The following is a 72,089-nucleotide window of genomic DNA, read 5'->3' as shown; positions in this document are numbered from 1 at the left end:
ACTCCTTGGTGAACCATTGCCTCCTTCACCGGCGTTAATGAGTCATTAATTCTATACCCGGCACCCTGTAAGTATTTGAAATTTCTATAAAAACGAGGCGAATAAAACAATTTGTTTGTAGACATTTTCAGTAAAATAAATTGATTTCAATGAATTTCACACAAATATTTGATTCGCACTTTATATTATAAACAATGGTCACACTTGTTTGCTCAAATGAAGGTGTGAGTATGTATATGTATGTTCGGCGCGCACAGAACTTTCGCGCTATTTTCTAAATTAGTAAAGAGCTAATCGTCTTTGAGAGTTAATGTGCGCGCGCGTTGCAAACAAGAAAAAGTGCCGAATATGAGTCGTTTGCGGTTGAGATTTAGACAATTTCTAGCCTTCATAATTGCTTTCCAGGTACTCTGCCTGCCATTCGCTGTCGCTGTTATCACCTTTCCGCAATGCGATCTGATGAGCATGAATACGAATTGTAGCTGTAAACGGGATGACAATAAAAATATGGAAATTGTTTGTCCACTCAACATAACAATACTTATTTATAGAAGCGTACAAGTGGATGTGAACTGCCGCGGCATTGCGAACGCGCCTGATAGTGACGCGCACATCGACGCGCTACCTGCCCTACCCATCGGACCCGATCTATTGCTGGTGGTGTTGCGCGGTTGCAACAACTTGGATACAATTTTACGTCGCTTGAGCATACACAAAGTAAGTTTGTTGGAATTAAGCGCTGGCACGCATACAACAAACACAACAAAACTAACACGTCAACAACTACCGAAAGAACTGCCGTTGACGAGTTTGAAACTTACCGATTACACACAGTTAGCGGCTGAACTGTTTGCTGATTATGCGCAATTGAAATTTCTTGAAATAGAAGCTGCAGTACTTGAGTTGGCGCCTAATGTATTCCAGCCGCTGTCCAACTTAGTAGGACTCACATTGAAAGGCTCCATTGCACAGCTGCCGCTAGAGATATTTCACGCACAGCGTCGTCTCACAAATGTGGTGTTTAGGGATGGCGCGTTGCAAAGTCTGCCGTCAACCAATTTTAAGCACATGCCACAGTTGCAATCTTTACACTTGCCACGTAACAAACTCGCGTATATGCCAGCGAATATATTAGCGCCCCTCGTCGAGCTGCAACGCATCCATTTGAATGAGAATCGCTTGCGCGCGCTGCCCGCCTCGTTGCTAGAGCAGCAACGTAAGCTACTTTACATCGATTTAAGTGAAAATCAGCTAGAATCGCTGCCGCCCAAACTATTTGCGCGCACATTCCGCTTACGAGAGCTACGCCTCTCACACAACCAATTGCATAGCATACCCAGCGAGCTGCTCGCGCCGCTCAACTACCTCAATCTGCTACATTTAAACAATAATCAACTGAGCGGCATACATCCGCATATATTCGCAAACAATAGTCAGCTGCAATACTTGCATTTGCAGTACAATCAAATTAAGATACCTGCAGCGCAAATGTGTGCGACCTTCATGCCTCTCACACAACTAGGCGAACTCTTTTTGCACAACAACGCGCTGACACATTTATGCGAACAACCATCCCCTCAAAAAATGGCAACTATTGATTTGTCCCATAATCGCATCGAAACGTTGCAAGCATCTGGTCTAGTTGCGCTCGCCTGCAGCTGGGTACGTGTGGATCTATCGCACAATGCGCTTCGAAGTATTTTGGTGCCTGCGCGCATCTACAGTAGCAAGGAAATCCCTGCGCTCACGTGCGAGAGCACCGTAGCGCTCAGCTACAATGCGCTTCACTGCGACTGTGAATTAGTGAACTTTGTGCTAGGCAATCATCGGCGCTTTCTGAACGAGTATACGCGGTTGAACACTACCCAACTGAGCTGTGGCTCGCCACCATTACTGCGCGGTCGACTTGTTGATACACTGCAACCCGGTGAGCTTCTGTGTCCCGTTGTCAGCGATTTATGTCCCCACCGCTGCCGCTGTTGGGCGCGTACTTATGACGCTACGCTCGTGGTAAACTGCACGCAGGCGCAACTCAAAACTTTGCCCACACTACCAACTCTTTCGACTACACCGCTTATGGCTATAGAATTGCACATAGATGACAATGAAATTATTGCGCTACCTTTAAACTCAACCAACGGCTATGCAAATGTAACGCGCCTTTACGCGGCTGGCAACCTCTTGAGCAGTATTGAAGCGTTCCAACTTCCCGCGCAGCTCACACACCTCGACTTGCGCCACAACCGCTTAACGTGGCTCAACAGCGGTTTCTTCACGGTACTCAACACCACCCAAACACTGCGCGCTTTGTATTTGTCGCAGAATCCGTGGGCGTGCGATTGCGCCACCGAGCAATTGCTCATCGCCGCTAAGGTGCATCACAATCTCATACGCGATATAGATGAGCTCAGCTGCGCTGATACGCGCTATGCAAAAATACTTGAACTTGCTTTCAGCGATATCTGTCCCATGGATTTGACTCCACTATTCGCCAGCATAAGCCTGCTGACTGCAGGATTTGTAATCGCCGTCGCCAGCACACTTTATTTCAAATATCAGCTGGAGATCAATGTGTGGCTGTACGCACACAATGCCTGTCTTTGGTGTGTCACGGAGAACGAGTTGGACAAAGATAAATTGTTTGACGCATTCATCTCATATTCGCACAAGGATGAACGTTTCGTTACGCAAGAGCTGCTGCCGGGTCTAGAGCATGGCGATATACCATTTCGTGTGTGTACACATGAGCGCAATTGGCTAGCCGGCGCCTATATTCCTGAACAAATAGTCGAGTCTGTGGAGCAATCGCGTCGCACAATAATTGTGCTCTCGCAACACTTTATCGAATCGCCGTGGGCGCGCATGGAATTTCGCACGGCACATCAGAGCGCTTTGAATGAGGGACGCACGCGCGTCATTATTATTATGTATGGCGAAGTTGTGAATATGGATGCGCTCGATACGGAGCTGCTGGCGTATTTGAAGATGAATACCTACCTGAAATGGAATGATCCTTGGTTCTGGAGCAAATTACGTTACGCTATGCCTCATAAGCGGCGAAATGTAATGAATGAGACGAATGAGCCGCGCTTCGTGTATAGCGCTATGGAATTAATAGAGCTTAGTCGACGTGCGCGAACAACAACACTAATGTGAGCGAGGGCCATAGAGAGGTTTCAATGTCAAGTGATCAAAGTACTTTGGACTACGACGTCAACTCTTCTAAAGATTGATTTATTTGTAGGTTTGAGTATAATCAGGAGTAAACCGAAGAAATTCTGAAAAAATTAATAACTTTGAAAACTTAAGAAATTCTGAAAAAAAAATTAATAACTGAGATTTTTTCAATATTGAAATTTTTTTAAAATTAAATATCTGTCTATTAACATAATTTTAACATTTCAATATTTTTTTGTCCTTTTTTTAATTTTTATGATAAAATATATGTACTTAAAAAAACTATTTTGCGAAAAATATATATCTTTTTGTTCATTTTTGGGAAAAAATATTTTTTTGTCATTTTTGAAAAACATCCCTGCCCTAGCTGAGGCTATGAAGAAAACTGAAGAAATGTTGAAAAAACATTAATAGCTGAGATTTTTTTTCAAAGGTTGAAAATTTTTTTTAAATGAAATATCTGCCTACTAACATTTTAATATTTTTTGCTTTTAAACTTTTAGGATAAAATATATGTAAATACTTTAAAAAAGCTGTTTTACGAGAAACATTAAATCTTCCTGCGCAAAATTTTAGAGGAAAAAATTGTTGTTGGCGATTTATATAAAACACACCCGCCCTTGAATTTTGTCATTATTTTTTAATAATATCTAAGGCTATGCTCAATAATAGCTGCAAGCTTCATAATGAAATTCCCATAACTTCTTATAACTATTCAAATACGTACAGCAAAGCAGCAAAAATAAGTAGTTTTGTTGAAATGGATAATACATATATATATCACAAATCGAACATGACCTATATTACACAGACTAAATGTCAATTCATTGAATCACACACTTTTTCACTTTCTGTTTGATCGAATAAACGAGACCACGTTCCAACAAGACTCGGCGATTCAATACATATTTTCAATAGGTTCTGGGCTAAGCACGATTCCACTGCGTCTGGATAGTTCCCATTTAATCAGAACTGCGAACATAAGCCTCAAAGAAAAAATTTTAACAACAGAAGAAAATAGAAATCCATAGAAACGGAAAAAAACGTGATTTTCGGAAGTACAAATTTAAAAATGAGTTTTTTGACAATTAATATTGAACGTCTGAATGAAGAAAATTTTCATACCTGGAAAATATAGGTTGAGGCCGCAGAAAGCAGAAGCGCCACCCGAAGCAGTAAAGGAATGGATAGATAGCGATGCCAAAGCAAAAACAGATTTGGTGTTATCAATCTCTCCAAGCGAATTACTGCAAATTAAGCATTGTCGTACATCGAAGGATATTTGGGATAAGCTTCATTCGGTATATCAATCCGGCGGACCAGCACGTCAAGCAATGTTGCTCAAATCGCTCATATTGCACAAAATTGACACCCGGTGATGATATGCACGAACATTTGAGAAAAGATAGGCCACATAGCAAGAGATTGTAAATCCAAAAAGGTCGGGTACATACAATGTTTCGTTAAGTGTAACATTACAACCAGTATTCGATTTGATTTCCACTATTCCGCGCCCTTCTATTTTCGTAAAGCTATCATTCGCTAGTGCTAACGTTTTGCCGTTTAAGGTTTCAAAATATCGAAATTTTTCACGCAACGCGCACATGTGCGACGATGCCCCTGATTCTAGACACCATCTGCCACTCATATTTACGCTGCTTGCACCTAAAACGATCTCTTCAACTTTGCACGACGAATGGTTTTGTTCTTGCCTCTGTTGCGGCTTTCAGTGCTTGAAATTTTTGGATTTACAATCTCTTGCTTTGTGGCCTATCTTTCCGCATGTGTGCCAAGCGTATTTGAAAAATTGTTTCTGTTGATCTGCGCCTGCTGTGTTTGGTGGTCGACCTCCGCTGTTATTAAAGTTACGTCTGTTCGCATACAATACGTCTTCGGGATCTGCTACTTCATTTCGTTTCCGTGCTTCGAACTCCACTAACAACTTCACTTTCAGCATTTCGAGTTTCGGTAGTTTTTCTGGCGTCTCAATTGGGACTTCCTCACTACCGCAAACTATTTACGCAATCGTTGTCAGTGCCAAAAATGACTCAGCATGGTCTTGAAGTGACATTTACCGAAAACAAAGCTATTGTAAAAAATGCTACAACAGGCGCAAGAATCTTCGTTGCGTAGCGAAAAGAGAATCTGTATTACGTTGAAGAATCCCTTGAATTTACAGCGATCGATGAAGCCAACATCACTTCAAGATTGGCACGAAGCTATTGGCCATTTAAACGAAAAAGATCTAAAGGCAGTTATTGACAAGAAAAAAGTTATTGAAATAAACGCAAATACGAAAACAAATTTAACTTCATGCAGTACTTGTATTCAAGGAAAACAGGCACAGAAACCTTTTCAGAAGTCGACTCACGAAGCCATTGATGTTTTAGAGCTAGTACACAGTGACGTATGCGGGCCGATGAAAACACAATCTTTTGCTGGCTCACGTTACTTTCTCACAGTCATTGATGGCAGGAGTCGATGCTACGAAATTTACTTTCTAAAGCATAAAAGCTTTCAAAGAATTTAAACGTTTAATGGAAAATGAATCTGGTAAGAAAATAAAATGTCTGCGGAGTGATAATGGCATTGCATACACAAGCAGTGCTATGTGAAGTTTCCTCAAAGCCGAAGGTAGCATCGAATATACTCCACAGCAAAATGGAGTAGCTGAATGGAAAAACCGAACCATCGAAGAAATGGCCAGATGCCTGCGCATACAATCAGGACTTCCTCCAGCATATTGGGCAGAAGCTATCAATACCGCAAACTATTTACGCAATCGTTGTCCATCACAAAGTTTAAATGGTGAAGTCCCCTACCTAATTTGGATGGGTAGAACTCCACATGTCAGCTATTTACAAAAGTTCGGCTGCACAGCGTACATGTTAGACAAAACTGCAAGTAAGTGTAAATTCAAGTCGAAGTCCATCAAATGCACATTTGTAGGTTATTGCGACACGTCGAAGGGTTACCGTCTTTGGAGCCCCGTAGACAGAAAAATACATCGAAGTAGAGATGTTGTGTTTGTCCCGCAACAGACGAAGAGTTTTTAACGACAGACATCGAAATATATACGCAGTTGGAACAAACGAAAGGAAAGACACCAGTAAATTTTCCCGAAAACCAACAACAACAACCTCAATCAACTGAAGATTTGGGCGTCCATGCGCCACGAGCTCTTAAACGAAGTAGAGGTCGCCGAAAGAAAATTAAGGTCAAGTCCCGCGGCAGACTACGGTTAGAATACAATATGGTACCAATTTTCGAAATGTCAACAACTGACGAAAATTCCACCAGTGATCCGGAAGCGGTGCTCGAAGATGAACATCACAGTACAGGATTAGCTCATAGCATCGACCCAGAAGCCAGTACAGAAGCCCTCTCAAGTCCTGAAGCAACCGAATGGAAGAAAGCCATGATAAAAGAATACTTGGGAAATCGTAGATCGACCGGTTGGGAAAAAGATCATCGAATCTAAGTAGACTTTTCGAACCAAATACAAATCAGATGACAGCGTTGACACCAGAAAAGCTAGACTGGTAGCAAAAGGATTCACTAAAAGAGCTGGAATTGATTATAATGAAACCTTTGCACCTGTCGCTAGACTAAACACCATACTTTGGCTAATGGCTTTTTCAGCAATGGGTTTAGTGGTCCACCAGCTCGATTTTGTAAGTGCATATTTAAGAGGAACTGTAAAAAACGAAATATACATGACTTTGCCCAACGATTTGCATGAGATATTGATCGATACTGAAGCATCTCAATACACGAAAGACAACGCCTGTTTATTAAAAAAGGCAATCTATGGCCTAAAGCAAAATATGAACATGACAGCATCGAAATGTGGTCCGTGGCTATATACAGTGCACTCGCGAAAACTCGAACACACGATAACTCGAACATTCGGAAACTTGAACTTTTTTTTCTCCATTGACTACTTTAAAATTCGAACAAAATGTAGCTACTCTAAAACTCGAACAATTATTTTCTTTTTTCATGGAAAAACATGTGAGAAACTGTCGTTTTGCATGTGCTGTAACGGCCAGTATTCAAATTTTTGTCGTTATGTGCGTCTTTTGTTTCATTCTAAGGCGCCGCACTGGCAAGGTTTCTTGCTAATTACGGAACTTTTCTTTTGAATTGATTAATATTTGTCAGTGATACACGGGATTTTGCGCGGTTAAGATCAAATTTATTTGAGTTTATCAAAAAAGGCTGAAATAATTAACGAGGGCAAGAATGGCGTTAGTATCACAGCTCTATCCAAAAAATATAACACTGCCAAGTCCACGATTTGTGGAATTGTGAAAAATGAAAACAAAATTTTGGAATGAGTTAATAACACGCTATCGGTCCCTGGAAAACGTAAAACGCTTCGCGCTTTAAAAAAAAACGGCATGGCATACGATTGATTTCAATCTCAGGGGAAAAACTATCCTCGCGACCAGAGCTAGTGGAGCCTTTCAAAACTCAGTTACAAGCTAAAATTCAGGAGCTTGAACTATGCCCAGAACAAATTTACAACGCAGATGAATCCATGTTATATTGGAAGCTCCTTCCGAGAAAATCATACGTTTCTAGAATGTAAAAGCAAGCACCGGGAAACAAATCTGAAAAACAGCGCATCACATTTTTGTCGTGTGCGAATGCTACTAGAAAACACAAGGTTAAAATGCTTGTCATTGGAAAAGCCGAAAATCCGCGTGCATTTAGGCATTTTAGCTGCACAGTGGAGTACCGGAGCTCAAAATCAGCCTGGATGACATCAACTCTGTTCCAAAATTGGTCTCATTTTTCGTTTCTACCACAGGCAAGTTCATATTTGACTACAAATTAAACACCCTTTAAAAACCCTATTTTTTTATTACATATGTAGATGAAAACTTATTTAAAAAATATAAGACTACCTGAAAAGGCATTACTTTTGCTTGCCAATGCACCTTCGCATCCAAACGAGGACACGTTAAGATCCGAAGATGGTTTAATTAGGGTGATGTTTATGCCGCCGAATGTAACTCCTTTGATTCAACCAATGGATCAAAACACAATAAGAATAACAAAGCTACATTACCGAAATTCTCTCTTGGCAGCTATTTTCTCCGATGATTGCGACGATGACAGTCCACTTAGTGCCTTGAAAAACCAAATAGAAGCTGAAGCTAAAAGTATGGAAAAAGAATCTGCCGAAATTCTCGAACAGTTAATATACATCCGAGGTAGTTATGGTTTTGATGTAAATAAAAAAACACACGACAACAATAATAAATATTTATTAGGCTACTTTCACAGAAGAAGAAATAAGAGACTGGAATAACGACGACTTGATTGAAGAGGTTGAAGCTATTGAAGAAAGCGAATCCGAAGATGAAGTTGAAATGAACAAAAGCGCATAAGTTCATCCGAAGCCGTAACAATTTTCAACAAAGCTATAGCATGGGCAACTGCTGAGAAAATTAGCCCGAGGAAAGTTAATGTGCTACAATCACTGCGCGAAAAGGCTGTATTGAATGCAGTAGAAAATAAGAAACAGCAAACCAAGATCACTGCTTTTTTCTAATAATTTGTAAACAACATTCATATTTCCTAACATTTTTTATTAAATAAACTGGCAATGAACTACAACCATGAAACCAGATAATCTCTTTGATTAACTATGCCATAAAAATGGACAGGGTATAAAAACTGTTAAAACGAATACATACATGTGTATTAAAAATACATAACGTTCGAAAACTCGAACATTTCGATAATTCGGACAGGGCTGGTTTTCATTAGTTCGAGTTTTCGCGAGTGCACTGTATGTATATACAAAAACAAAGGCACTATTGCACTTATTGCCATATATGTTGGCGACGTAATCGTAACGTCGAACAGCAAGCAAAAATTAGAACAAATAAAAAATGAATGAATGATGAATAATTCATTTACTGAAAGGATTTAACATAGAAGAATGTAAGCCGGTCGCCACACCTGCAAACGCAAGCATAAAGCTGTCTAAGGCAATGTCTCCGAAAACTGAAAAAGAACGTAATTCTGCAAGCAAAATGCACACTGGGCGGCAGCAAAGCAAATATTGCGCTATTTAAAAGGCACACCGAATCTTGGAATAACTTTTACTAGAACCAAAAACAGCTCCTTAGAAGGGTTCGCCGATGCCGATTGGGGGTCAAATATTGACGACAGAAGATCATATACTAGGTTTGCATTTAAATTAGCAAACGGAGCAATAAGTTGGGAGGCCAGAAAACAGCGTAAAGTGGCTATGTCAAGCACCGAAGCTGAGTACATGGCTTTTTCTGATTCAACCAAAGAAGCAATACACTAGAAGAGGTATGTCAGAGAAATAACCGGTGAAGACAGAACAGTAATTATCTACAATGACAACCAAGACGCTGGGAGCAAGAGTCCAATTTTCCATAAGCGCACCAAATACGTCGATATACGTCATCACTTTGTCCGTGAAGCTGTTGAAAGAAAAGACATTATTATAAAATATATTAGCACTGAAGAGATGCCAGCGGACGTTTTGACAAAAAGTTTGTCTGCAACCAAGCACATTCATTGTATACAAAATCTTGGAATGAAACTACTTTAAGTTTTATATTTCGAGAATATGTACTTAATTTAATTATTACTTTAACACAATTGAGTATATACGAGTATAACATAAATTTGTAAGCGATTTGTGGGAAAGTGTTGAAATGGATAATATATCACAAATCTGGCATCACCTATATTACACAAACTAAATGTGAATTATGTCAATTCATTGAATCACACATTTTTTTCACTTCCTGTTTGATCGAATAAACGAGAACATGTTCCAACAAGACTCTGCGATTCAATACATATTTTCAATAATTGTTTTGCTTAAAAAAATGTTTAAAACATGAAAAATATTCGAAAATCTTCAATAATCGAATAATCAGTCGAAGCGGTGATATCAGTTGGCACCAAAGTGAATCTATTAAAAGTGGTATCGGTAAATCTGCTGATTTATTTTTTTTTTCTTTCGCCGTGTCCATGTGGCTGTCAGCCCAGAATGAAACGAAAGGCGAATTCATTATTTGCTTTCTACTTCGCTTTGACAATCAAACATACAAAACATTCTTGTTGGTCTAGTGCTACCTCCTTTAATGAATACACCTTAATTGGCACATAAAAGCTGATATGCGCGAGAAATCTCTGTGTTTCTGAAACCAAACGCACTGAAACACAATTGTTTCATCACCAACTTATCATGTAAAATATTAATTGTCATTCCAGTCGACACACCTATAGCCTTCTTACTTCGCGCACTTCGTTCATCAATCGGCGAGAATCATTTCGTGGTCAGTTTGACTGATTTCCTCGGTAACCACGTCTGCCGGGCTCCTCATCAAAAACGAATATTCGCCCACGTTTAAATTCGTTAAATCAATATCTTACTGTGGTCATACATGGCACAGCGTGCCCATTAGACAGCATCCAACTTTGCTTTTATCTCCTCGCATTTTTTCCCATCCAAAACAAAAAGCGAACTACCGAACGTTACTGCTTTTGTTCCATCTTAACGAAAATCACGAAACACGTACATACATATTACTCGAATAGCTGCCAAATCTAAAATAAGCTATCAATCAGTCTGAACTTTGTTTTGCCGTCATTTGATAGATGGCAGCGCATGCTACTAGCGCCAACTACCCTCAGGAACGCTTGCTGTCATCAACCAAGGGTACTTATTGAACCGCCCTCGTAAGTTTATTCAATTTTTGCGGAGCAAAAAAAAATATACCGAAATAAACTAAATTTACTACTACTATGGAAAAACTAAAGAACTCGCTGCACTTTCAGGGCACAAATAAGTGATTGAAATGAATGACAACACAAAACACAAAACAGCTGATACAATACCGATTAACTTTCCAATTTTATCACCGGTTACACCGGATTTACACACGGAGACATCTGGAAGGGAGACACTGGAAATTCTCTTTTCATGTCTCATTCGCGGCCACACGGGCAAAATTGTTTTCGGCAACATTTTGACGTTTACTACTTCTTCTGGTTCGAATATATTCTACAACCCGCTAACATGTAAAGCGGAAAACGTTCGTCAACAATTTCTTAAATATATGCATGAAAAAGGCAAACTGGTTAAATAATAAATAATTTTTTGTTTTTTTTTTATTGAAATATATTTATAAATTCTTGTACTTGAATAAAAAAAATAAATTAAAAATACTTCATATGTAAATAATTAACTTAAAATTAACTTGAGTATCTAGAAATCAGGGAAAAATTAGAATTCAACATAAACATGTCCCATAACTATTTTAAATTATACCTACTTTACTAGCAAAAATAATCGTGCATTTCCCAAGCAGCGATCAGATGTTTGTCATCGTTGTTATCTTCCGTTTGATTGAAAACCAACACATAACTCAGAACTTTCTCCCACAAAAGAAGAAAACAAATGAAGCAACTGTCAAAAATTGCTTTAAGATTGGAAATACGAAAAAGAAGAGCAAAGCGTGTAGTACAGGAGATAAATTCCCTCCTCTCTTCCGCGGCCGTCCTTCACCCTCGCACAAAATGTTTCCCTTCCAAATGTTTCCCTGTGTAAATGGGCACTTACTGAATGTTAGTTATCATTATTCCAGAAATTTTACAAAAACAAAATACTTGGAAAGTATTTCCACATAAAAAATTATTTTTTAACCGAGCTCGGTCTGAATACCACATTCGTAATACAAAAATATCGCACACAACTGCACCTACAACGGCAATTCGACGCCAGCAGAGTTTACCACTTCTACAGCTACACAGCAAATAGCCATCAATGAAAACTCAGCTTGTCTCACTCAAACATGTTGCAACATTCCATGTGGAATAGCAGCAAAAAAAGCGCAACAACAAAGCAAAAGAAAAATAAACTGGTTTGAGAAAAAACGAAGCAAACGAACTTTGCCACAAATTACCTGTTTGCTACCGATTGCCCAAAGTTGTATTAATTCCTGCTGTTGTTGTTTTTGCTGTAGTGTTGCACATTTGCTTATCGCATTGTGATTTTCTTTTTTGCGTTTCTTTCATTGCCTGCAAAATGCGCAGTGCAGCCGTTGGCAGCGAATTTGGGTCAATAGCTTGCTGTGCGTCTTTGAACGCCTGCTAAGGCGTCTAGGGCAAGTTCCTAGAATGGTTCGGTTTGTTCGTCGTTCGTGTTGCTCGTTGCTTGGCTTGCGCCGCACACTGTTCGGCACACAACATGCGATGTATTTTTGTCATATTTTTTTCCTAATTTTTTTTCACGCATCTAAAATGTTTGTAAATAAGATATTTCATAAAAAATTAATAAATAGTTTTAAATTGTGTTTTTTAGTCTGTGAGAAAAGCATAATTTTCTAGATTGTTAAAAGAAATAAATAAATATTTCACAGTAGCTGGAAAAAACAGTTTCTTCCATAGCTGTAACTAGTCCTCATGAAGACGGCACAGTTCCTCACAAGACAATTTGTGTCTCCTCCACGATTCTTGACGTATTCCGCATATTTTTTTCACATTGCAAAAACAGATTACTTCCATTATTCAAATCTAGCTTGTTCTGGTAAAATTTACGTTTTTTTGTTTTGTTTTTCTCTTCATTTACCCTTCCTTTTGGCTTGGCAGCTAATTTCGATAAATTTCCGGTACAAATTACGGAGACACCGATTTGTTCGTAAATCGCAAGGTAATTGAGACTGAATTACTTCCAAATGAGTTAATTTGCTCTACAAATTTTGTTTTGACAAATCAGGTAACTGGAAGAGTCATTGGAAATTGGATTACAAAAGAGAGTGCGAATTACGAATGGGAGATCGATTTATTTACCGTGGGAACATAGCAGTAAGCAGTAGGAATTTAGATGATGATTTTCATAACACAATTCACGCAACCAATTTTAATCAAGTTTCACTACCCTAACCACATTTAATTCGTAACCCTACGATTTCTTCTATTTCTTGTCATATACGCCCCGGTGTAAAAAATTTTACAAAATTTCATCAAAACTTTCAGCATTTAACTAGAATTAAAAAAATTTTTCTGGATATGCAGTTTTGTAGCAGATCGCATTTTAGCATAACAAAGTGCAAGCTGATTTTTAGTAATTTTTTTCCTCGAGGTATCTCGCGCTTTCTTCCACCATCAGCAACAAAAAATTCCCAAAACTTTTGTATTTTGCAACTGGGTGTATATAAGACGAAATCGATAGACGAATCAATAGTTGTTAGAGAAAGTACAAAAAATAAATAAATAAAAATATCCAAATCCAAATTTATTTTACATTGAATGCGCTGCAATCAAATTAAAATAGGCGTCGCCGAATCGACGATGATAGGCTTTAGCGTATAAAATATGAGAACTGCCATCTGGGGTTAAAGTTATTATGCATGCCAAACTCCAGCAGCCAAACTCCTTGAAAGATTGATCAAGCCTCGACTGGCCGCAGCCATAGATAACATCGAAGGACTATCAGCAAGACAGCACGGTTTTAGACGCGAAAAGTCTATAATGTAGGCGACTGAAACTCTCATAAATTGCATAGGAGGGCAGTACACAATCCAGAAGTATAGTCGTCCTTGCCACCTTAGATGTAAGGAACGCTTTCAATGGCGTAAGATGGGCGGACAAATTGGCCACCTTAGAGATAAGGTTCAGAATTCCGGCATACCCCTACAGCTCATAATGAGAAATTGCTTACGAGACCGCAAACTCGTCTATCAAAGCTCAAACGGTTCTCGTTGTATAGACATCTCATGCGGAACGGCACACGCATCAATTATTGATCCGCACTTATACTCGTAGAACATTAGTTAGGACGAGATATTCTATATAGAAAGGCGCGCGAAATAAAGGATAAAACGCTCAGGCTATTGCAAAACCGGACGGCTAGACTCATAAAAGACGTCGCCACATGGAATAACAAAAACTTCGGTGAAGTCAATTTTTATACAACCCAAATGCTTTCAGGGCACGGGTATTTCCAGAAATACCTGCCGTCAAAGATGACGCTTAACACACATTCCAATGCATACGTTGGGAATATTAACGTCAAACCCTGGAGAATAGGTACAATCGGCCACATAACCACTGAAAATGTAATCGATAAGATGCTAAGTAGCGAGGAAACGTGGGAGATCATTAGTGATTTCGCGGAAAGAATGATGTACATATATGAAACAGCGTGACCTGGGCGCAGGCATTTTGGCATAGACCTTTCTAATGAGGAAGATGGAACACCACTCTGAGGTAATGCGAAAGCGATTCCAAACGAGGGGGAGTTTTTTAGTCTCCGTACATACCATTGCTGCGACGGCAGCTATTTTAAACCTCCTCATCCACAAAACAAACAAAAAAATAAAAACAAAAACTACTTTCGGAGATTTGTTATCGACTGCCGAGAGGTGGCCGGTATTGGTAAAAACTTCAATGATTTTGGTGTTTCGTGCTCGCAATGGGAATGAACGCAGGACACAAAGTTAACCAAATCCTCTATATATTCGAATTTTTACTTAACCAGCGTTGACATCCTAAATGCAGGTTGCAGTGCAACTTTCTTACTTTCCCTGCTTTTGTCGTGCTTAAACTCTTCTATTGGCCTTGGTCTTTATCTCATTGACTGCTTGATGTCAGTCGTTCCTTTGTTCACCGGCAGTTTCATCAACATCAGATATTGGCTGTCATCAGTACTTTCGTATAGGCGGTCTGTTGATTTATCGATATATTTCCCTACATATCCTCCATGCAGATAATTCTAATGAAAAATTACAAAGTTTAGAAAAACTATTACTGATTTTATAAAATATTACTCGTTTTTTTCTTACTTTAAAAAAAAAAATCGGTATGTGTATATACAAATTGGGGTCACCTCAAATTTTTCCAAAAATATGTTAGAAATCGCCAGTGAAGTGAGCAGCGACAGTGATTTCGAAGGATTTGCGTGCACAGAATCAGAGCCTTTTGCCAAAGAGGAGTTAAATGATTTGATTTTGGGTGGTGTTGAGTTATCGAAAGAATCTACAATGGGAAAACTTGTTGGCATTAAGGGGGTTTCTAGTGTAGAATTTTGAAAAAATTGAAATTTTTAGTTTTACATATTTTCAAAGCTTAGACATTTAAAAATATCTCATGAAGAGAACTTTTTAAAATTCATATTATTTCGTGAGTTATAGGCTTTGGATGGCATGACATCGGTTCCGATCCGCCCGCTTCAACTCAACAAAAGACAGTTTTTCTCAAAACTACTTTTTTCAAGCTGGCGGTAAGGATTTTTCGAGTTCTAATGAACCGATTTACTTCAAATTTGGGGAGGATGCTCTTTATAAATCCCTTCATCGGATGACTCTAGCTCGAAACTATAACTTTTCAATTGGTATTTAAAAAAAAATCGGAATTGTTGAAAAAATATGCAAAATTCAAACAGCCGTCATATTGTGAAAACAATTTTTTTAACTTGTCCAAGGTTCATTCGATAGTGGCATCTATTTAATTAAGAATCCGTTTGGTTTTTATTTTTCAGATCACCAGGAGGGTTGGAATCATGCACGGCAGGACATCCTCTTTTTGGACATCCTACTTTAACTGTGCATAATTTAGCCAATTTTAATGTTAATTGATTTTTTTTTGTTAGTTTTTATTCTAATAATTAATAATCAATAAATAAAAGATAGAAAAATGGATGGCAAAATTTGCTTTTGCTTTGTACCGCGCTTTAAAAACCGGACGAAACTCATGCCTCTACAATAGACTTGCAACTTCCTCTCAAAATAAAATGTCATTTTGCCCTCTCACCTTCCCCTACTTTGCAAGTTTTTTGGGTACATGAACACCAAAACGTGATAATTTATTACAATTGTTACAAACTATTTGCTTCATGAATTTGATTTAGTATGTTTTTATGTTTTTATTTTTTTTTTCTGACTAAGATTATTCTTTTATTTGTTAAAACATCTGTATTAGTCTCTAGGACAATTTGTTTTTGTTGACTAATTTTTACTTCAATTAATAAATATTTTACTTCAATAAATAATATTAAGATTTAGAAATAAAGTGCTTTGAATTGTTTGGAGATTCGCAACCTACGTGAATGATCACAAAGTCAATGTCAATAAAGATACAAAAATATAAATACACTAAATTTACTTTCGTTTATTAAAGAAGCTAATTGAATTTCAGTATTTGCTTACACACCAGTGATCTCACAGAGAGTAGATTTATGGATTTCCATTTAAATTGAAGAAAAAAAGAGATAAAGTTATACTGTACTTCTCTGCACATGAAACTAGGCCTTATGAAACAAATTGTTTAGGCGCTAAGTGAAAATAAGTATTCACTTTCTTATAGGAATGCGTATAATGAAAAAAATGTTTCCAGATAATCTGGGATGAGCTTCCCCAGGGCATCAAATAAATGAAAATGAGCTACCGAGACCAATGGTGTTACATACATACATACATGATGGCGGATTAGTGCGGCCTGAATGCCCTATTTCATGCACTAAAGCCGGGAAAAAGTAACGTACCGTTTTTTAAGTAAAAAATTGTATTTTTCCATGAAAGTCAAAATTTAGAAAACTATGCTAAAATAATTGTATTATATAATATTAATAATATTATTATTATATTAAATTAATTATTACTAATTATTTAATTATCTCTAACCGACATGGAAACAATTTCAAAAACAGCCCTGTTGTTTATTAAAATCAGTTTTTTTTTTAAATAAAAAAAATTTGCTGTATTTTCCCTTTGGCTGCGCCGCTCTTTGAAGTGGCAGTGTTGCATAGGGCAAGCAGTTACGGTACCGGCATGCAGTGTGCCCACGCGGTAGCTACGGCAGTGTACACCGGCCGCTACTTTTTCACAGTTTCGCGCGTAAAATCCACCCGAAGCTGACAGGCGACCAGCCGTCACTGCAAGCGAAATGGTAGTAGTGGAAAGCGCGCCAAACCATATGATTGGCCGCAACAGCACTGGCAATCGACACAATTCGCAGTTACTGCTGGTTGACAACAACAATACCACAGCAATAGTGGTGGTTCTGTTGTATTTGCCAGAGCTCAGTGTATTGAACACACCCCCTTGTGGTTGGTGTGTGCGCGGCGACATCTGGTGAGTAGTGCACGTTCGCATTTGGCACGCGTTTACCCACGCTGCACACCGTGTGCTGCTTCCTTGCTTGTTTGTTTCTTTGTATAAACAACAGCAGCAAACAAACAGACCACCTGGTTGGCCTGGCAGTCGGTGTGCCCAAACGCCTGCCCGCTAGCTAAATCACATGAGCGGTGTCGTGACTGGCGAACGCAAAAACATCGCGTCATGTGAGTCACTAAACGAATAGGCGCTCAAAATAGTACAGTTAGCAGACGAGGCGGTTACAAATATGAGCGTAAACGGAAAATACGTAAGTGCGATAGAGATGCATATATTGTCAATAAATAAAGCGTTGCAAAATGGTCGCATTGGCAACGTGAGCGGGCGCCACCATAGTTACAGCCACCATCGTCGTCACTCTGCGGTGTTCTTTGCTGCTTCACCTACCGAGTTCATTGCACATACACTGGTGGTGGTTTGATAGAGTTTCGCAAAAGTCACATCAACTTTGGCGACCAAGCGACCACCGACCTGTTTTTTTGCCTGTCAGCCAAGCAACCACGCGTTGCTGCCGTTGACGGTGGTCGTACACGTTGGCGTTGCGTTTGTTTTCGGTTAGTGCTCGCGTAGGAAATCGCGTCATGTGAGTCACTAGCGCAACAGGTGCGCAGAAAGAGGCTGTTGGTGTTCACTCATTGATTGACTTACAAGTTTGCTGGTTTTAATGAGACGACACACATCTGTATGCTGCAGTCTGTATGAGTTGAGAATAAATGATAAGGTGAGCAGTGAATGTTTGTTATTGTGTTTTGCAGTTGTAGTTGTATGTAGGTGTTGTGTAGTTTTGGAGGTGGATTTTTTTAATGTGGCTACTGAGTCAAGTCGGAATATTATCTGCATTGGGAATATAAATAATATTTTCTCTAAATTGGATATTTTTTTTTTCGACTGTGACTCCTTTATTCCAAACTCCTCAGTAATCCATACAATATTATATTATGTTTTTAATTAATTTACTCGCGTAGTTCCACCAACTTTTGTTCCTCAATAGGCACCTTTCTTATTCCAATTCTTCTTAAAATTATTTGCATAATTTAAGTGAAATTTGAAAGTTTAAAAAATTAATTGTATTATTTATGTATAAAATTTATATTATGTATTTAATGCTGAAAATTATGATTATTTTTAATATTTTTTTATAAAAAGTCTATGTTTGCAGAATAATAAAAAATATATATTTTAGAAATAAATACAAATTTTTACAAATTTTTCGGAATTATTCTTAGAATAATTTTTATTTTTATCAAAAACACGTCTCTTAAACTTTTTCAAATAGTTTTTAATAATAGTTGCAAGTTCAAACGTTTCATATATAGTATGTGAAAATTACTATATATTTCACGAATCAGTCAATTAATGGAATTAAGTAACCTAGATTTAAAATAAACTTGAAACCTGGGCTTCCAAAGCCCAATTAGTTAGGAATATTCATTTTTAGTTAATATTATAAATATTAGGTGCGCAACTAAGTTTCCGCTGTTTGTCAATAGATGCAGCCAGCAGTGTGTGCTAGTCGATTCTAACATAACCTAAACATCGTAAACCAAGCTTAGACATATGGTAAACAAACTACTTCGACACATTAGTGACTTTGTTTTGGTACCATATACTTTTAGTTTTGTGAAAATGTCTGATTTTGTGCCGAATAATCGTCATTTGCCGGAAGTGTTGAAAAAAAACGGCGACTGAAGCGCATCGAGAGCTACAAAAAGTTTATGGAGATGCTGTTTTAAGTGAAACAACGTGCCGAGATTGGTTCCGTTGCTTCAAACACGGTGAAGGAAGGCCAAAAACCTTCGAATGCGCTGAATTGGAGGCATTGCTCAATTAGGATCCGTGGCAAACGCAAGAAGAGCTTGCTTCAGTATTAAGAGTTACCCGCCAATCCATTTCCAAACGATTGCATGCCTTGAGAATGATTCAGAAAAAGAGGACTTGGGTTCCTTATGAGTTAAAACCAAGGGATGTTGAACGTCGTTTTTACGCTTGTGAACAACTGCTCCAGTGGCAAAAAAGGAAGGGTTTTCTTCATCGCATCGTGACGGGTGATGAAAAATGGATTCATTACAGCAATCCATAAAAAAGAAAGTCATGGGGACTGCCCGGTCATGTTTCTACGTCGTCGCCTCGGCCGAATATTGACGCTGCAAAGGTTATGCTATGTATTCGGTGGGTCCAAGTTGGTGTTATTTATTATGAACTGTTAAAATCAAGCGAAACCATCACTGGGGATCGGTATCGACTTCAATTGATGCGATTGAGCCGAGCACTGCGCGAGAAGCGGCCGCAATACGCGGAAAGGCATGAAAAAGTGATTCTACAGCATGACGACGCTCGGCCTCAAACCCTGCCAAACCCGTTAAAACCTACCTGGAAACACTGAAATGGGAAATCCTACTCCACCCGCCATTTTCTCCAGATATTGCGCCGACCGATTATCACCTGTTCCGATCGATGGCACAAGGTCTAGCTGACCAGCAGTTCCATTCATATGAAGACATCAAAAAAATGGCTTGATCCGTGGATAGCCTCAAAAGATGAACAGTTTTACCGCGACGGTATACGAGATCATCCAGAAAGATGGGAAAAAGTAGTAGCAAGCGATGGACAATACTTTCAATGATTCACTTGTAACCATTTTTTCAAAATAAAGTTGTATTTTCATCAAACTTAGTTGCGCACCTAATATCATCTTCAGCAACCATTGAATTCACAAAGTAAAAATACGAAAATTAAATATTTGGATGTCATTCAATGAGTTGAAATCATATTAAGTAAGTAAGTACAAGCTATGCTAATTTTTTTATTTTATTTTATAATTTTCACATTCTGTGGAATAGAAACTAATGTATGAATGCCTTAGTAGGCATAATCAAATTAGCACAACATACAAAATTGTTCTTTGCTAGGGTCCAGGACACTCTGGATTACATACTAATGGGATTGCTGATGAACTCGCTAGTGCGGGACCGGCAGCAGATTTTCACGGTACAGAACCATACTGTGCCATCAACTGGAACAAAAGCTAAATGCAGCGTTAATATGTTAGTTGGGAATATACCCATTTTAACTGTTCAACTGTATTGCCTTGGCAAAGCAAAGACTGCACAGCTTTTATCGAGATCAAATGGATCCGAATAAAGACAAGAATGCTTCTGTTGCAGATATTTTTAAATTTGTCCGCAAGGCGGAAAATTTAATGAAAGAATTTGACATTCCAATGTGAGGGAACATCGACGTTAAATAGAACCTGATGTAATAAATTTAATGGTAGTAGTGCTAGTCGATAGGACTAGTATTGGCCACGTCTAAAACGTGTAGTAGAACACAAAAGATGTTTTAGGTCCACAACGGAAATTAAATTATTAATGTAGATTCTGTCAAAAAAATATCGGCGCGATGTCGACATACATACATATGTCCAAATTTTTTTGTTGGTACAACTGTCCTCTATAGTGTCGCAGAGTTTGAGCGCGATCTGTCAATTAGCTTGTTTTTGACATTTAATTATATCAGTCAACCGCAGTTGTGCTCTGCGATTTGCACTATGGATAAAAATATCTAACAAAGAATTTGTCCTAAACGTTGGGTTTTGAACGGGATTTCGTACGCTGAATCGTTGAAAAAGTTGCAGAACTCTTATGACGAGTGTGCTTTATCGACAAAGTCAAGGAAATGGTGCTGGAAAGCCATCATTTAAGTTTGAGGGAGGTAGCTCGTGACCTTAGCGTGTCTCACGAATCAATTCGCAACATTTTACACCATCACTTGGGCATGAGACGCGAGGCTGCTCGACTCGTTCAAAGAGAGTTGAATTTCTTTCAAAAAATTTATCGGAAGAATGTGGCTGAAGACATGCTTGAGCAAGTGAATTCGGAACCAACATTTATCCAACGCATCATAACAGATGATGTGGCGTGGGTATATGAGTTTGACATGCAAACAGTCAACAGTCAAAAAGCGGCTGAATGGCGTTATCCATATGAGCCGAAACCAAAAAAACCATGTCAAAGGCGGTCAAAAGTGAAAGTCATGCTACTCGTTTTCTTTAATTTACATGGTAATGTGCACTCGGAATTCGTTCCAAATGGTTCTACGGTAAATAGAGAATATTATTTGGAAGTTATGCGACGTTTGAGAGGGAATGTGCGTAGGAAATGGCCCGATTTGTGGAAAGAAAACTCATGGATCTTGCACCATGATAAAACACACCGTTTCACAAGGCGAACACTTTTCTGACCAAAAACTCGACAAATATCATCGAACAACCTCCGTATTCACCGAATTTAGCCCCGGTGACTGTTTCCTTTTCCTATACTTAAATTGCTGAAGGAGCTGAAGAAGATCTCTTCAAACGCGTTTAAAAGGTGCTTTGATAACGGGACTAATCGTCGGCATATGCATATTGCTTCGAATGGAGCCTATTTTGAAAGCGACAAAATAAATTTTGATGATGAAATAATTATTTTGTGTTTTATTGAACAATTACCATTACTTTTTTGACATAATATTAAAAGAAGATATTTCAATATGCAAAATACTTGAATGACTTAACATAGGGTTTTCCAATAACAGGCATTATTTTGAATAGGATAGCGCTATCGAGAGATGATTAACGATTTTGTATGGCCGGAATTGGATAGTATTGATCTGGACAACGTTTATTTTTAACCAGACGGCGGTACGGGCCACGCAAGCAACGAAGCCATTGATATTTTACGGGAAGAGTTTACGAACCGTGTTATCTCTCGAAGAGGTGATCACAATTGGCCACCGATATCTTGTGATTAAATACCTTGTGACTTTTTTCTCTGGGGCAACGTGAAAGAGAAGGTCCCCGCCAACAGTCCGGGGTCGATTCAAGACCTCAAAGATAAAATTCGTGAGGCTATCGAGGACATAGGGCAGCCACTTTGCAATTCGGTTATGGAAAATTTCATGAAAAGGATATTGTTCTGTAAGCGTTGTCGTGGTGGTCATTTGCCTGATGTTATTTTCTACTATTAACGCCATACCTTCCTCTTTATAATAAAATAAACATCCGATCATTTATATTAAAAACTGCATTTTTCTTTGAATATCAAAATAACACCTTTTATTGGAAAACCCTTTAGTTCAGAACGTCAACAACTATCAGGTCTCTTTGATAGCGCTCACATTTTTTTTTTTTGGTTTTGATCGCAATAATAATCTGACTTCTTCCTGATTGGCGCGGTAAAATCGCTTAATCGCTTTTGGCCGAGCTGGCAATAAACTTACTCGGTTTGAAAAAATATCCCAAAAAAGGATTTGAACTTTAAAAAGGGATCCAGGAGAAATTTTTGTTTAATTATTATATATGTATAGTAATTATATATATATAATTGGCGCGTATACCCTTTTTGGGTGTTTGGCCGAGCTCCTCCTCCTATTTGTGGTGTGCGTCTTGATGTTGTTCCACAAATGGAGGGACCTACAGTTTCAAGCCGACTCCGAACGGCAGAAATTTTTAAGATGAACTTTTTCATGGCAGAAATACACTCGGAGGTTTGCCATTGCCTGCCGAGGGGCGACCGCTATTAGAAAAAGTTTTTTCTTAATTTTGGTGTTTAATTATTAATTAATCATTTAATTTACTTTTATTTGTTTAATTTTTATTCATTTATTCATTCATGTAAACATATATATAGTTATATCAATCATTTTACTATTTTGTTCAATTTTTCCATGCTACTTACTTTCCGCTCTCTTATCCCAGCTCTTATAGGTTCTTAAGGTATCATCTCTTAACCGTCCGTTGTGTGATGTGGCCTACGCAGGCCATTCCGAATTTTAGAGGGGTATATCTTTTTGTTTCGTTAAGTTTTCAAAAAACGGCGAAAATATACCATACAGGTCTGTTAGATGAATCTTCTGAAAATTGTATAACCATTTCCAGCGAAGTGATTATGAAAAAAAATACATTTTACACAAAAACTTCATATGTTAGGGTAAATGGCCTGCACAGGCCACCACTGCAATTTTAGTATAGTCATGCACCGTACTTGGTCTAATTAGAGTACAAGAAAGAGTGAATACGGTTCTCTCTCACTCAGAAGTTGAAACTTTTGTCGCTCTGTCGCTCTCACTGCATTTTCGACAGTTTTACTAGTTTAAGTAAAAAAAAAACACGAGAACAGGCGCCAGATATATGCCGTTAGAATTGAATTTGGTTCCATTTATTACAGGTGCACATTTTATTGTGTATGATTGATTTTGCTTTTTGCAATCATTTTTGTTTGAGTGGAAAAGTAAGTATTTATTAACAATTGAAATAGTGATCTGTATTATTCATAAAGTGTTTTGTTCCGGAAGAGAAATGTCACTTTCAAACGAAGTAGATAGGGCTCTATTAGCTATCGGTAGAAGAAGTAATCGTCTATCAAGTGAGCAAATGCACCATCACGAGGAAGTGTTGAGCAAATTTATTGCAGCGGAGGATGAGGAAGATGATCCGTTTGTCACCGACGACGATAATGATATTGAGAATGAGCTTGAGGTTGAAGAAGAATTGCCTGAAAACGAAGAAATTTATGAAGTTGAATGGGATGAAGTAATCGAACCAGAGCCTAGTGTCTTAAATCTTGCCAGTGGAGTGAATCGATTACTAGGTGAAAAAGAGCAATGTTACGAGTGCAAGATTCACAATATGTTTTGGAAAAAGGAACCGCCAGCACCTAGAGCACGCCATTGGAACCGATTTACCAGTACCAGCACCAGACCAGTGGGACCTGCTCATCGATTTCTGCCAAATCCAGTGTATATTTTTCGTGACATAATGTCACCTGAAATAGTCGATATAATTGTTCGTCAGACGAATCGGAAAGCAGGAGAAATGATCAAGGCCTGGAACGAGGCTAATCCAACATGTAAACCAAAAGAGTGGAAGCCCACAGACGAAATGGAAATGTATGCTTGGTTTGGATTGCTGTTATTTCCCGGTGTGTTCCACTGTAATAATATGCAAGCAAAGGATCTATGGTATTCTCGGCATTTTGATATTTATAATGCAACAATGTAAGTATTTATACAAACATCCGAATTCGTACTGAAATATATAATTAATTTAAATAATGTATCTCTCACAGGATCCACCATCAACTTCGACGGCCCCAGCACAAAAAACTGCATCAAAGCCCGTAAGCTCACAGTACCGGCCATTGTGCAAGCTATGTACCAAACTGGATAAGTTTAAACAAAAAACCCGATTTACTTGCCAAATTTGCAAAGATGCAATGTGCTTAACTCACGGTTTAGAAACCAAAACCTACACTTGCAGCATATGTCTAGCTGCAGAACCTACGTCAACTTCATAAGCAACTTTTAAAATTTTATATTTTTATTTATTTATTTATAAATTGAATTTTTCAAATAATTTAAAAAAAAGTAAGAAGGATGAACCTTGATAAATAAATTTCTTTTAACACTAATCAATCTGTTTTTTTATTAATCGGTATTACACTTAAATTGGTTACAGACATAATTTTCGTACCAGCCTATAAATAAAGCACGTGTTCTCATAGGTGGCCTGGCCAGGCCATTTTAAACAACGAAAGAATATAAAACTTTCACACAACGGACGGTTAAGTGTAACTTATTTTTTATTTTATTAAATTTTTCTGCCGTTGACGTTCGCTGGACGCACACGTTCGTTGCGTTTGTTTGTTTTTGTTTCGTTAGTGGTGACTAGAAATCGCGTCATGTGAGTCACTAGCGCAACGGGCGCTCAGCAAGAGGCTGCTAGTATTCGTTCATTGATTGTGCGATTCAATGGTTTGTCGGGATTACTACTTTCTGCACAAATGTAAGGCGATACATACATTTGCATATGTATATAATCTCGAGTATATGTATGTAGTAGGGTAGAAGAACAGAAGAAGATTGAATTTTTGTTGTGTGTGTGTGTATGAGATTTGTGGGGAAACAAAATTTAGTAGTGATGCGAAAAATTATATTGTGTTTAAGGTGGTTGTTGACAATTTCAGTTGTGGTATTTCTTTGGATGAAATGTATGGAAGGTATATATGCATACATACATACATATATTTAAATAAGGGGATAAGTAAAATAAGGTACGTTTCATAATCATGAAACCTTTGTTTGAACTACCATAAGCTCGCTTTTACTTTCCGGAGTAGCTTTTATTTGGCGTCATTTTATCAGTTATAGACTTAAGACTTCCATCAATTGTTTTCGGTGCCAAAGCTCACTCTATTTTGTAGAACCGTTATCCTTTTCCAAGAAGCTGCACTTTTGCTAGTCTTTTCGACGTTTCATAATAATAAGTCACTGGTCGAAAATAAGCTTCTGAAGAGATAGAAGGTGCTGTTTGTTGTTTGGGATGACGTTAATTATAATTTTTTTCAATTTAACCTAAAATGCCGAGGAGTTCAATATTATCACAGGAGGAGCGTGGAAAAATTTTGTCCTATAAGGATTCAGGCTGCTCAATCAAATTAATTGCAAAAAAAACAGGCAGAAGTCGTTGTGTTATCCGGAATTTTTTACGCAATCCTGAGAATTACAACATTTTGAAGCCCGTTGGAAGAAAATTATCACTATCAAGTCGAGAACAGTGAGCAATCATAAGAAAAGCTTCTAACTCGACTAAGTCTTGCGCTAACCTCGCCGCTGTTGTTCAAAATAAGGTTTCAAAAACGCACATTTGGTTTGGCGCACATTACAAAGGTGCAATAATTTAAAATTATCAAAAATAAGAAAAGGACCCCATCTTTTGGCAACTGGGACACCGTAAGATATTTCGAATATTTTTAAGGTTACCCAATTTCATATTATTTTTTAAAAAGATTAAATTTTCGGATGAAAAAAAAACGGAACCTTGATGGACCCGATGGTTTTTTAAATTATTTGAGAGATTTGCGCAAGAGCATCCTCTTATTTTCCAAGCGCAATTTCGGTAGAGGTGCATTTATATCGAAAGCAACTCCTGATATACAGTTTACATCAACGCGAATGAATAATGGTGACTAAAAAAAAGTTTTGAAAAATAGTCTCCTTCCTTTTATTCTGGATAATCGGGAAGTATCCCTCGTTTTTCAGCAAGACAACGCTCGAATCCACGAAAGCAGGGAAACAAGGCAGTATTTGACCGATTGTTCCTTAGAAACTATAGACTGGCCGGCATGTTCTCCGGATCTAAACCCCATAGATCACATTTGGGGTATATTAGTCAGAAGAGTTTACGCCAACAATCGCCAATTTGACAACACCAACGAGCTTAAAGCGGCAATTAAGGCAAAATGGGCTTCTCTTGATGTAAATTTACTTAAAAAATTAGTAGAATCGATGAAAAAAAGGTTATTTTGTGTCGCTAAACAAAATGGTGCTTCCATAGAATACTTAAATATTCTAGATGACAGAAAAAAATTCGAAAAAAGTATACTTTTGTTAAACGATCACTTTAATTCAACACTGTCTAATCATTTTGAAACGCCTGGAAATACGTTTTTGCTAAAAATTTTCTTTATGTACAAAAAAAATCTAAATTCTGTAATGAAACAGATAACTTTTGTTACTTTAATCGATGTGTAAAATTTTTTATTTTGTTCTGAAATCTATAAATTAAAATACTCTGAAAATTGTTGATGTCTTATGATTATGAAACGCACCTTATATGCATGTGTGTACCACTGTAAATTGATTTTGATTTTGATGTGAATAAATACATATGTATGTATGTTTGTTCTTTTTCAGTAAGAATTGGAATTAGTAACTAATTTTCATAAGAATTTGTTAGCATTTTCTCAGAAAAAGAAAACAATCCGCAAAGCCAAAAAAAGTTAAACTTGTAAGTTTTCATAGCGCGCAATCTTGAAAGTTGAAAAAAATGGAAAATTGCAAACTATGCCTGACCATTTTTCTTAGTTAAATCGTTTTCATTTAAACTTAAAATTTCCTGCCATGCATATCGCTATTTGCCTGAATACTGTCTTAAGCCTAAAAAAAAGACATATTTTTTAGATAAGTACACAGAAGTGATCACAAGCTCTTTTTCGTTTTCTTAGTATTTCGGTTAGTTTCGATTATGACACTTGCAGTAAATTTCTACACAATTGCATGCCGTAAATCCTCCAACCTAACACGGCCGGCCATCAAAAAACGATTTTAAAGGCTTTTATTTTAAAGCTCAAGTCAAGTTTGCATTTTTTTTTCTTAGGGCTGCCACAACGGCGTAGATTTGTACGTGGTTGGTTGCCTGGTTTAAGTGGTGATTCTTCCAGAATCCAACTAGCGCTTCCGCACCATTTTGTTGCCACATCCTCGTTACCAACTTGTTTACCAGTTATTTACGTGTTTATTTGTACGTGACTGCTCTTACATTTGGTGCGCAGTGTAGATCGGAAATATCCAATAGAAAAAGCAGACAGTAAACTTACGAGTGCATTTCAGTTACGAAAAAAAGTTTCTCTTCCATATGTCACTTCTATTTGTAGGACCAACAGAAGGCGCACATCGTAAATAACGTGAGAAACTCGGCCAAACATCTAATAAAAGAGTTATGAACCAACTATAAATAATACAAGCCGCTGTACATGTTAACCTCCTTTCTACAAGGTGGCGCAAAATGAATTAACCTTTTTGTATTATATATATAATTTATTATAATTTTTGCTATAAAGACGGCGTACGTTAATCATATTTCAATCACTTGTGCACTAAACAGCTGCAGTAGACGAACAGGCAAGCAATGAAGCTCTGAAATATTGGGTTGTTCGGAAAGTAATTTCGTTTTTTGTGGTGAAAATGAAAGACGATCTTCGTATAATGAATAAATATTTAACTGAATTATATAGTGGCCAGTTGAATTCGATAAATTTAACCTCTCACCGATCTCACGTGCTGTTATTCGCCTTCGGTTTGCATCAACGAATGCCTTTGTCGTGCCTTTATCAGCTTCGACCGGCCTTCCAAAACGTGGTGCATCTTCAACATCAAAATTGCCGGATCGAAATTTTACAAACCAGTTCTGTCACTGGCGTATTGTCAACACATCTTCTCCATACCCATCGGCTAATTTCTTTCTGGCTTGAACAGCATTTTTACCTTTTCTATAGTAAAAAAGTAAAATATGCCGAAAATGCTGCTTATTGCTCTCCATATTCAAAAGGGCACCGACCTAAAACTACTGCGTAAAATCAATTGAACTTTTTCACAGACAAGCCTTGCTATATCAGATGTCAAAACATATAATGACAATGCGACTTAAGTGTGAAGTTAGCTGTGAAAAAATACAATTAAAACCTCTGTCGGGAAAAAACGAAATTACTTTCCGAACAACCCAATATCTTTTTACCTAACTGATTTCAGACAATGGTAAGCCTCAGAGTGTATTTCTGGCATGAAAAAGCTCCGTATGAAAATCATTTGCCGTTAGGAGTCTGCTTATAACTGTAGGTCCCTCCATTTGTCGAACAACATCGAGACGCGCGCTACAAATAAGATGAGGAGCTGGGCCAAACACTGAACAGAAACAGAAGTGTACGTGCCAATTATTTTTTAAATTTTTTTTTTTTATTGGTTTTTTTTTATGATTTAACTGAACTCTCAAATTACTCAGCAAGGTTACAAAAGGTTGATTACCCAAAATTCATAAGCTTTGAAAACTTTCGAGTTTTGATGGAATGAATGTCCTGCTTGCAAAATAAGTTAATTAAAGATATTAATAAAAATATATTCTTTCATAAATACTTTCATCAGCTACATAAATGTGCTTCCGCGTTTGAAAATTTTACGCGCCTTGCAATCGTTACTGGTGGTCCCACGCTGGCCGTTATAGTTTTAGTCAGTGCTGACTAAAAGTTGCGCATATCCAAGTGAATTTGGCAAAATCAGTTGTTTAGCTGACTTTCTTTTTATTTAAAATTTTGTATTAACAAACAACATTTTTCTTTCTATTTTCCTTGTTAGCTTTAACCTACCAAAATTTAAAACTTCAAACTTCAAATTTCGCTTTTTGACACTCCCTTCTTATTCTTAGTTCATCTCCACTTACGTCACGTCACGGCATTCTGCGCAATCTATCTTTTCATTGGAATATCGTCATGTGAGTCAGTAGTGAGCTAGGCGTACAGGAAGGCGCTGGTGGTACTCGTTCATTGATAGTCAATTGCTAAGCTTTTGCATTTCACCGGCAAACGCGAACATATTTTTAGCCACACCTAATGAAGAATGTATACACACATATGTATGTACATACATTGTGCATGGATAGGTGTATGTATATATACCTACTGAGCAAAGAACGAATGTTATTTTTCTGGAAGGAAAGTTTCGAAGTGATAATTAAGTTTACATCTGTGTTCAAAATAATAGGAGCGCTACAAATTAGCAAGTTTTCTATATTTTTTTAAATTTTTTTATTTTTATTTTTATAAAATTATAGTGCATTCTACAAAAACAAAAAAAAATTATTCAATTGCTCAAAGCTTTGTAAAAAATAAACAAAAATGTAACAAATGTTTATTTTATTTTATTTTATAAAGGTTTACATAAAAATAAAATTATTATATAAACTAATGGTAGTGCAGCGATATCATCGGATCGGCAGGTTGATTATAGCTCGATTAGATCCGACCAAGTTGATCAGTGTCTTTGAGATAGTGATACAGTATACTTATGTTGGCTTCGGTTGGGTTTTTTTAATATTTCAAGAGGGCCGATATTGCGTAAGTGATGATGTTTAGCCGATTCAAGATTAGGGCATGAAGACAGAAGGTAATTTATACTCAGAGTGGAGTTGCAAAAAGGGCATAGGTTGGATGGAACGCCTTGAAGTATATGGGAGTGTGTAAGCATTGTGTGCCCTAGCCGAAGACGTGTGTATGGTGCAACAATATTCGTTGGGATTTACTCACTAAAACCTAGTTTTACACGAGTAGGGATGGTTATTAGGCCGGGTCGATTTGTGGGGAGGCAAAAAAATTGCCCATTGCTCAGTGAAAATCATATTCTAGGGATCAAAATAAGAAACTTTGCCGAAGGAACCATACCTCTACAACGAATTCTGATGTCCCCCAATTTGGGTCGAACTTTTTAGTTTCTTTTCTCATGTAAAAGCCAAAAATGGTGATATTTTGAAATGATTGTATGGGGAACGCTCCCCTGGGGCGTGTCCAGGGGGTGTGCCACTGGCATGGGTGGATTAGTGGGGGTCGGTCATACATTTGGACTCGATTGGAGCACTCTAAACGGGTCAAAGTGGGATTTTTCGTTCGACCCATTGGTTATAATTACTCCACTCGCGTAGGAGATCACTTTGCCTTTGGTGTTTTATGAGACTGTAGATGTCATGTTTAAAGACATAATTTTGATTTTTTGTGGTTTGATAACTAGTGTGTCCCTTATAAAATCAATTATGTAGTTAGAGTTGTTATAGTTCTGGATGGCCGAAAAGCAGTGCACACTATGATTTTGCCCTTATTTTGGGCTGCGTACAAAAAAGCGTTAAAACTTGCAACTGCTTTTGCTGTAAAAATATAGCAAAATAGGAATAAGTGCCCATATGTGGTTATTTCGTTTTGCTCTTTTACGCCAGCTTACGAAGTCTGTTCTGCCTTAGACCCGTCGTCGGTATAGTAGATCAGTTTCCAGCCCATGGATCTGTAATTCGTTGCGATTTCAAAAAAAATTAATTTATATTCTTCACGAGATGTATTTGCTTTACGTTTTAGTGCTAAATTGTTAATAAAAGACGCCTCTTTAAGTAGCCAGGGTGGGTTTCGATGTTAACTGATTTGAGATCTTTGCAGCGGTAAGTCATTATCTTTGGCAAATTTGAGACAGAGGTGGATGGTTGACGGTATCTTTAGAATACGCTTTCGAAGTATAGCAAGCTGTACATCTTTTCGAAGTGCTTTGTTCGATGTTGTTATAAGCTTAGTGTAAAGTTAACCAATACAGTATTCTGCGTTATTTGCGATAGAAGTTAGTCCAGTTTCCGCAAAAATATTCTCCAGAGGAGTTGTTGGAAATGCTCGTAGAGATCTGCTCATGTATGGTAGAGAGCCGAGAGTAGCTTTAATTTATTTTTAGCATTATGTCCGTAAACCTCCAAGCCATACTGATAGGTTGACGTGATAAGAGCCTTTGTGACGATTATCAACAATGCCGAGCCGATAAATGAGCGCTTTGTGGACAGGTACTTAATAACTTCTAATTTAGAACTTAGTTTATTTCTAATATTATGAAAGTGTTCGGTAAAAATGTACTTTTTATCTAATATTAACCCGAAGAACTTAAGGCTATTTGTACAGTTTATATTAATGTTGTAAAAAGTAAGTGAAGGTGCATCGCAATTTAATTTTGCACATATATGTAGTAATTTGCACTTATCGGGAGAAATTGAAGCGCCTGAGTTTTTGGACCAGGTATCAATTTGATGTAGAATTTCTGTGTACGTTCTTATGACATCTATTTTATTAGAATATTTTGAAAATATGAGTACGTCGTCAGCGTAAATTTGATGTTCAACAGTGCTAAATTTCGATAAAATCATACTCAGCTCATCAAACGCTTTAGTGAAGAGGATCACAGATAAAGGTGATCCTTGAGGAGGCCCATTTTGGAGGGGAAGGTGGATGAATAGGAATTGCCTATTGAAAAGTTAATTTTTCGTGGGATAGGAATGATTTTATAAAATTGTACATTTTCGGTTCAACTTTCCATTTATCAAGTTGTCTCAAGACAAAATGGGTGCCGATGCGGTCAAAGGCTTCAAAATATAGGGACAGGAGAGATATGTGATTTTTATTTTATAACGCGTTTGAAATGTAGAAATTTAAATGGAGAAGATAGTCAATGGTTCCATGACCTCTTTTAAATCCGACTTGGCTGTGATGAATAAGACCTTTTGTATTGGCGTATCAGGAAAGTCTAGCAGCGATAATTTTTTCTAATAACTTCTCTAAACAGGGTATCTAGAGGAGGTTTTGCAGCTTTAGGAATGGGAGTAACTGAGCTAGTTTTCCAAACTTGGGGATAAATACCAACGGTAAAGGTACGGTTGTATAATTGGAGGAGACGAGAAATCATGGACGGTGGAAGTTGCTTGATCATGGGATAGGAAATTCTATCTCTACCCGGGGTTTCCCCTTTTACTAACGACAGGGCGGAAGATAATTCAAGGTACGTAATGTCTGCAAATTAAAAAAAAAATGTTCAACCTTTTAATCAAAATCATTAGAAAACTTCAGCGCCGTTTTATAGCCTATTTTAGTACAACGAAGTGTACTAAAATTTACTGCAATGAACTTAAATCTGTGATATTAAATTAGAAGTGATGAAATTTGTTAAATATTTTTCTTATTTTTATGTTATTTTTGTTTAAAGTATGCAAATAGATGTTATATAAAACAGGATATTATCCTAAATAAAGAAGAAGAAAAAGTTTAAGTTTGCGGTTGCGTTGATTTTTAATATTATACATTTATTTTGGTATACTTTCCTTCCATATAAAGCACATTTTCTGAAGACATTTACATAGAAAAAATCAACAAGAGTTTTGAGCCACTTGAAACATGCACAAATTAAAATAAAATTCTACTATTTTCTAATTAAAATAAAATTACTAATTAAAATAAAATGTGTACTAATTAAAATAAAATTTGCAGAAAAACTAAATTTAACATTTTTTTAAAATAAACATTTCTTTAAGTTCTTGTAATTTTCATAAAAACTTTGAAACTTTGATTTATAAAATTTTTGTTATGCAATGAATTATATTTTTTTTAATTAACGAAAAAATTTGCAATGAAATATATTGCGAATTAAAAAAAAATAATACTCAGTAGTCTTTTGTATGGAAGAGGTCGAAAAGAATTTTGAACCACTTACACGTTTTTTGTGCTAATATTGAATGGGCTATAAAAATTGTAGAAAAATTCTGAACAAAAAGTTGAAAATCTTCATGATTTGTTAGATATATTTTTTCATTTTTGTGAATTTTGTATAAACATTGAAACTTTGGCTTATGAGTTTTTTGTTATACAATGACTTACCATATATTTCTATTAAAAATTAACGCAAAAAAAGGTTACATGAAATTTTTCTGAAATTTGTTATTTTTTTTTTTGTGAATTTTGTATAAACTTTGAGACTTTGATTTATGAGATTTTTGTTATACTATAACTTACCATACATTTTTATTAAAAATTAACAAAAAAATTTTGCTTGAAAAATATTACGAATTAAAAAGATAAAAATAATGCTCGGAAGTCTTCTATATGCAAGAAGTCGACAAGACTTTTGAACCACTTGCACTTTTTTGTATAATATATTACTAAAATTGAATGGGCTATAAAAATTTTAGAAAAATTCTGAACAAAAATTTGAAAACTTTCATGAAATTTTTTTGGAAATTTGTTAATTTTTTTCTTGCTTTTTTTTGATTTTTGTGAATTTTGTCTAAACTTTAAGACTATGATTTATGAGGTGTTTTTATACAATGACTTACCATATATTTTTATTAAAAATTAACGAAAAAATTTTGCATGAAAAATATTACGAATTAAAAAGATAAAAATAATGCTCGGAAGTCTTTTATATGGAAGAAGCCCACAAGTTTTGAACGACTTGCACTTTTTTGTATAATACTAATATTGAATGGGCTATAAAAGTTTTAGAAAAATTCTGAACAAAAAGTTGAAAATCTTCATGGAATTTTTTTGAAATTTGTTATTTTTTTTGTTGTGAATTTTGTATAAACTTTGAGGAAATTTGTTAATTTTTTTTCTTGCTTTTTTTGATTTTTGTGAATTCTGTATAAACTTTGAGGCTATGATTTGTGAGGTTTTTTTACACAATGACTTACCATATATTTTCATTACAAATTAACGATACAAATTTTAGCATGAAAAATATTAGGAATTAAAAAAAATTGTATTGAATGGGCTATAAAAATTCTAAACAAAAAGTTGAAAATTTTGATGAAATTTTTTTGAAATTTGTTATTGTTATTTTTTTGTTATTGTAAACCATAATAGCAAGATTAATTAAAATAATTTCAGAAAAAATAACGCAGTGGCAAACATTACGATTTTCTATTGCTTAAAACTCACGTTTTCTAAGCGATAAAGCGCATTCAAGTGAACTCACTGCCATATACCGCAGCTGTATCGGTGGCAAATTTGGACCACTCATTTTCAATATTCATATTGTCTCATTGAAATAAATGCAAAAAGCGGAGTTGAAGCAGTAGAGAAAAGTGCCTTCCTTCACGGCACAAACAAGGCGTATCTATAGACTCCCTTCGCCTGCGACTTCGCCTTGGGCACAAATTTGTGCGCAAACAAACACACCCCAGCTGATTTGAAACTTGATTCAGCTGTGTGTTCCGTGGCGTCGTATAAACCAAGTGCACTCACTCGTGAATGCAGTGTGGCGAATGAGTCGCAAAGCTCGAAAAGTCTCAGTCACTGCTGACTAGAAATCGCGTCATGTGAGTTACTAGCGCACTAGGCGCCCATAAAGTAGCCACTCGCAAAATTGTATGTCTCATTTTGTGGTTTGTCACTTTACGGTCAAATGCAAGATGGCACACATTCAAGCGAATTTATGCGATTGCTTGAGAACAAAAATAAATAAATGTCTATAAAAAATGTTTTATGTGGTAACCAATTTAGATTAGGTAGACAGTAGTTGTTGGCAAGACAAAACAGAAATTCTTTAACATCTAGCACCTTCCTTTCAATTGTTGAATCATGAATTAAATACTGATTCTATTAAATCAATATACATAGTAAAACTAAATTTAGATAGAAATAAATAAAATTTAAAAATAAACGCAAACTCGTGTAGCATCTCTAAGTCATATGGTATGGTTCCTAAATAAAGGGTTATTCAGTAAGAGCGCTTCAACTTTTGAACTTTTTTGAATAAAACGCAAACGGTTTGACTTTTTTAATTAATTTTTTTTTTATTATCGAGTTTGAACATTGAAATTCGATTTCTTTTGCATGACCACCGCGTGCACGTTTTACGAAGTCCAATCGTTGAACCCAATTTTCGACCACTCTTTTGCATAAATCGGCCGAAATTCCAGCAATTTCGCGTTCAATATTGGCTCTGAGCTCACAAATCGTCGCCGGCTTGTTACTGTAGACCAATGACTTCACATAACCCCAAAACGGGACGGCTTGTTAAATGGACCGTAAAATGGCCGTAATGCTCTTAAAGTAGCAGCAATAGGACGATTATTTTCATAAAAAATTTGCACGATTTGCAATCGTTGCTCAAGTGTGTAGCGTTCCATGATGAAATGTATACTAATGAAGTTTACAAATGACAAGCGAAAAATAAAAAATATTGCGTCGTTCGCCCTCCCTATCGGAAAAAAGTTGAAGCGCACCTATTGAACAACCCTATACAGACATATTTACAATATATGTACATTAGGGCGGTTCAAACGTTTTCTTTGCCTTGTTTCGGGAACTGAAGTATTCTACTGATAATTCTAAACAAAAAAAATCCATGGATGCATAACTCTAAAATTAATATTGAGATTCCTTTCTTAGTAGTTTTAATCCGCAATTAATTGTTTTTTTTTTAAGTTTTTTTTTAAGCAAATGTAGGCATGAAATGTATGATTTCTCAGTAAATCATAGCATATGGACTCTTTAGCAATGTTCAAGTTGTTCCATTAAACCATAGAAATTCTTCACTTCATAGAGAAGTAGATTATCTACTTTTTCGTGCTTAAGTCCCAATCCGTAATTCAAAATTATAAAATAATCCTAGATTATAACCATACTTTTTTATATACAACCCTGCGTTATCCAGAATTACTTTTACGAATGTAAGGAGAACGTCAAAATAAATGTTAAATAAAACGGACGCCGGTAAAGAAAACAGGCAGCGAGGCTTTTACAGATAAGCAGTCGAATTTCTTTTGGAATTGTGTCAAGAGAAGCTGTTCTTGTTTTACAGAGATGAGAAGAAGGTTGTTGGGACATCAGAAGGTACCCCATCTACGTGGAAGTAGTTCAGCAAAGTACCCCATATCCTTGGCGGGTATAAACCTTTCAATTTAGAAAAATTAAGAAAAATGTACGTGTGACAAATGAATTATTTTTATTATAAGTGTGCAGATAAATTGAAATAAAAGTTTTAATTTAAAACTTGTCGAACAAAAGTTCCCATGTACTATTTATTTGTTGTTAGTACTTTAAGTAGGTTTAATTAATTTAATAATAGAACAATTGAAATAAATTAAATTTTGAAATAAATTACACAGACCAACAACCAAAAAACTTTTTCGATAAATTTAACTAATTACTTTGTAATTTGGTGTCCTGATTACGAAAAAAATTATTAAAAAGTTATATCACCCATCAATTTTTCACATTTTACAATTAAGTAAAAATAAATTTTATGTACCAAAATGTATCGGATATATTTCATTGTCCTGCGAGGTACAGTTTCTAAAACCGCTATGGGTGTTTCCTGAAGGTTTTTTTATGCTGAAAACGAATATGACCTTGAAAATGCTCCAGCACGTCAGGATTTTTGGCAATTTGAGGTTAAATAGTCAAAAAATGCAGATTTTGGCCATTTTTTAAATTTTTTTTTGAGTAAGGTAAAGTTGTTTTTTAATTTTCCCCAACGGCATCGCAAAGTACTAGTCTTCAGCTTTAAAATCCATTTTTAAAAATATTTTTGCGATTAGTATAATATAAAAAAAGTTATACCATTTTGAATTCGCCCTTTACAGGGGCGTTAGAGAGTTAGAAAGGTTGAATTTGCATATCTAAAAGTATCCAATTCAAAATAGAATAACTTTTTTTATATTAATCGTAAAAATATTTTTAAAAAAGGTCCTTAAAGCTAAAGAGTAGTACTTTGCGATGCCGTTGTGGAAAATTAAAAAAAAAACTTTACCTTACTCAAAAAAAAATTTTAAAAATGGCCAAAATCTGCATTGTTTTGCAGAAATTGCCAAAAATCCTGACGTGCTGGAACATTTTCAAGGTCATATTCGTTTTCAGCATAAAAAAAACCTTCAGGAAACAACCATAGCGGTTTTAGAAACTATAAAAAAGCGAGATTTTGCAGGCCTGTGTTATATTTAAAAGGAATATAAAAACGAAGCGGTGTTTTGCACTGAAGTTGTGGCCTTTAGAGTAGTGCGTCGGCTTTGGTTGCTCTCGTGGATTTGCGAATAAGAAATTTGTTTGGCTTATTAAAATTTCTGAACCTTACTTTCAACTGACCGAAAGCGTTCTCCTAGCTACTCTCCTAGACTTGCAAAGTTGGTAATTAAAAACTGTCTCGCTGCATCTCGCTGTTGAGTTGTAAGGGCGAGGCTTCATAAGAAACTGTGTAAGGCGAATTGCTGAGTCTCTCAGCACAACGCCTGGAACATTTGTACCAAAAATTGGATTCGTGTTTTTGCTGCGGAGAGGATTTTGAGGAATTTCGCTTTAAGAATGACTGCTCGAAAATTTGGGAACCAGAAACCGAAATCTCCAAAATATTCCTACAAACCAATATCCAAGAAGAACAACCCTTTAAAACAGTATTCCCAGCTGATTGCCAATTTTGCAGGTAATCTACCTTATGTGAACGGGTAGATTAATTTTGTGGATTTATTCCTAATTACTGCATATGTGAACATACTTTTATGCATATTTTTCATTTTACCTGTAAGACCAACAACCCGGAGTGCTAAGTAAATTATAAATTTGGTTTTGGTGTATAAAAAATATTTAAGATGAGGATAAGATATTTTTTATATTTTTTATTTTGCCTTATTCTTTAACGAATATTTAAACCGCTTGGTAAATCTGTTTTATTTAATTTAAATTAGATAAATAAAAAATATTTAGAAAAACAATATAAAGCATTTGAACAAAACATCTAAACCAAATGAATTACGAAAATTATTACAAAATAAAAAAATGCTCAAAACTGCTTTTAAATATGGATATGTTTTTGCTTTATGAAGGGTAATCAAATTGGAGGTACTTTTTTCAATAGGGTTTCTTTGACAGATCACGCGTGACTACTGTCAAACCGTGGGCAAAAAGTAAGGTGAATTTGGTTGTAAAATGAAAAATCTTTATTTATTCTTGTAAATCCATTTCATCCAGTTCAAAATAATCCCCTCTCGATGAAATATACTTATGCCAACGATTTTTCCAATCCCCGAAACATGCCAAATAGTCCATTTCCGGTATAGCCATCAGCACCTTCTTCGATTCAGTTTTTATCTCCTCAATCGACTCGAAACGCGTTCCCCGGAGTGGTCTCTTGAGTTTTGGGAATAGCCAGAAGTCACACGGAGCCAAATCAGGCGAATACGGTGGTTGCGGAACGATATGCGTGGAATTTTTGGCGAAATGGTCACGAAGAACGAGTGCACTGTGAGACGGTGCATTATCGTGATGCAAAAACCAAAAGTTGTTGGCCCATAATTCTGGTCTTTTTAGACGAATTGCCTCACGTAAACGACGCATAACGCTCAAATAATATTCCTTATTAACAGTTTGGCCAGGTGGAAGGAATTCATAGTGCACCACACCACGAAAATCGAAAAAACTGTCATCATGACCTTTATTTTTGAACGACTTTGACGTGCTCTTTTCGGTCTGGCCTCGCCTTTAGCACGATATTCGCTTGATTGGTCGGTTGTTTCAGGGTCGTAAGCATAAATCCAAGTCTCATCTCCCGTAATGATACATTAAAGCTTGTTCTGATAGTCTGAAAGCATTGTTTCACACACATCAACGCGACGACATTTTTCCAAAAAATTGAGAGTTTTCGGTACCAAACGAGATTTGACTTTTCGTAGGCCCAAATGGTCTTTCAAAATGGTTTTCACAGATCCTTCTGATATTCCGATCATATCAGTAAGGTCTTTAACAGTCAACCGACACTAACTCCTTCACTTTATTGACGTGTTGGTCATCTGTTGATGTCGATGGTCGTCCGGAGCGCTCCAAGTCATGAACACGTTCTCGATCCTCTTTGAAGTCTTTGTACCACTTATAAACATTTTTCTGCGACATGGTCGAATCACCAAATGCCTTCTGCAACATGCTAAACGTTTCCGCAGCCGAAATCTCATTCCGCAAACAAAATTTGATGGCCTTTTTCTGCTCAATCCAATCAGACATTGTAAAAATCGAAAAATACACTCTTGGTCGTTTGGTAAACACAAGCGTAAATATATTACTGATAATGACATTCACATGAAAGTTGGCCCAGATGTTATTAACAGCGCTGCCAACTTATGAAATACATGAACACATTTCATCATAAACGCTAAAAAACACTTTTTTCATGAATTTATTGTAGCGAAACGGTTCAAGTCAGTTTATTAAAAGTTGTTGCATATTATAAAGTAACATTTCAAGAATATTTGATAAAATTTTCATGTAAAAATATTGCAAAATGAGCGAATGAGAGCTAAAACGCCAGGGATAAACGCTAAAAAAAACACTTTTTTCATGAATTTATTGTACCGAAACGGTTCAAGTCAGTTTATTAAAAGTTATTGCATATTATAAAGTAACATTTCAAGAATATTTGATAAAATTTTCATGTAAAAATATTGCAAAATGAGCGAATGAGAGCACATTTACGTAGACGTCTTTTCAAAAATACATTTTGCAGTAGTCAGCATATCTCAGCGTAGAATCATCTGAAATCAAAAAAATCGAATAATTTAGTTAAAGTATGAGTTAAACTTCTCCCCAACGTTTATTTTGACGATTTATTTCATTTTCAGCCATTTGGTAGTCGTTTGAAATAAAAAGTGATTTTTGACGAAAAAATGCCGCCATTTTGTAGGTGTAAAACCACCTTAATATAAAAAAAAATGGCGAAAAAAAACGTTGGGGGGAGGTTTTTTATATGTAAAATATGTGTGCAAAATTTCAAAAGGATCGGTTGAGTAGTTTTCAAATGCCAATGACTACGCACTTTAAAAAAAAAGGTTCGAGAAAACCGCAGGTATACGTTTGTAACGGACTACGCGCGCAACTGCTGCGTCTCGGCAGATGTTTGAGGCGGCTCGGCTTTATGCTCTATAACTTAAAAAGTTTTGCTCGGATTGACTTAAAATTTTAACACGGTATTTTTGAAATGTTTTACTACAATAACATGCAAAAAAAAAATCGATTTTTATCCTTATCCCCCCCCCTTAATAGCAACCCAAAGCCATTCAAGAAAAGCCATTACATCCATTGAAAATAATCGTTTGGTGCGGTCTACGTGCTGGAAGAATCATCAACCCATATTTCTTCAAAGCCGAGGTTGGCGCCAATGAAATAGTGAGTGGCGAAGCCATCGTGCCATGATAAACGACTTTTTGGTGCGGGAAATTGAAGCCCGTTATCTCCACAACATTTGGTTCCAACAAGATGGCGCTACTTGCCATACAGCCCGTGAAACAAAGGATTTACTGCGTCGCCCTTTCGGGGAGCAATTTAGCTCTCGTCGGGGATCAGTGGATTGACCACCTTTCGACTTTCATTTGCGGGGTTATGTAAAGCCTAAATGCTTTGTGGATAAACCAGCTTCGATTGAGGCATTGGAAGTCAACATTACTAAAATTATTCACGAGATACCGACCGAAGTCCTCAAGTGAGTCATTCAAAATTGGTGTTTACAGATGGCCGAATTACGGTGCAGTTGCGGCCAACATTTGAACGAGATTATCATTAAAAAATAAATGTCATGAATGATTCTACACAAAAATAATAAATATTGCCCGATCAGTTTGAATTTTCGTTGTTTTATAATATTTCATCTCTAAATTGATCACCCTTTAATAGTGGTCTAAGTTGACTTATTTATCAAATTGAATAGGCTTAATTCAAGCAAGTATCAACCATCTCAGTGCTTTTACGAATATATGCGTCTATATCATCCTTCGTAAACTTAGAAATCATTATTTTATTTATTTTTTATTTACTTATTTTATTTTAATACTCTACAGTACAAATTACAAAAGTGTAAAGCAAAACAATCCACTAAAATATTAGCAATCAACTTAAATTCAAGATTAGGAAGCTAAAGCGAATTCAAGCAGGCTGGAATTAGATGGGGAATTACTGTTTCAAAGTGTGCGGGCAATGGGTGCATTATTCGCAAATTTAGTCTTAAAGTTTTCCCATAAAAAGGATAAACATTGCGAAGACTTCATTGTGGAGCATTAAAGCTTATGCGCTCAAGTAGAACTGGACACTGGACGATGCCATTAACAACACTGAAAATAAACGAAAATGTTCTCTTTTCTACCGTTTTTAGATTAATTAGCTCGAATAGTAAATTATTGGATGGAACACTCTATTCTGTTCCTCAAGAGTTGATCGTAAGGTCTCCAAATGATAGCAGCGTACTACTGTACATAAGTGAGAACGAAGCAGAGTCGTAAACAGCAATTCATGGATCAGAAAATTCGGATATATTGCGACGAATAAAGCCTACACCGAGTACGATTTTGAAAGAATAAAATTGAAGGAAAATTTCGTGTCGAATAAAACTCCAAGACGCTTAAACCGTGATACACTTTGTAGTACATTACTAATGCTTCGGAAGTGTTAAATAATTTTTTTCTAATTTTTTTTTTTTCAAAGACAGACGCGACTTCGTGTATCATCGTTGAAGATTGTTCAAGTCGAGTTGAAGCTTCTGAGCATCCACTAAGTTCTTAACAGATGAGAAGATTTTTAAATCATGCGCGAAGAGCAAGAAATTCGAAAAGGTAAAACATTTGCTTATGTCATTGATAAAAATTACAAAAAGAAGTGGAAGAATTTTTTATATATTAAAAGAATTTTTTTGAGGTAATAATGCAACATGCAAAGTAAATAGCAAAAAACAAAACACACGCCATCATGTTTTCCAAAATCGCGATTGTTGCCTAGTAGGAAAGGTTACGCCTCAAAAGAAAAGTTGTTGTTCGGCAACTGGGTGTTTACGATGCATATTAAAAGCCACAAAAAAGTAAGCCGTTTTAATTGCTTTCTTACCACGCCTACAACAAAAGCAGCATGAGGAACGAATTTCTTGGGAACACCCACAAACTATGTAGGCGAGCTGTGGATTTAAATATCTACCAGCTCGCCCTCTGTCTTAATAACATGTGACAGAAACTCACCCCCGCGCAAAGCCCACTTTCTACGCTTTTTAATTTGAATTTTTCTCTCTCGCGCGTCCTGCACAAACAGGTCCTTTTGCTACTCTCAAAAACCTTGCGCGTTCAAGAGTAAATCGCCGACACGTTGGCACGTGCTGGCAGTCGTCACCTCGATTAAAACTTGAAGGATGCTAGTGGAAGAAAAAATTAAATATGCTAAAAAAGAAATGGAAAGAAATTCTTACTCCGCACGCTGGACGCCCATTTTTTCATAATCTCAGGGATGAAAGAAATATAGATACTTATTTTTTTCTGTAAATATTTAAACTTGTGGCTGAGTGCAAAGCAGAAAGTTTCTAAAATCTCGCAGCACTGCCTGTGGCAGGACGTTTGCTGTTCGCCTCATCTTCAACTGCCCGCAATGCTGTGCGTAGTGTAGCCACCGATAGCGCTAAATGGCAGCAATCACCAGCAGTCATCCAGCAAACCAACCAGCCAGCCAACAAACAACAAGTGCAACCCAAACGGCCACACATATGGCCATAGTCGGAATTGTCTTGTTTGTTGTCTTATGTGGCTGGCACATGTGTGGGCCGGCACCATCAGCAGCAGAGTCGTCGATGCCAATCGAAAATCGCTGACGTGCGCATACATCAGAGCCGTGCAACCATGAACCAACCAACAAACCCAACCAATTTGCTTTCGTGCGGCCAGCTGCGCTCTTGTGTATAGCCCAAAAACGCAACTCGGTCGGTCGGTCGGTTGTCGGCCGCTATTTGACTCGCATGGCTGGCATGCCTGCACCACCATGCACAGTGGCGAGCGAATCAACTGAACGATTCCGATAACACTTTCGTTTTCTTGTTCCTACCAGTGGCTGGCCGCTAAACAGGCGACCAGAAGCGCGCAACACACCAGCAGCGGTGGCGAAAAAGCTCGATTTTATTTACTTTCCGGGCACTACAAACCACACACATAAGACCGCCACCGCTGGCATTGGCGTATCAAGTGCAACTCAACAACAAACCAACGCTATTCGCTATGTGCCAGTCAGCTGTTGGCGCTGTGACGTTGTGGGTGTTTACAATTTATTCACAGTTGTGCACGTAGTACGTACAACGTACAGGTGCCCTCGCATGCCAGCAATGTCAATGAGCGCGCGCGCGCGTCATCAACAAACACCGCAATGCGACATCATGTGGTGAGACGGACGACGGCGCTGATGTTTGTTGCTTGAGGCCGCACAAGTGCAGATTGCACACATTCACCACACAGCAACAACGCAACGGCGGCGACATCGTATGGCCGCAATACGCCAATGCGCAATGGCAATGTCCTTGTATGAAAAACGGTTTTGGCCAGCAGGCGAACAGCGTAAGCAGCATGACGACGTCCAATGAAAAGGTGAACGCTTGTGCTAGGCAATGTAAGCTAAAATCGCGCCAAAATTCCCGCATACGTTGACGTGGTGGGTGTGTGAGGGAGATGGTAGCACGCGCGCTACTACACACATTGCATTCTACCGCATGCGCTGGCTCCACACATTGACGCCTCAACTGTAACGCTGCTAGTACTTTCTGTTCGCTTCACACTTGCGTTAAAACGGTTGCTGCATTTATCAGTTTACTCATTTTCGCTTTCACAAAAGTGGACGTGACTTGTATTTACACATTTGCTGAATGAATAACGCCGGCATTGCTCTTTCACACATTTCATTATCTCCCATCACATAACCTCACAATATTTTGGCGGGCGTTGCTCTGCGATTTCACAATCAATGACTCTCGAAGATAAACAACAACGAAACATTGAAAATATCTACAAAGGGGAATGAATTGTTCGTACAATAACAAACGAGCTACTGTTATTTGTGCGAGCCTAATGCAAAATCGAATGACTAGGCCCCTGAATTCGTGTGTGCGCGCATTAGTCGTTATGTGCTCAAGAGAGACAACAACTACAATTAGATAGAAGACACCACAGGTAAAGTAAATAGAAAACCGCAACACTAACGAACGAACGCATCGTCGAGTGTAGCCCGTTTCCACAAACGAGAACTGATACGAATATCATAAACGAGCAAGGGAAGCAGACGGACATAGTATCTCAATTAGCTGGAATAACAATGCACGGAAGTCGTACAGTGTGCTGGGCATTTAAAGAAGACAGACAAAAGAATGTATACAAACATACTAATGTGTGTGTGTACGAGGTTGAAAGAGTCATACCAAAAAGCGCTTATCAGGGTGCTTCGAAGATTGGAAGAATGGATGGATGAAGGATATTTTTGAAGGGGACAAAGTAGATTTAGGCCTCTTATTCTCGTTAAGTGTTCGCAAGTGGCGAATAGATGAAGCAACTGGTATGAATGAACATATCTTGGCAACGCCGGAATAGAGCTGCCTAAAGTTACGTGCTTGTAAAATAGTTATAAAAGTTTTATGCGGTATAACCAAACTCGCTAGCGGCATATCTTGTTCGATTATTTTGGTGTTGCTTTCACATGCAAATTTTTCGACAAGTGGGTCGAACAGAAAAATGGCGAATAAATAGATATTTATCGAGAAAAATGAAACAACTCGTTTTTGTTTAACAAGCTTCGTATACATTTGTTTGCTGAAAGAGTATTATAATCTAAAATTTTATTTTTAATATTTATATGCAGAAACTAGCGCCCGCCGTAGCCAATGGCTTGTGCGTGAATACTACTTAATAGAACACAGGTTTAAAAACCCACTGTTGGCATAAGACACAAAATAAAAGATATGTATTTTTCTAATAGCGGTCGATTTCGAGGTTTATTTAGAAAAAAACAAAATGGAATCTGATGGATAAATAAATAGTTTTCCAGGAAAATAAAAAGGTAATTTTTTTTTATTTAAAAATACTTTGTATAAAAACGTCTGCTCCCACGACATGTAAAAAATACTATTGCTTCTATGGAATATATTTCATTAGAAGATGTGTTTACTAAACTTTAAAGTCGGTTTCTTTTTGTTCTTCGGAATAGTAGATACATATTCTTTCAGCAAATGCTTGTAGACAGCATGGTAAGTTATTTTCGGGCGTTTATTTATTTAGTGAATGAAAAATTCAAGAATATTTTTTATTATTTTTTCATTGAGAGATATCTGCATACTTTGACTTAATTTTTTTTTTTTTTTTAATATTTAGTTTGTAACATTTTAAATCGTGGAAAAGTATTTGTCTATTTGTAGAATTCTTTATTTTATTTAGCTAACATTTTTTTTGTTTTTAGTTTATTAATATTAGTTGAGCATGGTCATTTCGGAAGTTTATTCATTTGGAGGAGGTAAAATTTAAGAATATTTTTTATTTTGGTTTTATTTAGAATACATTTTTTTGTTTTTAGCTTATTAGTATTAGCTGAGGAATTTTTTTTTCTTGAATTGTTAGATTTAATTCCTTTAGAGCTTTTATAACCTTTTTATATAATTGAATATGATTAATATTTATATAATTTTTTTGTTGATTTTTTCTTTGGTTATTTATTATGGCCAAACGAACTCTTGACAAAACAATTTAAATTTTCTTAGGATTTCCTTACTTTATGGATTTGAACCATTACTAATAAAATTAAAGTAAAATTAATAAAATATAGACTGACTCTGGCAGGTAAAATCATATCCGTGATGTGCTGGAAATTTAGTTTATGGTTAATTACCATAAACGGTTCTGTAGTTTTTTGCCGTCTTCTATGGGCAACTTTTTCCTGGCAGAGGCATGCGCCGTCAAAACCTGATTTCTTTTCATTTTATTTATTTTATTTATTTATTTATTTATTTATTTATGAAAAATGTGTAAACTTGCTTTGAATATTTTTAAAATTTACTTCGGACTGCCGTATGAATGGTATCGTGTTTTTATTTGTTTTGGAAATTGCGTAAACTTGGCTTGAAAATGTTTAACCCTCCGTCGGACAACTTTTTCAAAACTTTCGGTTGGGCACCCGGGTCTGGCCTTTTTTTGTCCTGTTCGTGGACCTTATAACCTTCTTAAAAGTATATATCCATAAATCTATAGAATATTACATTTTAGGTATTTACATGGAAGCTCTAGTCGTTAGCTATAATAGAAATATGTTATATTCAATGCAGAAATATGTTACAAATGAAAAAGTCAGTCTGGCCAGACCCGGGTGCCCAAAGAAGCATTAAAATTGTCTTCCAACTGCATTTCCTTGCGTCTTTTTCTATTTTTGATGTAAATTTTGGATATTTTAATTATCCACATTTTTTATTTTTCTCACTTTGATAATGAAAGTTAATACCTTACGCAGGTTTTACCATTAAACAATAATTTTATGGAGTTTCATCCCCATTCATCATAAATTTTAATATAAATCGGAAGCAGTAAAGTTTCTTTATGGAAAACAGATTCGTTACTAAAAGCGCTAGTATAAGCAACTTTTTCATGTCAGAGATATGCGCAGAGGTTTGGTTGTCAAAAGCTGATTTCTTTTAATTTTATTTGTTTGAAAAATGTGTAAACTTGGTTTGAATATTTGATTTTATTTTTTCATTTTATTGTTTGAAAAATGTGTAGCCTTGCTTTGAATATTTTTGAGATTTCGTTCGAACTGCAACTTCATCCGTGCTTTATGTGTTTAGAAAATACGAAAACTTGGTTTGAACATTTTCAAAATTGGCTTCCAACTGCAATTCCATCCATATTGTTCATTTAATGTATTGTTTTAAAAACCATAAAATCTAATTTTATGGTAACTTTTTGATATTTTAATTATCGTTAAGTTATTTATAAGTTCTTTATTTGCTCACCTTGATAATGAAAGTTATTTCTTTACCTCGCAGGATTTTACCATTTAACAATAATTTTAGGTAGTTTCAGCGCCAATCATCATAAAAGTGAATATAGCTCGAATACAGAAAAAATTCGACAGCTGAATAAAAAGTTAGATATGTATGATACCATCGTTAACCCGGATTGAGAGAGGATCGTATCGTTTTCTGTGTGGTAAAGAGTAGATCTGGTATCAAAAGTACTAGAATGAGAGTTAAAATATTGCATAAAGATCGAAATGGTTCAATAAATTCGTAATTTGTTTCAAATGGTTTCCAAAAGGAGGCTTAAGTATCTTGATATTCCCGAAGAAACACAATAAAATCTAGTGATTGAGTGCTTGTAAGTAAGTAGAAGTAAAATTTAGCTTCTTTTTCTTTTTAAACTGTAAATATTTAAAAAATTTTAATAGCTTATCTCTTTCCAATTTTCCTAATTTTCCATGCAATATACTCGTATTAAACATTCAATTATACCTAGAAGGGCTCAATAAAGAACTCGGACATACATAGCATGCAGCTTCAAATTCAAAATGTTTGTAAGAAATGCAAGTTAAATATTTTTTTTTTTTATATTTTTCTTTTGGGTATTCAAATAGGATTTTAAAAAAGTAATAATAATTTACAAATCAGTCACGTCTTTGTTCTGATTATTTGAGTGCGTGTTTCGTTATATTTCTCTACTGTTCATTGAATTTGCTTCTGTTTGCGTATAGTATTTGGTGAGAACCGTTTGCAGGGGGTGTGTCTTTTTAGTCAATAAACTTCTCAATGCAATGAATATTCATAAGCATTTAACTGCCGTGCTCATTTGCCATTAGCCTTCTTTGAAAATTCAAGTACTGGGAAAAAGGCTGTTATTTTATGTAATTATGTTAATGAAATCGATGGAATCACTTATGTACTTTGAAAATTGAAGAGTATTTAGAACCATTATAATTTTGTTTTTATTTCACATGGAGTTCTGATTGGCTTTTTTTTTATCTTATTGTATATTTGAAAGTCAAGAGGAATTGATGTAGGTGTATCAATATAGTATAATACATGGGCTGAAAAGTCACGGGCCTAACAAAGAAAGCATTTTTTTTTTGTTAAATTTAGCTTTATTCATCAACGTAATTTCCATCAAGAACAACGCAATCATTCCAGCGCCGCTCTAACATTTCAATATTACTTTTGAGCGATTTATCTTTTCTTCAAAATTGGCCTCAGTCTCAGTGATATCCTCTTTATTCGAGCGAATTTTCTTACCGGAAGCAATTTTTTCTTTGGTCTGCGAACAGCCAGTCGTCGCTGGGAGCCAAATCTGGCGAAAACGGTGAATGTGCGAGCAATTCGAATTTCAATTCATATTGTTTTGATTGACTTGTGACACGGTGGGTTGTCTTGTTTTTGATCAACAGTGAGCAAACGGGGCACCCACTTTGAACAGAGCTCATGTCACAGACACAGAAAAAAGTCACAAGGTGTTAAATCACAAGATCTCGGTGGCCAATTGTGATTACCTCTGCGAGAGATAACACGGTCCGGAGACTTTTCCCGTAGAAAATCAATGGTTGTGTTGCTTGTGAGGCACGTAGCGCCGTCTTGTTGAAAATAAACGTTGTCCAGACCAATACCATCCAATTCTCCCGATAGCGCAATCCATTCACATATTATTGGAAAACCCTTTAAATCCAACACGCTATTTTGATATCTTTACGACGTTAGCTAACTCACGCAACTTCACTTTTCACTTTCATTAAAAACGATTTTGTGGATTTTTTTGATGTTTTCTGGTGTTACCACCTATTGTGGACGTCCACTGTTTGGAAACCCATGGTTTTATTGTTGTTTCTGATGGAGCGGAGTCCCCATTGCTTCGCTTGAACGGTATTTTGCCCCATCAAGAAAAAGTGCAAGATTAAAACGCGAAATTCTTTTCGATCCATTGTTTTGAAAATAACAAAAGTAGCTTCAGTCTTAGCGCAATAACTCACGAACTAATGAATAGAATATCATGAAATTTTAGCAGCTGTCCTTTTAAGGTTAGTACTAACTGAAAAAGAGGTCATTGCAATAATACTAGTGCCACCTATGTGTTAGGCCCGGGACTTTTCATCCCATGTGTTATTTGTATGCTTTCCCTCTAATCTCTTGCCTGAAGTGGTTGTGTAGACAAGCGTTCACTTATCCTGAACAACAGTTCGAGGTCCACCATAGGTATGTATGTAAGTGCACGAGAATATTTCCGACACTTGAAGATTTTAATATTTGTTTCTTCTTAGTAAACAGAGTAGATAATAAAAATCTGCAATAAATATTTAAAAATATGCCCCCCTTTATTTCAATTCGTAAATACAGCAACTACCTCAAAAACGTTCCGCCTAAGATTGTTTTTGACATTATAACCAAATTTAGCCTAATACATTTTAATCAATTTTTTTACTCGTGTGGGTAATTTTGATTCTTGTTTTTTGTTTTTGAATCTGAAAAAGTTAAAGTTAGTAGGGAAGGTTAAAAAGGGCCCAAAAATATTTCTCAGAAAATTCTAGTAGAGGTCTTCTCAGACGAAAATAGTGTGCGATATTTGGCGCAGTACGTCAGTACGCCAGTAATTTGATTCTTATCTTTTTTCGTCCAGTTTAGGCTCACAGCGCAATAAATCAAATAATTTTTTTTCAATCAAAATATGTAGTGGTCAAAAAAATTACATATATTCAAAAATTGCTATTTTTTGGAATAGAAGATAAATAAAAAATATTTGTGACGTGCGTCTTGATGTTGCTTCACAAATGGAGGAACCTAAAATTTTAAGCCGACTCCAAAGGGCAATGGTTTTTATGAAGAGCTTTTTCATGCCAGAAATACACTCGGAGGTTTGTCATTGCCTGCTGCTATTAGAAAAAAACCCGTTCCTCATTTTGCTGTCATTTTGCTGTTTCATGCACGGAGATTCGAACCTACACACGCCCGAATGGTAGTCACGCTCCAACCCATTCGGCTGCGGCGGCCAAATAGAATAGTAGCTAAACACACAATGAAGGGTCTTTTAAAAGACGCACTTAAATGTTGTTTTAAAATAAAACACATAAAAATTTAGATTTTTTCAGGTTTCACTATTTTTATTCATTAGTTGTATTCAAAAAATTATGTTGATGGTTGCATAACAATATTTTGTGCTACAGCAGCAGTTTTCTCAACTAAACTTCCAGTTTTTGCTCTACAGTCCTTTTTCTATGCAGTTTTCTTTTAATTTTTTCATCAACCTGTGAATTTTTTTTCGCGCTTTTCATGATTCGGCTGACTGTTCTGGCCAGACTTTTCGTCTTTGGAGGAGAATTTAACATATTTCTATTATAGCTAACGACTTGAGGTTCCAGGTAGCTTCCTAAAATTTTATTTTCTATCGATTTATGGATAAAATCTTTTAAAAAGGATCCTCGAACAGGACGAAAAAGGCCGGACCCGGGTGCCCCATCGAAGATTTTAAAAGAGGTGTTCAACGGAGGGTTAAAAATCGACCATTTTCATAATAAATTTCAAAAATTTCAACGCGTTGTACTGTCGTGCAAAATTGTACATCTGTCTGCATGGGAAGTGTCAAAGATGACATAAAACTACTGCCGTCTGGGAATTATTAACTACTGACATCTAGGCGGCACTTTTGAAACACTCTTTACATTTTACTATGCATCTCTGCTTACAAGTAGGCCTTAACATTTTTCGATTCTCCTACACTTAAGTTGATTACTTTAACAATTGAAATTTTACCACCATCCACTACGACCAAAAGTCAACCCTCCGTATACTCCACAACATTGTTCGCCGAACTTTACTGCTAGGTAATACAGCTTAACAGTCTGGCCAAGTTGTCTGTCTGCCTGTTTTAATTAACTTTCCAACACATCAACAACCTCAGCATTGCTTCTCGTTTTGCTGGCCTTACAATGAAACCGTAAAATAAAATAATATACACACACACATACACACATACGTACGGTTTAGTGTATCCCCTTGCACCACCGAAGACCTCTCACCCATCACTTAACCACTTTTGCCAATTAGTGAAAATTCTAAAAATGTTTCTTCATTAGCAAAAATTTCGACCTACACTTTTGCCAGCGACTCTTCTTCTATCCTATTACACTAACATCATCTTAATTAAAATCCTGGCACAAGCATTTTGTCTGCCATTAAAATGTTGCCGCACGCACAGCCACACGAACGCACATTTAAATAAACTTATGGACATACATACATACATGCATATACAAATATACGAAAGTGTTTGTGCACACACTCGCATATACGTATATATGTATGTATGTATGTTTTTATGTGCATTTAGTTACAAATTTGCCACCTAAGTTGCAAGCCAACCAACATTTCACCCGATTGCTCCTCCTCACCCACCGCCCACTGTTACATGTAATAACAACAATAACTAAGGCTTGCAGGGCAGTGTGGTGGTGACAACAATAACAAGATTCAGAACATTGCCTGTGCCACTGCATCCGTCGCTCCCCAGCGGTTTTTGCTTTTCATTTCATTTTATATGGCCACAAAAAGCGGCTTTTAATTGCTTAATTGGAATTGTGTGCTAATTTGTGTACATACTCGACTCGTTGGCATGCATGTGCGTGTACACATATGTATGTGTGTGTGTCCGCTCGTAGTACCACATCCCTTGACTCACTTCATGAAGTAGCAACCGTATGAAGCTTGGCGTAAAAGAGCCAACAAAACTGGCGCCTGGCGACTCACTGGCTGCCTTGCTGAATGACTCTTAGTGGATGGAGGGCTGGAGGTCATAGTCTCCATATCGCGCCATCTCATTCTAGCGCTGAGAACCAGGCGAACCGCTGTCCGTTCGGGGCTCGGCTTACTGGCTCGCCTATCGCGAAAAAATTACGCCTTGCCGTGCGAGACTACTGACATGCCCACCACGCCATTACTCTACAAACAGTCATATTTATATATCTGACAAGTCCCCTATGTGAGAGTTCGTTGTTGCTACATTCTTTGTTATCCATAGAACACCTACTCGACAATAGCGCTAATTAGCGGTTTTGTGGAGTTTTTATGAGCGACAACGCAAACAGTTTTGAGAGTAGAAACGGTTTATTTTACCTGCATGCCAATTGAGCCGTGTTTTGCCAGCGTTCGCAATGGGGCTGCATAGCAAAATGGTATTCGGTGATGTGAGCGAAAATTGCTGGTTCGATATGAACTTCTTGGGTATGGAAGTTGTAAAAAATTTTTTTTTAATTTTTTCTCTAGCAAATGTTAGCTGCTGATTGCTTTTTTGACATTGAAATATTTTCAAGTTTCTTGTGGGGACGATAAAGAGCATAACCGAAGAGCTCAGCTAAGCGGAGAAAAAGCTGGTATCAAACCTATATGCGGCCGAATGACTACCATTCGGAATTCAGAGAGAACGTAGGTTCAAATCTCGGTGAAAGACCAAAATGAAGAAAAGGTCTTTTCTGATAGAGGTCGCCCCTCGGCAGGCAATGGGGGTGTATTTCCGAGTGTATTTCTGCCACGAAAAAGCTCGTCATAAAAAATATCTGCCGTCCGGAGTCGGCTTGAAACTGGAGGTCCCTCCATTTGTGGAACAACATCAAGACGCACTCCACTAATAGGAGGAAGAACGCGACCAAACACCCAAAAGGGGTATAAGCCCAATTATATATATGTATGTACATATATAGGGGTTTTCAGTAAGAGCGCTTCAACTTTTGAACTTTTTTGAATAAAACACAAACGGTTTGACTTTTTTAACTAATTTTTTTTTATTATCGAGTTTGAACATATACATTTAGGTATGAAATTCGATTTCTTTTGCATGACCACCGCGTGCACGTTTTACGAAGTCCAATCGTTGAACCCAATTTTCGACCACTCTTTTGCATAAATCGGCCGAAATTCCAGCAATTTCGCGTTCAATATTGGCTCTGAGCTCACAAATCGTCGCCGGCTTGTTACTGTAGACCAATGACCCCAAAACGGGACGGCTTGTTAAATGGACCGTAAAATGCCCGTAATGCTCTTAAAGTAGCAGCAACAGAACGATTATTTTCATAAAAAATTTGCACGATTTGCAATTGTTGCTCAAGTGTGTAGCGTTCCATGATGAAATGTATACTAATGAAGTTTACAAATGACAAGCAAAAAATAAAAAAATATTGCGTCGTTCGCCCTCCCTATCGGAAAAAAGTTGAAGCGCACCTATTGAATAACCCTATATAAACCTATGGTGGTGATTTGGCTTTTTTAATTTTTATTTTCATTTAGTTTTATTTTTCATAAATGGTAACATAATCCTGCTGACAATGGCAGGACCTGATTTTTTTCCTTGTTCACTCCTCTCGGAATCATAGGGCCTCGACAAGACTCTTCCATCGTACACGGTTCTGTGCTGTTACTTTTGCGCCGTCCCATGAGATGTCGGCATTTGCTTGTTCGCGCAACATCGACCTTCTCCAAGTGTTTTTTGCGACCTCCGCTCCCTAGCGGGTTCCAATCCAGTGCCATTCTCGTGATGCTATCTGGTGGTTTTCTCAACGTGTGACCTATCCATCTCCAAAATACGTAGTTACTGATGGTGTTGGGCCAGAATATTCTGCAGATGATGCGGAGCCATTTGTTCACGAAAGATTGTACCCTCTGTGTGATTGTGTTAGAAACCAGCCATGCTTTGCTCTCTTACAACAATACAGACTTCACGCATCAACTGAATATTCGTAGTCTAGTGCGCCTGGAGATCTGCGAACTCCTCCATACTGTATGCATTCGCCCGAATGCTGCCCTTGCTCTGTTTAGCCTGCAGTTGACATCTTCATCTGCTCCACCATCTGCCGTGATAATGCAGCCGAGATAGCAGAAGCTTTCGACAAATTCCACCGGTCCGGTTATTCGTCATTCAATATCTGTCTTGCGTTATTGTAGTTAACTGTAATAGCCTTGGTCTTGGCGATGTTGACCTCCAGTCCGACAGTGCGTGCCAGCGCGACTAGTCTGTCCGCCTTCGCTTGCGTGTCAGACAGCTTGAGAATGAGGAGGCAGATGTCAACGACGTAGTTCAGGTCCTCAAGATTTCTGGTGAAACTCCATATGATACCTTTTTTGTTCAGGTCTAAAGAGCTAAAGAGAAGGGGCGACAGGGGACCACCTTGCCTTATGCCTGCGTTGGTAGTGAATGGATCGCTGATATCGCCTTTGTGAAGCACTGCCAGTACGGAGTTCTCGTAGAGGGCTTTGATGAGGCGGATTATCTTGGCGGAAACTCCATTCCTACTCAGCGTCAGCCATATTGCGTCTCGTTTGATAGTGTCGAACGCTTTCTTGGACCTGATACCTCTTCTAAAAGTACTATTAATTCTTCTTCTACTCGTGTAGAGTGGTTTGAATTAAAAATCAAGCTTATTTAACCTTACCTTTAACATTCTTTATTAGCTTCTTGCATAAATTGTATAGCAAAATAATAAAAAAAATCGAAACAAGAAGAAAAAAAATGAAACTGCAGCAGCTGAACAGGGATGCATTTGAACAAAGAACTTCCAATTGAGCTTTTAAAGAAGCTGAAATAAAAGGGTAACATCTTTTTTGGGCCACTAAGGGAAGGTATGGCAGTAAGGCTTTGTTGGAGAAGCTCTTTTGCTAATGCCAACTGGGAAATGCTATATGTACATACAAACATTTGTATGTAGTATATACATACTTATGTCTTGTATGTACACATCCATATAAATGTGTATTTTTAATATATTTATTAGTGACCAATTACTCGAAGTGCAATGAAGCACCTCCCATTTATCGTTTGTTTGAAAATCACTTCTTAAAGGAATTCAATAGTGATTAACCGAAAACGGAAAAATTGAGATTCGGTATTTCTTAAGTTTCTTCCTGATCCGAAAACGAACATCTTTATACATACATATTTAGGTAGTATTTCTGCAAAAGAAGTTGAATCGTGTGGCTAATTTCTGTTATGAGAATTTTTGTTGATTTCACATTCAAATACGACCCATACGTAGTAATCCAGGGGATTAAAGTCTGGGGAGTTAGGCCGCCATAAGTTCCGTGCTATGTGAGCATGGCAATTTCCAGCCGTCCAAAATTGTGTCGCTATCACTTTGTGTGAAGAAGCAGAGTCTTGCTGAAAGATGTATGGGCTGTCACCGAATACAAGATGAAATCCAAATTAAACAAGTCAGCTAAAATAGAAACGACAGGAGCATTCTTCTGATAACTTCGAGTTTATTTATTCAAAATAGTCCCCTCTGACCTCCATACACTGTTTTGCGTGATTTATAAGCTTTTCGAAAGAGTGTTTCATGTCATTGACCGGAATGTCCTTCAGGACGTCAGTACAAGCCTTTTGGATGGCCTCTACGGACACAAAACGTTTTCCTTTCATGGCCAAATGCAATTTTCCGAATAGGTAGGAGTCACAGAGAGCCATATCAGGCGAGTACGGTGAGTGATTGGTGATTAAAATGCGATTTCTAGTCAAAAAATCAGTCACTAGTCCTTCGCGGTATTCAGGGCCAATTCGACGAGTGGGATGCAACAAACGCTTCAAAATGCCATAATAGAAAATTGCATTGACGGTTTGGCCCGTTGGTCTAACTCCTTGTGGACAATTCCCTTGGAAATGTAAAAACAAATGAACATCGACTTGGTTTCTGACTTCTCCAAACGCGATATTTTAGGTGGCTCGTCTGAGGTCTTCCATTCGGCACTTTGACGCTTAGTTTCAGGTTCATGTTGGAAAAACTACATTTCGTCACCAGTTACAATGTTGTAAAGGAAGTTCTCGTCTCTTCTCGCCTTTTTAATGAGGTCTTTCGAATGTTGAATTCTGAGCAATTTTTGCTCCTCAGTTAACTTGTGCGGTATGAAACGTTCACAGACCTTTCGTAAGGACAAATGATCAGTTAAAATACTATAAATCGATGTTTTGGAGATATTCAACTCCGATTCCATGAATTTCAACAATGATTTCGGTTCATTTTTGATCAAGTTACAAACAATTTCGATGGAGTTTTCATTGATTACTGATTTTCTGTCTTCACAACCACCTCTGAAACGTGTAAACCATTCATGAACTCTGGCAAGACTTAGACAATCACCGCTATACACTTTTTTCACTAATTGAAATGTTTCGGTAAACGATTTTACCGATTTTACCGATTTTAAAACCAAATTTGATATTAGCTCTTTGTTCAAAACTCATTTTTGTACCGATGACACAAACATACTGACACTTTAGACGCAATAACTTCGCTTCAACTGAACCGAATGTCACCAAGCTTTCACTGGAAGTCAGCTAGAGATGTAACTTCCAATGCACTAACTCATTAAGAAGATGGCGCCATCAAAAGTATTTTTGGCATGACGCCAGTCTTATTTTTTTTGGACTTCAACTTGTATACCTGTATGGGTCTTTCAAAAGTGACGCTGGGCTGTCAGTAGTGAATAATTCCTAGACGTATCTTTTATTTATGTCACAATCGAACGTGTTGAAATGATTGAAACTTATTATGAAAATGGTGGATCAACATATCGCAAAATTCCTGATTTTTTTTTAGGAAATAATCGTCGGAATGAGTCGACAATTCGAAGATTGATGAAAAATATCAAAAAACTGGTTCTGTCAAGGATAGAAAAAGGACTGGCAGACCAAAAGCTGAATTTTCTGTTGCGAATATTGGTACTGCAGCGCAATGTGTTTTGCTGAACAACCTTCAGCATCGACGTTCAGCATCTCGACGTTCTCAATGATTCATTCATGAAACGACTGATTGACGGATTTTACCTGTAGACGTGCTTATGGTGGGCATTTAAATGAGGCCATTTTTCGTTTTTATTTGCAATTACTTTTTTTTTTAATAATAATAGTGACACCTGAAAGAATCTGAATTTTTACATGTTTTATTTTAAAACAATATATAAGCGCGTCTTTTGAAAGACCTTTTTATAGACATATCTATAGTCAAAGCGAAGTGCTTGCTAATGAAAATGGATATTCGGTCTGTCACTAGTATACATTTCTTAGCCGCATATGTAATATCCCTGCAGGGAAAACCTGTTGTTGTTGTTGTTTCTACTACATTTTGACGTGATAACGTCTTATAATTCGATTTAACAGGCTGCACGCACGAAAAAATGTGTCGTTACCTTGCTCATTAGTGTTACCTTGCTCATTGCCGTTACCTTGCTCATTGCCGTTACCTTGCTTGAACAGCATGTTATGTTATGTTATATGTTATGTTATGTTATGTTATGTTATGTTATGTTATGTTATGTTATGTTATGTTATGTTATGTTATGTTATGTTATGTTATGTTATGTTATGTTATGTTATGTTATGTTATGTTATGTTATGTTATGTTATGTTATGTTATGTTATGTTATGTTATGTTATGTTATGTTATGTTATGTTATGTTATGTTATGTTATGTTATGTTATGTTATGTTATGTTATGTTATGTTATGTTATGTTATGTTATGTTATGTTATGTTATGTTATGTTATGTTATGTTATGTTATGTTATGTTATGTTATGTTATGTTATGTTATGTTATGTTATGTTATGTTATGTTATGTTATGTTATGTTATGTTATGTTATGTTAATGTTAGCTCATTCTCTATATCCATACAAAATATCTATCAAACAAATAAAATTAAAATTTTCTTTTGAAAAATGCAACCATTCAATCAGTATTTTCTTATGACGTTATCACGTTAAACTATCGTCAGTAAACCGACTTTACAGACAACCTCTTTTTTTTAAAGATATTTCTTGAGTGAGGTTCGGCATGACACCTCATCAGTTCTACCCGAATTTAATTGACCACTGTGGTCAAGAAATATCAATTGATAAAAACAATGTCTAATAGCGGTCGCCTCTCAATAGGCAGGAAATCGATACAAAATTCGGTTGCTGACTTAAAAACATGGAAGGGAACACACAAATGTTTTCATTAATTTATAGGGTAGTCTTTCTACAGGTAATTCTGCCCCACAATTATAAAAACTTGCATAATGAGAATATATTGTAATAGGTGCTCGCACTAACCACTATTTATTTATTAGTACGCCCTATGATTTCATGTCATTTATGTATACCCCGTTGCAAAATTATAAACACATCATTATTTTTTATAGAAATATGGTGCATACTGCAACAAAAACCACTATGGCAAAGTTTCAAATTATGAACGAAATTTTTCAAAACTTCATCAGCAATTTAAACTTTTTAATCAGCCATAGAATCACTTGCGTAATGGCATTGTGGATGTATAACGACATCAAAATGGAAGCAAATCAGTTGCTTGTCAAATTAACAAAATTGTCGCATGTCAGGTAAAAATTTAAATAAGCATTCATAAATGCCCCTTAACCCTGTCATCTGTCTACCCAATAAGATTCCAGCTTTAAATTTAGTAGAGTTTGAAGTCTATGGTACGTAAAGTTTTTAAGAAAAGTAGTTATAAAAACGTACAAAACAAAAAACGTTTTATGGGGTTTACCTCCACTTTTATCAAAACTTTAGCGTAATAGGCACTTTCGGACCCCATAATTGTATCCAAAAATACGTTGTAAACCCACACTGATCTATTATTTATTTTTTTACACTTTTCGAGACTTATCAAATTACAATAAAATATATTACAAATTTCCAAATTTCGTGTATTGATTCATAATTTATTACATTCGTAGTTTTACACAACATGAAAATGGCATGAAATGAAAAAACAAAAATATTTTGAAGTCATTTATTTTTTCATTAAAAATCATACAAAAAAAGAATTGAGTACCAAATATCTACGAAGGGCTAAGGGATTTCAGATATGTATAGTTTATCTGAATAAGTCTAGCATCTACGTAAATGACGATCGGTTCTTTATTGGCGTCGTTACATTTTTTAGTGCAATAGTGAAATAGCAGAGCTTTCAGTTGCTTGAGGTTAAAGGAAAATTAATAAAAAAAAATTTTATAAAATTTTGCACTGATTTAGACGAAAGTACGTATTTTATTTTTTATTTATATTTTTTGTTTAATTTTAGTGAGAGTCATGCATATAATTCTTATTTTTGGTGGGTCGAGCGAAACACAGCACCATAGAAAAACGAAAGCAGATTCTAAAATTGAGAGCAGATTGAAGATCTAACACAGAAATACAAAATACTCTTTCATGTTCAGCAAAAATCATTTTAAATGCAATTAAATTTGTGGAAAAGCCGGAAAGTAAAGCAGGAAAACGAAAAGCTGCCATGCAACACGATCCGAAAATTGCAACTTCACCTCTGGTGTGAGCAAGCTCTGGTCCACCGTAAGGTCCCTGTCGAACCCGACGAAGCACAACGACAAGGTGGATATCACCTTCAACGGTCGTACTTCGTCGGATCCGAAGAGATGCGCGAGATACTTTAGCCGACAATTTATACTGCATCCTCCGGTCGACAGATCCAATCGTTGTGCCACCAGACGGTTGCACAAACTGTCATACAACAGTGCGCCGCTTGCTTTCTCCAGCGACGAGGTTCAGGGGGCCATCAAACATTTGAAACCATCTAAAGCCATTGGTCCTGACGGACTAAACATGCTGGTTAAAGGAAATTTAATAAAAAAAAATTTTATAAAATTTTGCACTGATTTAGACGAAAGTACGTATTTTATTTTTTATTTATATTTTTTGTTTAATTTTAGTGAGAGTCATGCATATAATTCTTATTTTTGGTGGGTCGAGCGAAACACAGCACCATAGAAAAACGAAAGCAGATTCTAAAATTGAGAGCAGATTGAAGATCTAACACAGAAATACAAAATACTCTTTCATGTTCAGCAAAAATCATTTTAAATGCAATTAAATTTGTGGAAAAGCCGGAAAGTAAAGCAGGAAAACGAAAAGCTGCCATGCAACACGATCCGAAAATTGCAACTTCACCTCTGGTGTGAGCAAGCTCTGGTCCACCGTAAGGTCCCTGTCGAACCCGACGAAGCACAACGACAAGTGGATATCACCTTCAACGGTCGTACTTCGTCGGATCCGAAGAGATGCGCGAGTTACTTTAGCCGGCAATTTATACTGCATCCTCCGGTTGACAGATCCAATCGTTGTGCCACCAGACGGTTGCACAAACTGTCATACAACAGTGCGCCGCTTGCTTTCTCCAGCGATGAGGTTCAGGGGGCCATCAAACAAATGAAACCATCTAAAGCCATTGGCCCTGACGGACTAAACATGCTGATGCTGAAAAAGCTGGGTCCACTGGGAGTAAAATTTCTCACCAAGGTCCTCAACCTGTCTATGGCCACTCTCATCATTCCTGATAAGTGGAAATTAGGGAGAGTGGTCCCACTACTGAAGCCAGGGAAATCCGTCAACCAAGGGGAGTCCTATCGTCCGATAACTCTCCTTTCCCCAGTAGTAAAGACGCTTGAATCCCTTCTACTCCCACACCTTATAGAACGCCTGACTCCAGCCTCATACCAGCATGGTTTCCGAAGAGTGCACAGCACCACCACAGCACTCACCGTCACAAACAGCCAGGTAAACCGCGGACTAAACCAAAACCGCCCCTGCGAGAGAACTGTCCTAGTAGCGTTGGATCTACAAAAGGCTTTCGATACAGTCAGCCACGCCATGCTACTAGATGACATTTTACAGTCGACACTCCCGCCAGGGCTGAAGAAGTGGACCGCTAACTACCTGAGTGGTCGTCACTCGTCGGTGATATTTCGAGACCAAACGTCAAAACAGAGAAAAATAAAGCAGGGAGTACCGCAGGGTGATATCCTTTCACCCTTGCTTTTTAATTTCTACATTTCGAAACTCTCCCAGCCACCAGAGGGAGTCTCACTGGTCTCATACGCCGACGACTGCACGATAATGGCGTCGGGCAATGACTTTGATGGCCTATGCACCAAAGTAAACGACTACCTCGCCTGCCTTTCTCGCTTCTTCACTGCGAGAAATCTAAAACTTTCTCCCACTAAATCCACGGCGACCCTTTTTACCACCTGGACAAAGGAGGTCAAGTTGCAACTTCAGGTACACGTCGATGATACCCCAATACCGACGGTAAACAACCCCAGAATATTGGGAGTCACCTTTGACAGCTTGCTCTCCTTCTACGCGCACACAACCGCTATTGCAACTAGACTACAGAATCGCAACAAGGTCCTCAAGTCGTTTGCCGGCAGCACTTGGGGCAAAGACAAAGAAATGTTGCTGTCGACTTTCAAAGCAATAGGCCGACCGGTTCTTAACTATGCTGCGCTTGTCTGGTCGCCCGGAACCAGTGATACGCAGTGGACGAAGCTCCAGACCTGCCAAAATACTGCTATTAGGACCGCGACAGGATGTCTCCTGATGTCCCCAATACAACACCTGCATGATGAGGCTCACATACTTCCTGTGAAGGAGCATAACAAACTGCTCAGCAACCAGTTTCTGCTAGGGTGTCACCGTAGACCTCACCCATGCAGACACCTGCTTGAGCCTGAGCCACCTCCCAGGCACATCAGGAGGCTCTTCCTCAACGACGTGGACGAGATCCTGGACAAAACAGACAGACCACTCCAGGATCAGACAGTGTACAGACAGGCCATAAACGACATTCATCAGGAGACCCTTACCACCTTCTTAAGCTCCCGACCCCCGAATGCCGTTATCGGAGTCCAACCACCACCTATAGCGGACGAAGAGCTCCAGCTTCCCCGAGAGTCTTCACGAGTGTCTTATGGAGTGTCATTAATGGGCACCAATATTTATGTGGAATTAATGCACAATGCTATGTTGCCGTATTGCAGAGAGGAAATGCCAATAAAATGGGTCTACCAGTAGGATAACGATCCTAAACACGCGAGTCGGATTGATTTCGCGTAAATAAAATTGAGGTTATCGAATAGCCGAGGTGACAACGTAGAAGTATGACCGGGAAGTCCCCATGACTTTCTTTTCTATGGATTGCTGTAATGAATCCATTTTTCATCACCCGTCTTTTTTTGCCGCTGGAGCAGTTGTTCACAGGCGAAAAAACGACGTTCAACATCCCTTGGTTTTAACTTATAAGGAACCCAAGTCCCCTGTTTCTGAATCATTGCCAAAGCATGCAATCCCAAAGCATGGATTGGCGGCTAACTCCTAATACTGAAGCAAGCTCTTCTTGCGAAGGACAGCTACCTATGCGCATCAAACTCTCGTCGGGCAGTTACATTTTCTACCATAACTTTGTATCTATGGGGAATTTTTACAATCGACTTCCAAAGAAATACGCCTAAAACTAATATATGAAGAATAATAATTTGTAAAAAAAATCGATTTTTTGAAAATTCTGGACGTATGTAACGCCTTAACGCTGAGTTTCTATTTTTTTATACAAATTTTTATTTTTCCGTTACAGAATTTATTTAATTTAAAATGTGTACGGTTAAGGAATAGAATAATAATAAAAACTTTCTAATCACATAATAAAATTTTTTTTTTTTTTAAATCTAATATTTTTTGGTACTGCTATTTTCGTGTTCGCAACTGTACATATTATGTATTGCATTACAAATGTCAACTTGCCACCTTTGTCGGGGTAGTCGCAATAGAGTAGTTTTCGACCTGACTGCTCAATGGTTTTTTGCACGGGACAGGAGGGTATAAACGGTATAGCTTCCAACCGCCACTTTCGCTTCACCTGTTCCTGCTGGTGTATCTTCAGCTGCATTGACTAATAAATAGTCATCTAAAATTCAAGGAAAATTAAGAGTTCACGAGCTGTTCTGTTCGTATTTTTGTCGGCATCTAAAATCGGCGTTGTTTCGGTTGATGTGCACAGTTACAAATAAATGATACTGAAAAAAGTTATTTATTAGCCAGAGCAGATTAAATGTTGAAAAAAAAAATCCATATTTTATTCGAATTTTTAGAGTTTGATAATTATAATTTCTAAAGTTTTATAGTTTAAATTCTACCCATTGGGCTATTAATTTCCTAACAGGTTTGTTCACTTACCGGAACAGAAAGAGACAGAAATTGTAAAGCGTGTGACTAATTAAAATCTTATACGGTGTTATTCACTAACATCAAGAGGACCTCTACACCACCTCCACTTGAGAACACACAATTAAATGGACTTGCCTCATTGATTCGTAAGGAAATAAGAGAGGCAACAAAAACAATGCGCGTGCATTGTTCACAACAAAGCAGGTTAGTAGATAGGGGCAAAGTGAAAACAAAAACAGATAAAACCATCATCACGTGTCAACCAACCGCCCGTTAAAAAGCAAATCAACAACAACAAAACAGATAACCAACAAGAGTAGAATTCAGAATGGCAAATTATGCACGATTACATGTCGTAACAGCTGACTGGCTGTGGCCAAGCACAATCCCTCCACCAACACTACATACGAGTACATATCAACAGCCAGTCGACAGTAACAACAACACAAGTAGAAGCGCACAAATGACAGGCAGTTGTTTGGTTTGAAATTTTTACTGTTGTTTGTGTTGCGTGCTTTCCCCGCCCTGCTTTGCACCCATTCATATCAATTTACTTTGTTTATGTCGCTTTGTCCACCCTAGTATTGAAGGAAAGCGCTGAAAGAATGAAGAATGTGTATGTATGCAGTGTAGTAACAAACATTTGGGCTCGGCATAAAGCTACTGAGAGGCCAGATCGTCGTCTACTTGACCAAACCATTAGGCGCGCGCTGATTGCCTTCCTGCCGGGGCTGTGGCAACGAACAGAGCCAGCCGGCCATTGAAGGTTGAAGCGAAATAGCGGAACGGCAATGCCGACGAACACACCCAAGGTCGGCATCCACCACGCCCTAGATACGCCTCAAATTCATCAAATGTAACAGGAGCACAGGAATTTACGCAGACCACTGCTAATGCCGGCAAGGAGATTCGAGAGAGCGAGAGCGCATATGATGCAGTAACGGAGAGCTGCTGACTGCGAATGGGCAGGGCTGGGTATGTGAGTAAATAAAGAACCCTAAAGTAAAGTAGCAATTTAATAGAGGCTGCACGATTCGATGACGCCTCCTGTTTGCTTTTTTATTCAGCTGTTGTTGCTGCTGCTGCTGTTAACGCTTGTATGCTTAGGTTTGTATAATTGGGGTTGTGCCTAAATGCTAACAGAATAAAGTATTCACACCGACAGGTCAATCGCAGCTCTACTGCCTTCACAACCTAATAACAAAAATTGAGATAGTTTATGGTATACAGAATGCGTACATACATACACTATTTTGTATTACATTTATTTCTAGTATAAAATATATTAATATACAATTATATTAACGCTTAGTCTTCACTATCACGTCGACTATCTGCATGCTTTTCGCGTTCTCTTCCCGTCTCTTTGCTAGTTGTGCTGCTAGGCTTTTTTGACTTCCTTTGCTCCTCATTGCCGCCAGCGGATAGTCCATCGGACCACTTGCCCCGAGGTATATCAGAATAGGAGCTGGGATCCATAGGATCTGCTGGTTCTGCGTCGCCTCGACCACGATGTCTGCGGCTACTGCCATGCTCACGCTCCTTATCACGGTCTCGTCGTTGTTTGGCTAGCGTGCGGTCTAAATCACGGGACTTCGGTTTGCGCAGTGGTGGCGTTGCCGAGCTTACTGCCGACGTGTTTTCCTGTAGACTGGGGAAATCTTGTTTTGGTACCGCCGGTGAACGTGGACGCATCGATGAACTTATTATTTCATCTATTTCGCGTTGATGTCGCGCCAGTTCGGTTTCTTCGGCACCATCGCTATCGTCTGGTTGTTGTTCACCATCACTACCGCCACCACCCTCACCGCCAGCTGCTTCCTCTAGCTGTCTACGAAAGACGGCAGCACTCTTAGTGACTTGGGACTTGGGATGCGTGGGTGGTAGCCATGAAACTAAGTTCTCGGAGACACTGTAGAAGTAATAGCAGCCACAGCCAGGATCATAACGATCGCCCCAACCTTTGGGTAACGGGTACTTGCGACGCAAACGTTTATAGCGTAGCATATATTCATGACTTGGCTCGGATTTGCCATCACCCCAGCGATTAACACAAAATAGCGTACATTTGTGCCAAATATTGTACTTATTCGGACAACCACGATGACCGGTAGTAGAGTTGGCCTCCCCCATACGCTCCTTCATGCGTTCCAGCCAGAAATTCTCTTCTACACGTTTACTTCCCGTGTCGGTGTCGTAAAGGGGTGGATATTGATATTCCTCATGGGCACTAGCTCTTTGATCATCTGTTTCCATTTCATCGTAATCTTCAGCGATAACTTCTTCATTTTCAACTGACGCAGACTGAGGCGGATCTACGCAATAAATTCAATTCGTTAAAATACATTTACTAAATTTTATGTGTAAATCTCAGTCACAAACCTGTTTCCTTAGCTTTGGATTTTTGCACAAGACCACGCTGAGCCAAACGTTGCAACAATGCAGGAGGCAAACTCATTTCTGTATATAATTAAGTAAACTCTAAGTTCTGCTGTCCGGAAAATCGATGCGCGCAACCGTAGCGGACGACTTTAGGAGTAGTTATGATTGGCACAACAAAAAAATTATGAAGTGGTTTAAAAATCTTTTTCTGCTACTTTTTGAATTTGTATGTAGCTAAATTATTATATTGCTTCAATTCAGTTAAAAGGCAGGTAAAATTTTTTCCTAAAGTGAATTGTTTAACTTTTCCAGCTGTTTAGCGCGGCTGTCAGTAGGCAGGTATGTTCAGTGACAAATGTTGAGAAACACATTCAGGGTTGCTAATGCATTAGAAAAATGTGGAATATAGGCTACACAACTCTGATGTATGTATTTCGTTGCGAAATTATATATTTAAATGCCTCTTTAGTAAATTAGCTGTATATTTATTTGCTATTTTAAACTTCAAATTTACTTGATGTTGTTGTTGTTGTTGTAGCAGTTGTTGTAAATGTACAGGGCAAGGCGAATTTATTACAGGTGACAGCAAACACATATAAGTAAAACCCTACATGTATTTGTTGTTGCGTTTGGTGCAAGCATCACGTCAAAATCAGCAAGCAAATGTAAACATACGAATGTAAACATACCAATACATTCAAACAAAGCATATCATTTTGACGTAAGCCATACCACCTTGGTACAGGGTATGCTGCTGTAATGACCGTCCTTGGCCAGATATAAATCCGGGTCGTTCCGGTAACGTAGAACCGTCTTTAACACGCTCTTATAACATAGCTGTAGTAACATTAAATTAAATAAAATTTGGTTCAACATATATAAATTAATTATTTTTATTGGGATATAATTGAGTTAGCAATGCAACCATGTGAAAATAGGGAACCCTCAACAAGACGGACATAAGCAACACGTGGGGTTTGCAAAAGTGCTCATTTAGTGTGCAGCATTTGAGTGAGACGCATTTTGAGACGGACGGTCAGTAATTTATTAAAAAAATGTGGTATTATAGACAACTGCCAGCTAACATTTACTGCGTTACTTACGAAAATTTCTACTCTATTTACAGAATTGTTTTTAATTTGCTGTGTAGAACTTGCATTTTTAACAAATTTGTGGAAGTATATATATAACTTGTGGCTAATACCGAATATTATACGAGCGGTACATCTGGAAATTTTCCACCGGCATTCAAGCGGCTGCAGGCAAATTTTGAAGCATTTTGCGCACTTGATTTGACGAGCAAAAAGAAACATTTTGCCAAATTTTCGATAAAAAAAAGAAGAGTTTATTTACCTGTGTCAATTAACATATATATACATACATATTTTAATTAGTGCCAAACGTTTTTGTTCGTTTCACACGATCTTATAACAATGGAAACAGCAACAAACGATGTTACCACCAATGGCTTTGAAAGTTCGTCGGTGAAAAGTGTAGCTACAGGAGTTAATGGAGACGAACTGCAAGATGGCCTTTCATGTACTGAACTTTTCGCTGGCAGTGATGGATTGACTTACAAGTACGTTTGATTCTAGCATTGTAATTTATTATTTGCGTGCTCTTACATTTGTCATTTATTTACTTTTATTTCTAGTGACTTTCTTATCTTGCCCGGCTATATTGATTTCGCCGCTGAGGAAGTAGATCTGAGTTCACCTCTAACAAAAGATATAACATTGCGTGCACCACTAGTCTCATCGCCTATGGATACAGTCACCGAATCAGATATGGCTATTGCAATGGCAGTAAGTGTTATTGATCAGGGACCAAAAATAATAGGCAAATAGAATTTACAATTTGAAGTTTGCTAACAGGCAACGGCAACGAAAAAAATATTTCTCTGGTATATTAGTAATCAGGCAACGTTAGAAATAAATATGACCAAAATCCCAAATGAAGTTTCCGGAAGTACATATATACTTAAATAACTGTCTAGTTAAACATAAGCACAAGAACAGCCTCTGTTCTTAAAATTGCTTCGAAAGCAATTATTTAATAGTTCTTCAAATTAATTGAATTAATAACTTTTATATGAAGCGTTCAGACTTCCATTATATTGCATTTATGTATACAAGTTTCGATTCTCTGCTATATCACAATATATTTTTATTGTTTTAATATAATTTTCGTGTATTTATAGCTCTGCGGTGGCATTGGTATTATCCATCACAACTGCACACCGGAATATCAAGCGAATGAGGTGCACAAAGTCAAGAAATACAAGCATGGATTCATACGTGACCCCTCGGTTATGTCCCCTGAGAATACAGTGGGTGACGTGCTTGAAGCGCGCCGCAAAAACGGCTTCACCGGTTACCCCATAACATCGAATGGTAGATTGGGTGGCCGTTTGATGGGCATTGTGACATCGCGTGATATTGATTTTCGTGAAAATCAGCCAGACATCAAACTGGGTACTATTATGACCACCGAATTGATCACTGCACCGAATGGCATCACACTGCCCATGGCCAATGCCATATTAGAGAAGAGTAAGAAAGGTAAACTGCCAATTGTAAATGAAAATGGTGAGCTGGTTGCATTGATTGCGCGCACCGATTTGAAGAAATCTCGTTCATATCCGAATGCCTCGAAAGATAGCAACAAGCAATTGTTGGTGGGCGCTGCTATTGGCACACGCCCGGAAGATAAAGACCGTCTGAAATTGCTGATTGAAAATGGCGTTGATGTAATTGTATTGGATTCCTCGCAAGGCAATTCCATATATCAGATTGAAATGATAAAATTTATCAAGAACACTTACGCAGTGCAAGTGATTGGTGGCAATGGTGAGTAGGACCTGCAATTGAATTTTTTATTTTTTGTATAACTGCTTCTCTTTTGCAGTGGTGACGCGCGCCCAGGCTAAAAATCTAATAGATGCCGGTGTTGATGGTTTACGCGTTGGCATGGGTTCCGGTTCGATTTGTATCACCCAAGAGGTTATGGCCTGCGGTTGTCCCCAGGCTACTGCTGTCTACCAGGTCTCCATGTATGCCAAACAGTTTGGCGTGCCAGTTATTGCTGATGGCGGTATCCAATCCATAGGTCATATTGTAAAAGCACTGTCATTGGGAGCGAGCGCTGTCATGATGGGTTCACTCTTGGCCGGCACATCCGAAGCGCCTGGCGAGTATTTCTTTTCGGATGGTGTACGCTTGAAGAAGTACCGCGGTATGGGTTCACTGGAGGCAATGGAGCGTCGTGATGCTAAAGGCGCTGCCATGTCACGCTACTATCACACAGAAATGGATCGCACAAAGGTTGCACAGGGTGTGAGTGGCAGTATTGTCGACAAGGGTTCGGTACTGCGTTATTTGCCCTACTTGGAATGTGGACTACAGCATAGTTGCCAAGATATTGGCGCACGCACAGTCAGTGAATTAAGGTACGTTATTTTGACTTGTCTCGTAATCATTAAAAAAATATTAATGTAATTCATTTATAGATCAATGATTTACAATGGCAAGTTGCGTTTTATGAAGCGCACACACTCCGCACAGCTCGAGGGTAATGTGCATGGTTTATTCTCCTATGAGAAACGACTATTCTAACAGCCAGCGACAGCTTGTGCGCGTACCGGTAATGCCCTAACCGCAAATAGTCTGGTACAGGGGCGCAATGGTAGACTGGCGGCATATTTGCAGCGGAGTGGGACGTTGGGAGGTGGTGCAGCGGCAGCGTTTAGTGCATACAATACAGCGACGGGCGCAGCAACAACACAGCGACGTCGGCAGTAATATAAGCGCTGTGTAGTAACGACTATAACAACAACAAAGGTATTATGTGACACGCATTGGCATTGCATGAAGTAGTTCAAAACCGTTATGATGATAAAATTGTGACAATGCAATACTGTTAAGTTGCTGTAGTTGAATTCCCTTAAAAAGTATGCTTATTGAGTAATTAATTGTATACGCGCCTTAGAAATTTTATTCTTTGTTCATGCCAGATATTTATGTATGTGGTAATGAAAACCTTAGCTGAAGTAGATGGGAACTATATGAAACTATTTGTACTTAGAAAAGTGCTGAATACTGCTGTATTAAGGAGTAATACTAAAATATTTACTAGAATTGCCTATTTGTATTTATTCAGTTCCATTCAATTAATATTTATTAAATGCAATTGAATATTAAGTCCTATTTTTAGTATTAAGAAATAGACAATTTCAAAAATTTTGTTGCAAATTTGTAAATTCATAAATAGCAGCGACATATTTGCCAACAATTGGAAAGCTTTTATTTTTTCTAAATTATTATATAATATAATAATAGCTTACCTCAATTAGCTCTGTACTTCAATTGCAAGTGTTGTTGAGTTGTTTTATATTTTTATCCAACAAATAGACATTTATTTAATTTTAATCACTTTATTAAATTTATTAAATAGGGATGCAAAATTATACCAACTATAATACATAATTCATATACATACGTATGTCGAAATATTATACAAGCTTACTAAAAAAACAAAAAACTGCGTGCAAGTATGGAAAAATTATGCGCATGCTTTGGCATGCAGAAGCGGAGGAATATGTAATTTTAAATTAGTTTAACAAATTTGTGGTGTTTTAGATTTTATCGATGTTAAAAAAAAAACATACATATATATATTAGAATACATGCATTACATACAAACATACATACATATGTATACACAGATTACATGCAATTCGTAATTCCTTATAAATGTGAAGAGATACATTCATACATACATATGTACGAATGTGGAAATATTCAAGTAATCCATATAATAAATAATTATTTACATGTAACAAAAAGGCGTTGCTTGTTTTATTCTAAGGGTGGCTGCGCGAGTACAATGCAAAGTTTTAAATTACTTACTAAGTAAAATGCATTGTGTGGTTTAAAAAAAATGCTTTGTTTGAACTAATCGTTGAATCTTATATTATTGCATGAGCGAGTATGTTTTTGTTACATCTTTCATAGTATGCATTAGTATTTGTTTCTTTTACTCAGCCTCAATCAAATCAATTAACTGTATATTATAGGTCTGTTCTTGAAGCAAATAATTTGTAGGTAGGCGAAATGGTTGAAGTACCATTCACTGGCAAAATATGTAGTGTTCATGTACGCAAAACAGCCTGCAAAGTAGAGGAAAGTGAGAGAGCAGAATGGTATTTCATTTTGAGGGGAAGTTGCAAGTTTTTATTGGCCACATTTTTACTTGTAAGAATTTGCAAGTGAGAAAAGCAGCTGATCGCAAAGGAAAAATAAACACGAATTGATATTTGCGAGTTGAGTCAAAGCTCTAAATTTAAATAAAGATTATGGTTAAAATGTAGAATGTAAATAAATATATTTTAGATAAAATTTATACAGTTTATATGAAGTCATAAATTAAGGGGTTAGGGGAGTCAAAATTTTCTAAAAGTTGGATTTGTTTTGCATTTTCTTAAAGCATATCTTAAAAATATTGTGTGAAAATTTGAAGTGAATCCGACAAACATTTTTCGAGTTATTCAACAATTAACAAAGAGCGCGCGGACACTCCGGCGCTCGGCGCAAAACTTTAAAGGCGTTTTTCTCAAAACTATGTTTTTTGGTGTTCACTGTACCTTAAAACCGCTTGGTAGTTTTCAATAAAATTTATACTGCTTTTGAAAAACATAAAAGCTCGTGCTTGATCGAAGGATTTTTTTTCAAAAATTTCGATTGTTTTAAACAATTAATTGTCGTTTTTTTTCTCGAAAATCTGAAAAATATTTCCTGATGCCGCCATATTGTTAATTTTGAAAACAAAAAAAAAAAAACGCTTCGATTAGGCACAAGATTTTCTATTAATAAACCTAATTTCTCTTGTCTGATTGATTTTAGATGAATATCCAAGGACTTGTGACGATCACCGCAAAGGACTTCTGAAGAAACGGGCTTCACACAAACAGCGATTAATTTTAAAATTATTAATTTTTTTTTTTACAATTAGTAATTTTTGTTTGAAATTTTGCTTAAGTCAAGTGGAAACATGTTGTATGTATTAATGCTATGTTTTTATTTTTGTAAAATAAAGCAATTGAATAGCAAAAAAAAAAATTATTGAAAATCGTCGTTTTTTCGGGCCTCTGACTATCCCTAAACCCTTAAATAGGAATCGGCCAATGGTATAAAGCCCACTTCTAAATCACAGCCTCCTGTCACAGTTGCTGCTTTGTTGTTGTTTTCGAAATACAAATCAAAAGCATTAAAGGTATGCCAGGTTGTTTAATAAGTTTTGCGGTTCGCTAAGAGAGGGCATTGCTACTAGCCTAGATTTCCTTCTGTCAGGTTGGTACTCTCTTCATATGAACGTATGTGAAGTTTCATTTCAATATGTCAGTTCATTCTTTGATTACAAGCCATTTAGT

At 37.2% G+C, this 72,089-nt stretch overlaps 3 protein-coding genes across 4 annotated transcripts; 2 read left to right on the top strand and 1 right to left on the bottom strand.

Moving 5' to 3' along the window:
* Nucleotides 1–3: 3 nt before the first annotated feature.
* On the top strand, nucleotides 4–3,191 carry LOC129238469 (protein toll-like). Of its 2 annotated transcripts, none has more exons than XR_008581792.1 (2): nucleotides 4–67; nucleotides 132–222. XR_008581792.1 is itself a non-coding variant. In XM_054873496.1 (2 exons), exon 2 carries the CDS (start codon nucleotides 460–462, stop codon nucleotides 3,154–3,156), a length of 2,697 nt encoding a protein of 898 aa, XP_054729471.1. In that variant the 5' UTR covers nucleotides 10–67; nucleotides 406–459; the 3' UTR covers nucleotides 3,157–3,191. The 2 variants fall into 2 exon arrangements, 1 of the variants encoding a protein (XP_054729471.1); XM_054873496.1 differs by lacking the exon at nucleotides 132–222 and adding an exon at nucleotides 406–3,191 and having other exon boundaries at nucleotides 10–67.
* A 61,305-nt stretch (nucleotides 3,192–64,496) lies between these two features.
* On the bottom strand, nucleotides 64,497–66,002 carry LOC129237471 (polyglutamine-binding protein 1). The gene is made up of 2 exons (XM_054872249.1): nucleotides 65,663–66,002; nucleotides 64,497–65,595 (listed from the first exon to the last, which is right to left on the bottom strand). Exons 1-2 carry the CDS (start codon nucleotides 65,736–65,738, stop codon nucleotides 64,589–64,591), a joined length of 1,083 nt encoding a protein of 360 aa, XP_054728224.1. The 5' UTR covers nucleotides 65,739–66,002; the 3' UTR covers nucleotides 64,497–64,588.
* A 742-nt stretch (nucleotides 66,003–66,744) lies between these two features.
* LOC129238036 (inosine-5'-monophosphate dehydrogenase) lies at nucleotides 66,745–70,505 on the top strand. Its single transcript, XM_054873072.1, has 5 exons — nucleotides 66,745–67,241; nucleotides 67,317–67,467; nucleotides 67,863–68,511; nucleotides 68,570–69,110; nucleotides 69,171–70,505. The coding sequence occupies exons 1-5, from the start codon at nucleotides 67,096–67,098 to the stop codon at nucleotides 69,274–69,276; spliced, it is 1,593 nt and encodes a 530-aa protein (XP_054729047.1). The 5' UTR covers nucleotides 66,745–67,095; the 3' UTR covers nucleotides 69,277–70,505.
* The last annotated feature ends 1,584 nt before the right edge of the window (nucleotides 70,506–72,089 follow it).

This window comes from Anastrepha obliqua, chromosome 2 (genome assembly GCF_027943255.1).
Source record: "Anastrepha obliqua isolate idAnaObli1 chromosome 2, idAnaObli1_1.0, whole genome shotgun sequence".
Classification (NCBI taxonomy): Eukaryota; Metazoa; Arthropoda; class Insecta; order Diptera; family Tephritidae; genus Anastrepha; species Anastrepha obliqua.
The sequence above is the reverse complement of the archived record's forward strand: the minus strand, read 5'-3'. Positions and strand labels throughout refer to the sequence as shown.

Coding starts and splice junctions, on each gene's coding strand:
- LOC129238036 (XM_054873072.1), top strand. CDS start 67,096: ATGGAAACAGCAACAAACGATGTTACCACCAATGGCTTTGAAAGTTCG. Junction 67,242..67,316: donor AGTGATGGATTGACTTACAA/GTACGTTTGATT, acceptor TTTTATTTCTAG/TGACTTTCTTATCTTGCCCG. Junction 68,512..68,569: donor GCAAGTGATTGGTGGCAATG/GTGAGTAGGACC, acceptor TCTCTTTTGCAG/TGGTGACGCGCGCCCAGGCT.
- LOC129237471 (XM_054872249.1), bottom strand. CDS start 65,738: ATGAGTTTGCCTCCTGCATTGTTGCAACGTTTGGCTCAGCGTGGTCTT. Junction 65,596..65,662: donor ATCCAAAGCTAAGGAAACAG/GTTTGTGACTGA, acceptor TTTATTGCGTAG/ATCCGCCTCAGTCTGCGTCA.
- LOC129238469 (XM_054873496.1), top strand. CDS start 460: ATGAGCATGAATACGAATTGTAGCTGTAAACGGGATGACAATAAAAAT.